Genomic DNA, 72,089 nt, shown 5'->3' on the forward strand with positions numbered 1-72,089 from the left:
TCTTCAACAAGGGTTTCACCTCTTCTGAGGTACCTTCAGGCTTGAGTCAAAGTCTTGGGCCGTGTGCCCCCTCGACTGTTTCCCAGGTGTGCCAGCAAAAGCAAAGAGAGATTAGTGCATGGCAGTGGCCTGTGAAACAGGACACATCACCCACTGTATGGTTGTGTGATGGATGTTGCATTGCTGGATCCTCACTTGGTTGAGCACTGCCAACCTCACCCTCAGCAAAGGAATGGTCCAGATCTTTGTTAGCCAGCTGGATGACTATTTTCAAAGTCTGTGAGGACCTTGATTCCAGGTGTTACACCACCAGTCTTCGACCTCTCCCTTTTGTTGTGTCCCAGCTTGTCCTGCATGAATACAGATGAAGAGAGTGTAAGCAGCATGCCTGTCAGGCCAGATGGTAAGTATAAAAACAAAATACTGCAGATACTGAAAATCTGAAACAAAAACAGAAAATGCTGGAAAAAGGCAGCAGGTCAAACAGCATCTGTGGAGAGAAAAACATTTAACATTTCCAGTCAATATGACTCTTCTTCAGAGTCTTCAGATGGTAAGTATGCCTGGCATGTGTGGGTGGTGGGTGGTCCCATGGACAGGATGAGGACCACGGGAAGAATTTTCCCATTAGTGAGCAGCGGCGGGGCCAGCTCGCCAACACATAAATTAACATAGAATAACATCGGGCGGAACTCCCGACGTCATCCCGCGTCATTTGCATTTTCAGGTCGGCGGGGGTGCAGCCGAGTCAGCTGTGCACCCGCCAACCTGTCAATGGCCAATTGAGGCCATTCAAAAAACAATTAAACCGATTAGTGGACCTGCCCGTCCAACTTCAAGGTTGTCGGTCAGGTTGGGAGTGCTGGCGGCCTCCTGAAAAAGCGTTAAAACCTCATCCACGGACAGGATGAGGTTTCACGACTGAATTAAAAAATTAAGATTCACTTTTATTTAAAGTTATGTCCATGTCCCAACTCATGTGACATTGTCACATGAGGGGACATGGATGGTAAACAAAATTTTTAACAGAATAACTTATTTACTTTGGGAACCGATCTTCCTGAGGCAGCACTTAGTCTCAGGGAGATCAGAATGCTCCTTTGTGCACTTCCGCATTTGGCATTCCCCAACCCCGCCTGCACAGCAAGCACATGACTAGGCCTTAACTGGCCCGCCCCATGAAAAATGGCGGCGCGCCGATCGGAGGGCTGCCCGCCCACAACCACTCCCACACTCACCCCCCAATGGGGGGGAAAATGTTGCCCCATGAATGTGTGTGTGAGAGCGTGAATGGTGATGCCCCTTAAACTGTCAGTGAGTGAGATCCCTGTGAATGTGTGATGGGTTTGTGAGTGTGTGAGTTGCGAATGATGAGAAGAGTGACTTACCCTGGCGGAATGGAGGAGATCATTCATTCTCTTTCGGCACTGGGTAGCTGTACTCTTTTGCAGGGCCATTGCCACTGGTCACTGCTGCTACTGCCTCCCAAGCTGGATTGATGATGTTGGTGCCCCTCGTGCGGCCAGAGCAGGCATAGAGGACATCATGGCAGGCTTCCACCACATTCCAAAAGGCATTCCAGGGTCACATCACTGAATTGGGGGGGCTGCAGTCTTCTTGCCCTTCAGGGCCATGGCTTCTGTGTGGCAGTCCTTGGCTGGAAGCACTGAGAGGAGTGTGTCTGCACTTAAAATATGGCGCCCGACGTGATGAAGCGGTGAGGTGACGGTATGGCGGGTGAATCGAAGGCTGTCCCCCAGCGAAATGGCCTGTTTCCTGGGAATGCATGATTAGTGAGGTGGGATTGGGATGATACAGCGTGAAAAGCTGCCATTGGGCCAGAGGGTAAAACGTTCTTTTTCCCGCCCAATACTGCACTTAGAGCAAATGTGGGACGATTCCGCCCTAATAGTCTCACCATAATTATCACTGCAAAGTTTCAGCCATTGTGCTTCATGTTCATCACTTGGAAAGCTGGAATATAATATTTTTTGCTGCTCCCAGCACTGCTGTCACTTTATCATAAACTCACTCGTGTGAAGACTTTTGCCCTGCAACTCTAGTGACAGAGCCATTTGGTCAATGGCATAGTGAAAGCGTGATAGGCATGATGGCCTTTTAATATCCAATGTCTTATGTAAGGTAACTTTGGATAAGGAAAGGTCCAATGAGGCAAAGGCAATTGAAGCCACTGTACTTCTTTTTGTGTTAATTTGATGTGTTGAATTCAGTTACCATCATTGTAAGTGACACTCCTCGCCAGAACTCTGTAACAGTCACCTAAACATTGATGGATACAAGAAGTTCATACAGATTCTTATTGAATATTGAAATGAAAAAAAAATCCTAGCGGAGGGCATCATGAAATCAAATAGCATTTTGTGCTCTAGCACAATGAATCACATCAAACATCATGCTGGCATTGGTGTTGCTGAGTATAAAATTTTGCCTATGATTTCTTATGGTGAAATATTGTTATAGTCTGAACTACTGAGTGAGTTAGTCACTTGTCTCATTCCATGGCCTCAATTCAAGGCCATGTTACTGTCTATTCTGCAGCCAGCTATCACATTGCATAGGATGCATGTTCTGATATATTGTGTTCTGATGAGCCACTCTGAAGTGACAAGTAGCTGATGGAAGAATCCGTGATTGAGTGCAGCAGAGGGACATTGAGTGATGAGGAGAAAGCCAGGGCACTAGCGCAGATATTCATCATGCATGTGCAGTAAGGCAAAGCAGGTAGTTTGTCGCATAACAAAAATCCAAACTAATGTAGCAGATCGTCTTCTCTCTGCAGGTTCCACTTATGCTGACAAGTGTTAAATGTGAAGTGTTGACAAATAGACTTGTTTGTTTGTCAGGAGGAATAGTTAGCTTTCATGAAATGAAATATATTGATTTTTTTTAAACATGTTTGCAATTGGATTGTAGATTCAATTTCTGTATTTTATATTGTTCTCTGAAAAACAGATTCTTCAGCTGAAATGGACACTGAACTCACTCGCACCTTGGGTCAGGTCTTGCTAAAATGATAAACTGTATTTGAATCAACCTTCATAGGAACTATTGTGAGTCTTCAACCAACGAGCCTTAGTGGAAAATTTAGGCTTTCAAATTGAAAACCTGCTGAGGTCAAAAAGCCATTGATCTGACCATGATGAGTGATGAGGATACATCCAGCACTTGAATAGAACACATTCCTTTTCTGTTGTGAGATTATCCAGAAACTATTGATTGTCTGAATAAAAGGGAGACTTATAAACTAACAATAATTGCAAATACTGGTTCTCTTTCTCTTTGGTGTTATTTTTTTCCAATGACACAGTCTCTTTTGTTATTGGCAGGGTTTTATTCTTCATTTAGGCATTATCAGCATATTCAAAAATACTTGGGGTAGAAATTTTTGCTTGGCAGGCAGGCGCGTGCCTGACCTGCTTGAGCGTAAAATTACGCATATTGACATAGACCGAGCACGCCAACGTCAATACGCAGTCATGCCCGCCGACAATTAAAAGGCCCATTAATGCCATTAAGTAATCAATTAACTTAAATTTTTTGCTGCCTGTCCAGCCTAATGGTTGGTGGGCAGGCAGAAAGGCCAAGTGGGATGAGGTTTCCAAAAGCAAATAAAAATAAAATAAAAACATTAATTTTTCATTAATAACATGTCCCTGCTCATGTGACAGAGTCATATGAGGGGGCATGTTCCATTCCATTTTTATTTTTTTTATTTTTATTTTTTCACATCTCTTCTCCCTGAGGCAACTCTGTGCCTCAGGGAGATTATGAAGCGCTCAGTTGCCCGCATGCGCAAAGTTCGCTTCTGCCACTCGCCCTACACCCCCCCACCCCCACCCCCTCTGCACAGGCAGCGCTCAGCACTGCTGTTCGCATTTCATGCTGGGCGGGCCTTAATTGGCTCGCCAGCATGAAATCGCGGTCCGGTGCCAATCGCAGGTGGTGGTCGGCTTTCCAACTGCCCACGCTGAGCCCACCCACCAAGGGCAAAATTCTGCTCTTGGTTTCTGTATGTTACTTACACAGTTGTAGATGCAGTGGACAAAAGTCTCATAGGAGTGCAAAAAAAAATGATATATATATATATATATATATATATATAAGGCCTTTCTAATCCAAAGAAAAGACGAAAAGGAAGCTTAACAACTATATGTTTTTGCATTGAGTATCACTTTTTTAAACAAAACAAGAAACCTTACAGCTAAGCCCTTAGGTCAGTAAGAGTAATGAGAATAAGTGGCACCTTCATCTGGTATATATAAATTGAGTTATGTGGATTTAGAGTTAATTTTAATAATTTATATATGTATATTTCCAGAGAGAGAATTAACTAATATTTTAATAAACATACTAATTGGCTTATAAACTATGATTTACTAACCATTTGGCCTCTCAAACATTATTGTTTTGCCCAGGAACCCTTGATTTCAATGCAAATTTTTTCCCTCCAGTGAAGTAATGATCAAAAATCTTCATTGTAATATATTCTGAGCCAAGTATCTCCTTAATAAAAAATGTACATTGCAGAGTGATCTCCAGAGATACATGCTCTGCTTTATGCTCAGGGACCTTGATATTAAGCAGCAGTAAGACAAAAATTCTGGATCTATGTTCTTTTCAAACATTGTAGAGTGGGCAGAAAATGCACGAGTATTTTTCCAATCATGTTGACTTAAAGGAAATCTGAAATGTGAGAGTGTTGCTGCTGTTTGTGTTTACAATTAAGGCACCCTAGGCTATTCCTAGATGCACTAACCGAGAGCCAAAAACTATCATGCACTAACATCTGGATAATATTTACCACCATGGCTATCATTTTATCATACATCAGATAACATCCCAGTCCCTGAGTATAAGTGATCTCATTGGGAAGCATGTCAAAAAATCACAACATGAATACACTGGGAGAGGGAGGGGAGACCATTTTGACTCTGTACAATAGTGTAAAACAGACAATTGCAAATTGGCAGCCTGTTGTACATCTCTCACTATTTAACTTCCATTGTCTTCTCATGTTGTATATTAAGGTGAAATTACCCCAGGCTTCATTATATGGTAGTGTCCATGTAAGAAACAAAACAAATTCAGTTAGGCTGGATGGGGTTAAATGCCAGTGGAGTGAGTAACATTGGGTGATTCTTTAGTCATAATCTGCAAAGATAACACTTACATTTTTAGAAATCTTATTAAATGCTCCACTCCATGCAAGGTTAAAAAAACAAGTAGTTTTCATTGACATATGTGCAACTTGCCCTTGATATTTTCCAATAAATGGAGGCATTTATAAAGTGAAATATTGGCTATAAAAGTTTCTGGTTACAATAATTTGCAATTATCAATATATTTAGAAGGTAGTATAGTTAAGCAATAGAGATGCTGAAAATCTGCATTGTTTTAGATATTGAATAAAGACAGAAAAATTATAATTATTTGGTTATGGTTTACATAATTAGCACTTTTGAATATAAGCAATGTAAGAAATGCAAGTTCTTTAGAGAATCCACTCTGATTTCTGTCATCACTACTTTCAATGATCCTGAGAGCACACTGGTGGTAACTAACATCAAACTGAAAGCCAGAATGTACTTGCACAGTATATCATCCCAGTGCAGAACTTCTACTTTCCTAGCAAGAGCTGACTTCAGCTAGAAAAGTAACTCAAGACATTGGCTTGTACAGATTGCAATAGTTCTGCAATTTATACTGACCTGATCAGGGCTGGGAATAACATTAAATTGTAAAGCATAAAAAAGTGCTTGCCAGGCAGAAAATTTAAGCAAATCCAAAGCTATAAACTCCTGGATCATTACTTCAAGAAAGCTAAGATTCCAGCTGTTGGTCTCATAAAAAGAACCTCTTTTTCATCCCCATAAACATGAAGCGTAGAAATCTCAAAATTGCTAATGTTTAGAATTTATTTTCTTAAAGACAACAAGACTTCACCTGACCTTGATCACTTTTCTTCTGAAGAATTTTTTTTTTTTTAAAACCTTGCACTATAACAGCAAAGAACAATCTGATTAATTGTGATAGACTGTAGAACCCAACCTAGAATGCTGTCAAACTGCCTGGAAATGTTCTCCCTTAAGTTGTGCATAAATGATTTGGTGGAACTTGGAGTGTACAATAATAGGAGTGTTGAATGCTTTTTGAATTTTCCAGCTGTTGGCAAATTCCCAGACTGTTTTCTGTTGGATGGAAAATTGATGTTGTCTTGAAATCTTGGGCCAGAATTTTTACCTAAGTGGGCTGGCTTGGCAGGGGTGGGCGGGAGCAGTTGGGAAGCCAACCGCCGCCTGCGATCGGTGCCGGACTGTAATTTCGGCGGTCCAATTAAGGCCCGCCCGGCGAGAAACACATGCTTCAGCGCTCAGTGCTGCCTGTGTGGGTGGGGGAGGAGAGCGAGAGTGCACGTTCGCACATGCATGTGGGTGCATGCTGGAAAAGCTCCCTGAGGCACAGAGCTGCCTCATGGAAATGAAGAGTTTTGAAAATTAAAAATAAAGATTTTTAAAATGTTAAAAAATATGTCCCACACATGAGCAGGGACATATTAGATATTAGGATGACATTTCTCATTTTTTTTTTAAATGATGGATTGAAACCTTATTCCGCCTGTGGATGAGGTTTTTCAAAAAAATGTAAAGGCTGCTTGGCCTTTTCGTCTGCCCGCCAACCGTAATGTTGGACGGGCTGCAAAAACGTTAATTAAACTACATTGTTAATGGCCTTAATAGGCTTTTAAATTGTTGGCGGGTGCGCTGCCGACTGCCTCTATTTACCTCTGTTTGGCTCTGTTTAAATCTGTTTGCCTCTGTTTAACTCTGTTTTCCACTGTTTTACTCTGTTTGCCTCTGTTTAACTCTGTTTAACTCTGTTTGCCTCTGTTTGCCTCTGTGTAACTCTGTTTGCCTCAGTCTAACTCTTTTTAACTCTGTTTGCCTCTGTTTAAATCTGTTTATCTCTGTTTGCCTCTGTTTAACTCTCTTTGTTGACCGAAATATCTCGCGAGTGTGCGATGATGTCGGAAAGCTCGCCCAACGTCATCACGTGTCATTAACAATCCTGCCCTAGGTTGTTTTTATCAATTTAAAGAAAGTCAGATCATCCAACCTATGTTTATTTGGTACACACTGTTGAAACCAGCTAACTTATTAGAATGATCCAATCTAATTAAGAGTCAACACTCTTGCTCACCAGCCTCTTCACTGGGTCCTTCGACACAAGAAGAACTGCTTAAAAAGTGCTCAGAATCTTTGGATCTAGGGTGTAAGTATATGACTGAAACTGGCAAATTTCCAGTGATTAAGTAATACTTTAGATTTTTCTGTCTGCTTAGAGATCTTTACCTATTCAGCACACTGTGGTTGCTGGGACCACAAAACTTTGCAGGTTTTGAATGTGATTTTTGCATTTTTGTATGTCCACATTAATCTTTAGAATCAAGACTGATTCATCAGCAAGAAGATGTCTTCACTTGCAAGGGGGCCCGAAAATATGACAATCATTAACATATCTAATAAATTCAGGAGAAACTTATTTACTTAGGTAGTGATTACCATGTGGAACTTGCAACCACAAGTAATTGAAGTGAATAGGACTGTGCATTTAAGCAGCAGCTGGGTAATTACATGAGGGAGAAATGAATAGATGGATTTGCTGATATGGTTGGATAAGTAGATTGGGAAGAGGCTTGTGTGAAGCAAACACTGGCATAAATCAGCTGGGCCTAAAGGCCTATTTGTATTCTGTAAATTCCATGTAATTTCTAACAGTGGGCAGAATTATAAGATAAGGCTGAATGACTGACGATCAGATTGAGCAAGGTGATGCAAAAAAAATCTGACAATCTTTTCTTCCAGCTGTAAACGTAATGGTTATTCTCAGTTTCCTGGTCATTCATCTGTTGCTGCATCAACACTTTTGCTTTGAAGATTTACCTGTTCTCAAAGACACCTGTGCATGTATAACTTATCTTCTTCACCTGGTAACTGTAACGTCTATTGTAATCACATAATCACAGAATTTTTACGGCATAGAAGGAGGCCATTTGGCCCATTGTGTCTGTACCAGTGCTCCAAATGAATACCTCACCTAGTGGAGATGGTCATTGCCTGTTACTTGTGAGGTATGAATGTTGCTTGCTGCTTGTCAGCCCAAACCTGGATATTGTCCAGCTCTTGCTACATTTTGACATGGACTGCTTCAGTACCTGAGGAGTCGCGAATGGTGCTGAACATTGGGCAATCATTAGCGAACATCCCCACTTCTGACATTATTTTGGAAAGGAGGTCTGTGGAGAAACTTTGGTAGTTGGGGGGGGTGGATTCCCTGAGTTGGGGCCTGTGCTCTTTCGCACATGCGCATGAAAGAGCACAGAAGTATCCCTGAGCCACCTTCGTGCCTCAGGGAGATTAGTTTAAGTTATGAAAAATGTAATAAAGGTAAAAAAAACAATTTAAGGACATGTCTCCTCATGTGAAACTGTCACATGAGCTGGGACATGTCCATTAATTTTTTCAAAAAATTTTATTTAATTAATGAACCCTTCATGAAACCTCATCCTGCCCGTGGATGAGGTTTCATGAAAAATGCAAAGGCCACCTGGGCTCTTCACCTGCCCGCCAACTGCCAAATCAATCAGGTTTCAAATGGTTATAATCCAACGTTACAGGGAATGTTATCTTGTTTACACAACCTCTACAGCTTATTTGCAGGTTTGGTAACATACCCAGTACAAATATTGACCATAGTTCACTGGACTCAAGAAAGGAACTTCAAATATAACTTTTCCAGTTGTTTTGCCTGAATTTATAAGTGAGCTGCCAGCCCAGTATCTGGTGTTGCCAACCTTAAGGTTGGGATGGGCAGCAATCTTAACAGCTTTAATTACTTTGTTAATGGCTTTAATAGGCCTTTGATAGTTCAGCGGGTGCACAGTTGACACGGCTGCACACCCGCCGAACTGACAACCTAAATGACGCGTGGTGACATCCGGACGCCCGCCTGACATTACCATGCATCATTTTATATGTTGGTGAGCGGGCTCTGCCCTCATTCACTGACGGGAAAATTCTTCCCATTCAAGCAGGATGAGTCATGTTTTTCCATGTTACTATGTAACGTTGGTCATTTAAAGTGCTCTTGGGGGTATTTGACCAGGAACTAACAAAACTCAGTCAACTGACAGTAAAGTACTGAAAACAGTCAGCAGATCATTACAATATCCATGCAGAAGGGAAGTCAGGGTCAACACTTCAGGTCATACAATGCTGTTTTTCCTCCAAGGATGCTGTCAGATCTGAGTACTTTCTGTTTTTGTTTCACATTTCCAGCGTCTTCAGTACTTTTATTAACCATAATTTTTGATATTACTATTCAACTGCATGGTAATGAAACACATTTTATTTCCTATTTGGCTTAGGAACCCTCATAATGATCAGCAATCACTATAAATCCAATATAATGTCATAATGATTCTCCAAAATGTTTTCATAAAGAATAGGAATAATCAAGTAAGCTGACTGTAGTGTGATAATAATATTTAGAGCCTGGTTTAAGTGATACTTTATTCATTGGCCAGAATCTTCTGTTCAGCGAGTGGGGATGGGGCCCACTTGCCGACACGTAAAATTACGCGGGGTAACGTTCGGCGTGCGTCATTCAGATCCTCAGTTCGGCGGGCACACACCAGAGTCGGCTGCGCACCCACCCAACTGCCACAGGCCTATTAAGGCCATTTAAAAACCAATTAAAATTATGACAAGAGCTGCCCATCAAACCTTAACGTTGGTGAGCAGGCAAAGAGCCCAAGCAGCCTTCGCATTTATCATGAAACCTCATCCACGGGCTAGATGAGGTTTCATGAAGGTTTTCAAAGTTTAATAAAAATTTTTAATAAAATTCAGTGACATATCCCAGCTCATGTGACACTCTCACATGAGGGGACATGTCTTAATTTTTTTTCTTTATTAACTGATCTCCCTGAGGCAGCTGTGTGCATGCACGGAAGAGCGCAGGCCCCGATTCAGCCTATCCCCCCGCCCACACAGGGAGCGCTCAATGCTTCCGGGTCCTCATCATGCTGGGCGGGCCTTAATTGGTAAAGTGGCGGCTCGCAGCTGTTCGTGGGCAGTGATCGGCTGCGCTCCTGTCCATGCCCAACCCCCACCCCCACCCCACCCCGTTGGGGAGAAAACTCTCCCCATTAAGTTTTAAAAATCTCATATCAGTCTGTCAAAAATGTGTGTACATATGTGGTTAAATATAATTGTTAGATAATGATCAATCTGGCAACTGACAAAATATGCTCTTTGACATGTAAAAGTCTCTTGCATCATCTACAATTTATAAACAGATTTTTTTGATGTAACAAATTACAAAAGCTTTGAAAACAGAGTTCACATAATAGGGCACAGGTTAAGGCTGTTTAACAGGGTAATTTTTTGTATTAACTTCAGCCATGAATGAGCCTACAATAAATATTAAGTTATTTACTGCATTCCATAGGTTGCCGTGAGCTTTATTATCAGAATGATAAATGTTCTGTCAGTTTTAATAGGATGGTCCTCTGTAACGATTTTTTGTTATGCAGACAAGGTTCGGTAAGTCATGCAGTCAGTATAGTAATAAAATACAAAAGATTACAATGAATTTCAATTACAAATAGATTATGGTTAATGGGAAATACGTGTAGTGAAGACATGGATCTGAAAAGATGATTTCTGCAGCAGTACTTAGTGATGATTTATGTGCAATTGATTTAATCAGATTTTAGAATACCACACCAATGGTTGCACCTATGCAGTGTCACTGAAGGAAAAATTTGCACTCCATGTTTTTTACAAGGATATTTATAAATTACAACAATGAACAATGATATGTAGGAAGTTTTTAGGAAATTGTTGGTCGTGGAAATCTTTTTCACTCGCATATAATTTTGCATACAAAATTGGGAAAAATTATGAAATATATGTTAGGAAATAGAGAATATCAAACACAAACAAAATATAGTGATTGCTAGAAACCTGAAATAAAAATAAAAAGTGCTTGAAATTCTCAGAGTCCCAGGGATCATCTGGTGAAGGTCATCGACCTGAACCGTTAACACTGTTCCTCTCTCTAAAAATGCCTGGTCTGCTGAGTATTTACAGCATTTTCTGTTTTCATTTTATAGAGAACGTTGAAACTCAAAGCAATAATAATAGTAGTAACTTAAACCTGATCTAGTTAAGCAATTTGCCAATTGAGTAATATTATCTATTTAAAAAAGATAAAATTAATAGATGGTTTTAATATGACAGTCAAAAACTGGAGAAGGAAATGGGGTGAATTAGAGTCAAAGCAAGTAAACAGGGGAAAATACATACTGGATTAAGAGTATGAGCAAGAAAGGAGACAAAAAGGAAAGTAAGAAATAAAAATGAATTTAAAATGTGAAATATCTCTAAGAACAAATCACTATCTGAAGGAACACTTAGGCAGAGAGGTCAATTGGCATAGATTAACAATTATCACATTGTTGACTTAACTTTCTATAGTGAGTTTAATGGACAAGTAATGTGCAAATCCAGCAAATTCTTTAAAATAATGGGGGAGCATCAGAACACAATGCCATTCATGTAAAGCAAGTATTGGTGTACCATAAATCAAACAGCAATTGGGGTTTGTAACTTTTGATGTAACTTCTAATTCCCTGAACCTGCTGGCTGCTTTTGTACATTAGTAACATTGTGTGTCATTAACATGCTGTCAGTTCATTGGCAATATCCGACCCAATATAGATGGGGATAGTAGTGGAGGACAGTAAGCTGGGGGTTTGACTATAGAGCAAAATGCAAATGAGAATGAAATTTTTTTAAAAATCGTAAAATAAGAGAGAAAGAATTCTCCCAGAAAACAGGGTCTTGGGAATGTGTGGTTAAGATTTGAATCTGGCTCTGCGTATAGCAAATTCTAATTTGATTTATCCAGAGGAACAGAGGAAATCTTCCTCAACTATACCAAGTGAACTGTTAAACCTGACTTGCTAAGCATTAAAGAATCACTAAACACATTAATATTATATAAAATATTAAATTAATTGGAATCAGATGCCCTTTGGTATTTTGCTGATGTACCTTCAGCCATCTCTATAAGGAAGAGAGGACCATTTTGTCAGCAGCTTTATGAAAGTAATTTATTTCCAGCACCGTAAGAGGACAGATAAACCTTGTATGGAGCAGTGGTTAAAATGCATTACTTGGAAATGCATTTCATGAAAGTTGCAGGGTGATTTTTTTGCAATCAGTGAAGTGCCAATGCAATGAAGGTCATTGGTAGGGATATTTGAGATGGGATGAACACACGCGGGAGGCAGCCTTTTGAAGCCTCTCCTAACTAATCCCAAAGTCTCCTTTACATCCTCTGTGAACTGCCTCAAGATATTTATCAATATCAACAGCTGATACTTTAAAATAATAAATAAAAATTTAACTTGAAGAATAGGTCACTATAGAGCAAATTGTGATGCGTGTCTCAAAAGTGTGACAATTACAAATACTTATTTCTTGCACTTTCATTGACAATCATAAAGCAATGCGATATCTGAAATTAAGCAAAGTTGCCACATTTTTTGGTAAAATGTGAAGATGCGTTATTACTGAAGTACACAATGTCATAATCACAAATTAACAAACTTTTACTACAGATATAGTCAAGCTATGCCAAAAGTTGCTATTTGCCACATTGATCAATTGTTTATTGCATTTTCACAGATAGTAATCAGCAAATAAACCTGGCTAAAATTTCCCACAGTGTAGGGTAAAAGTTAATGGCAAAAAATAAACAGTATTCTGACATATCTGAAAGAGTATCTGCAAATATCGCTCTAGTTCTGTTTTCTTTCTCAGAGGATGTTCCTTAAAATCCCATTGTTGAAGTAGTTTGGAGTTTAGCAGTGAGAAAGAACAGCTTAATCTAAAACCAGCTCTACAATATAGCTAGAGTGGTGGTGTTGAGAAACTATGAAGGAAAATCCTATATGCAGCTCCCTCTAGTGGATGGGCAATATATTCAAAAGGTTTTTTTTTATTCATTCACGGGATGTGGGCTTTGCTGGCTGGGTCAGCATTTATTGCCCATCCTTAGTTGCCCTTGAGAAGGTGGTGGTGAGCTGCCTTCTTGAACTGCTGCAGTCCATGTGGTGTAGGTACACCCACAGTGCTGTTAGGAAGGAATTTCCAGGATTTTGACCCAGCAACAGTGAAGGAACGGCGATATATTTCCAAGTCAGGATGGTGAGCGACTTGGAGGGGAACATCCAGGTGGTGGTGTTCTCATCTATCTGCTGCCCTTGTATGTTAAGGCTAAAAAATAAAAAATAAATTTAGTATTCATTTTGCTTTGTGTTATGATTCTATGACACTATTGTGTTGCATTTTAATGGTATTGTACAAAAACACAGCAACTCAAAATCTTCAGTGTTTCAGTATTCTTGAATTCTTATCCCAATATATTATGTTCAAGCTTGGAGTTTCAACTTTAATGGTGTAATTTGTACACAGGTGAGATTGAAATGAGTGCAGTGCTCCTGCATCTATTTATGATATCAACATCTTGTAGGTTACCATTGACCAGAATCTGAATTGGACCAGCTATATAAAGACTGTGGCCACAAGAGCAGGTCAGAGGCTGGGAATTCTGTGGAGAGTAACTCACCTGCTGACTCCCCAAACCTGTAAACCATCTACAAGGCACAGTTCAGAAGTGTGATAGCATTCTTTCCATTTGCCTGAATGATGCAGCACCAACAACATGCAAGAAGCTTGACACCATCCAGGACAAAGCAGCGTGCTTCATTGACACCCCACCCACCACCTTATTCACTCCCTCTATCACTGATGTACAGCGGCAGCAGTGTGTACCATCTACAAGATGCACAGCAGCAACTCACTAAGGCTCCTTTGAGAGCACCTTCCAAACGTTTGACATCTGCCACCTAGAAGCACAAGGGCAGCAGGTGCACGGGAACACCACCACCTGCGAGTTCATCTCCAAGCCACAGTATCCTGACTTGAAACTATGTTGCCGTTCCTTCATTGTCACTGGGTCAAAAATCTGGAACTCCCTCCCCAACAGCACAGTGGGTGTACCTACACCACGTGGACTGCAGCAGTTCAAGGCAGCAGCTCATCACCACCTTCTCAAGGGCAATTAGGGACGGGCAATAAATGCTGTCCTAGCCGACGATGCCCACACCTCATGAACAAATGCATTTTAAAAAATTAAAGTATACTGGGTGCAGGTATTTAGTTTGATGGGTCATAATGTCAGCATTTTCAAATGAAGAATTTTGGAGCTCAGTTTGGCACTGGTTCTGGATGCTATGCAAAAGCTGTGATTGTTACGCCATTCAACCAAGAAAATTATTTTAATCCAGTTCCCATCAAAAATCAGATAATGAGGGCCATCGATAGGGTGGCTAGGAAGGCACTTTTCCATTAGTTGAGGGATCAATTAAAAGGGGGCATAGATTTAAGGTAAAAGGTAGAGGCCTAAGAGGGGAGTTGAGCAGAAATGTTTTCACCCAGAGGGTGGTGGGAGTCTGGAACTCACTGCCTGAAAGGGTGGTTGAGTCAGAAACTCTTGTAACATTTAAGAAGTATTTGGTTATTCACTTGCATTGCCATAGTCTCCAGGGATATGGGCCAAGTGCTGGAAATGGGGTTAGTGTTGTCAGATCTTTGTTGACCGGCGTGCACACGATGGGCTGAATGCTCTCCTTCTGTGCTGTAAATGTCGATGAGCCTATGAGTCAAACAAACTTTTCACATGCACTGACGTCCAGATTGTTTTATATCACAAAACATGGAGAATTGCTCTTTTATTATCTTCCTATAAATTTTTAAAACTAAAAAATAGGAGCAACAGTGGGCCCTGGCTGATCTCGCTGTGGCCTTAACACTACTTGCCTGCATGATTCCATAATCCTTGAATCACTTGCCGGTCAAAAATCTGTCTAATTCAGCCTTGAATATATTCAATCATACATCTTCCACTGCTCACAGGAGTAAGAACTCCAAAAGTTAACAACCTTCTGAGAGAAGAAATTACTCCTCATCTCGGTCTTAAATGGAAGACCTCTTATTTTGAAACCATGCCCCCTAGTTCTAGATTCCTCCAGGAGGGAAATATTCTCTCAGCATCTACCATGTCAAGCTCCCTCAGAATCTCATATGTTTCAACAAATCACTTCTCATTCTTCTCAACTCCAGTGAGTATAGACCCAACCTGCTCAAGCCTTCCTCAAAAGACAGCCCTTTCATCCCAGGAATCAACCTAGGGCTCCTTCTCTGAATTTCCACCAAGGCAAGTACATCCGTCCTTAAATAAGGAGATCAAAACTCCGCATTAGTACTCTAGGGGCAGAATTTTATGGTCCCTTACCAGTGGGTTTGCAGGCATGGAATGTCAATAAAATTCCCTAGGTGATCTTCCAGTTGCCCTCCCACCCACACCCAACCTGTCCACAATTTTATGTCGGGTGGGCAAGGTCTAAGGCAACTTGTCCACCCTCACTCAAATTGGGGCTCTAATTGGCCACTTTAAGGCGCCTTCCTTCCCAGCCTCAATTTTGAGGCTGGTGGGAGGAGTTCAGGGGCAGGGGGGAAACCTTGCAGGTCATCCAGCTTGGGCCTTGTGGGGGAGGGGAGGCACCTCCCTCAAGGGCTCCCTTTCCACATTGGGTGATCCTACCAAGCTCTGTTGCCCATGGCTGCTTCCTCGCACCTTGACCTCTCCATCAAAACCTCCACAGCCCTCTTTCCACCCCTCCCAGTTCTCATCTCCCCTCCCCATTGTGAGACATTCTGCATTTACCCGGTCTTGGACTCTGGAACTTAGAATCTGGGGACTGTTTGTAGTCCTGGTCCTGGCCGTTGCTGCCACTGGAGCTGCTGGGTCTACAGAGCTGCCAACTAATCAAATTGGCCAGCAGTTCCCTAGGTAGGACTCCCACCCGAGTGAAGGATGAGAGTCAAGCCTCCAGGCAATTAATATTCATTGAAGCATTAAGTGGCTGCGAGGCTGCTGTGGTCAGTGGAGATGGTTTCAGCACTGACTCTTCGGGTAGTATGATGGAAACCTGCCATCCGGTAAATCCTGCCCAAGTTGTTTACTTCCAATTGCTCTCTACAGTTGTAGCAAGATTTCCCTACTTTTATAATTTGGGCCCCTTGCGATAAAGGCCAATATTCCATTTGCCTTCCTAATCGCAAGTATGGTAGCTTCCGCCAACTTTACATGGTCGTTCCTAGACAATAAAATCAATATCTCTGATATCTTCTGAAATGTTTAATATGTAGCAATTACTTGGTAATATATATGAAAAGATGTGTAGCATTAAATAATAGTCACCCTTCTAGCCAGCAAAAGTGTTTCCTATCTGGCTAGTGAACTTTAAGCAAGTGCACAAAAGTAGGCCAGAATAACGTATCTTACAATTCCAACTGATGCCTGAACATGCTTCAAAACTACCTGGAGTTTGGTGAGTGTAGATACTTTACATGAGATTGCTCAGAAAATAAAAATTATATTTATCAAGTTGCGGTAAATTATACAAAATAATTCTGCTAGCCAGCAAAAAAATTCTACCTAAATATAAAACCCTATGCAAAATGCAGAAAATAGTTCATAGTTATCTATATTTCAGTTCTTGATCTTTGCATCAGAAATATCACTGAGTCAATTAAATTTATCTTGGAATGCATCTTGTAATAAGTAAAAAGGGAACAAATTAATTCATTCTGTCGCAACAAAAAAAAACCCTGCTTTTGTTTTTAAATGAATCAAAATAAGCTTCCCATATAGGGGAAAAGGTTGTGATGAATGACCATGTGTAAGATTCATCAAAATGATTTAGTTACAGGAAGAAATCTCTGAAGCTCCAACTCTTAACCTATGAATATTAATTTTTAATCTTAAGAATTATTTTGTAAATTCAAGAGCAATTTATTGGATTAAATTCAAAGTATTGGTGCAAACACAACCTAATAATTACATCAAACCCGAAGCAAAAATATATAACTATTATGAAAATTCTAAGTGAAGTTACCTGGATAATGACCGATTGTTAGAAATCAAATCAATAATCAATCACTATTGCATGCAAATTATTGTTGAAAATAATTTTCCCATTTTCCTCTCTTGAGCACTGATGCTGATATAGATATTGAAGAACTTCAGTCTTCAGATCCGCTGGGGCAGTTTCCCTGAAGTGTACTGTTCCTGTAAGGAAGTCCAACAGAAGTTCGCCAATTTCATTTCCTTCAATGAAACACTCTGTAACATTTATGTCAGAGGGAAGTTCATAGATCTGGCACTTCATTCCCATTTCATCAAAAGAGTTTTACAGACATCAAGGAAAAGACTATTGCTGGGAAAGCGGGATCCAAATCTTTTCCAAAGTGGACGCCATCCACTGTTATCTGTTAATAATAATATTTGGAACACTTTGTTAGATTCAAATGTTGATAGTGCCAAAATTGTTAAATTAGGATTCATTTGCAAAATATTACGGAGGTCATGTTTTTGCCCCTGTTTGCTAGTCTGTAAACAATATATCTCACAAATTAATGGATGGATTTCAATGAAACATGGTACACAGATAGGATATTGCCCAAGGAAGAAATGATTAGTTTTTGGCAAAAATGCAGATCTGATCCTGGAATTTTTTAAAGGGTCTGTTAACATTGCGAGATAGGGTGAATTGACTTTTTTTTTAGTAAGTTGTGGGTTGTTTTATTTAGAATGTTGTTACAGCTTTAAAATGCTGTGGATTGTTTAATTTGCTATGGTGGAATTTGTCACAGTTGTAAAAATGTGAGCAGAGTTTTCAGAGTAGGCTTTTGAATGTGGATTGGCTTCAGTGAGATAGAAGCTCTTAACAAAAATATTTCTTTTGAGAGCTTTGTAGTTTCAGAGCATCAGCCAACAGCGAAGAACCTAAGGGAAGAGCTACACCACCCTAATAACTTTGAGTCAACACAGAGTGGTGGAGGTATGTGCTCTACTGAGTGCCTTCTTCACTTGTCTTAAATATGTGGTGTCTTGTTTCCACATCAGCAAAGAGAACATTCGATCATTATTTGTTTTATCATAACGTTGAGTACTTCCATTAAATCATCTTTTCTCACTCCAATGCGAAAGAAACACTAACCTCCACAAAGCAGAATTCTGCAAATGCTGGAAATCTGAAATAAAAGCAGAAAATGCCAGAAATACTCAGCATGCGTGGACAGAGAAACAGAGTTAATGTTTCAGGTTGATGATCTTTCACCAGAACTTGGAAAAGTTGGAGATGTAATAGGATTTCAGCAAGAGGTGTGTGGGCCAAGGACAAAAGGAAGGTCTATAACAGGGTGGAAAACAGAAGAATGACAGAAGAGTTAACATTACAGGACCAAAGGGAATGATGATAGGGTATTAAAAGAAATAAAGAAACAAAAGGTGTCTGGAGCAGGTGTGCCACTGTCTGAAAGCAAAAAAGAGAAAAACTGAAACGTGCAAAGAAAACAAAATGGGCACCAGCATTCTGGTCTGAATTTGTTGAACTCAATGTTGAGTCCTGGAGTCTGTAAAGTGCCTAATCGAAAGATGAGAGACTGTTGCTCAAGCTTATGCTGAGCTTCACTGGAGCAGTGAAGCAGATCAAGGACAGAGATGTCAGCATGAGAGCAAGGTGGAGAAGTAAAATGAAAGGCCACAGCAAGTTTGGGGTATTGCTTGCAGACTGAATGGAGATGTTCTGCAAAGTCGTCACCCAACTTGCATTTGGTTTCCCTAATGTAGAGGAGGCCACATTGTTTGCAGCCAATACAATTTTATAACTTGTTTTGGTTTTTCTCTTTCTTTTTGCTTTTTTTTTGCTCTCAGACAGCAGCACACCTGCCCCATCACCATTCCCTTTAGCCCAGTAAGCTTCCGGCACTCAATCTCTCCTATATTCCACCCTATAACAGACCTTGCTTTTGTCTTTGTCCTTCCCAACCCTTGCTCAAATCCTATTACATCTGTCACTTTTCCCAGTTCTGATGAAAGTTCATCGACCTTAATATTAACTCTGTTTCTCTCTCTACAGATCTGCCTAATCTGCTGAGTAGTTTTCTGCTTGTATTACTAACTTGCAAAGCCTTTTTTCCTAACTGTAACCCTTCATCACCACCTAAATGAATTTTTGCTTTAACTTTTCCATTGTTATTATATTCTTCCTAGAACAAAGTGCCCTCAAATCGCACACAATATCCTGAGTGTGACGTAATTAAAATTGTTGTTCAAGTACATTACCTCTGTGAACTGATTTTAATGTGGGAAAACAGTGGGGAAGTGAGTCAGGTGAAGCATGATGCAGAAAATCATGAGCTGCTTGAAGCAGGTTTTCTGACTCTGCTGTGAAAGATCCTGTAGAGAGGAAGGACAACTTCATCCACTCCGATGGTCAGGTGCTGCTCTAGAAAACTTGGAAATGTGTATGGTCAGAGGTGATCCATCTTATAAAAGGGACTATGATGTTTGGTGTTACCCCTTCATACTCAATTACTCATGCAACTTAATGCTTCCTCTTTAAGCTCTTGAGACTATTGTTGCATGATATTGTATGATGTGCCTGCATGCTATTGTAATGTAAAGGTGCTTAGCAGAGCAAGGGTAATGAAGGACTGGAGAATAGCCCTGCCCATGGTATGATGTATAGAGTCAAATGGTAATAGATTGAGAGAACAGAATAGATAGAACACTCTGGAACCAGCCTGCATGGAGGTAACAGTGCCATGCATGACATTAACCTAGGATCTGTAAATGGTTAACGATTAACAATTCATGTTTAAATATTCAAATCTCAAGATCTTATCATTGAGACTTCTAAAGAACCCATATTACAACAGATATTTATTATTTTTAACACATAAGAAACATATCAATGTCCGGAGCTTTGAGGGCCAATCACTAGTGATCATAGTTGCTCACTTAGAAGCATTTAGCACTGACAGTTACCCTGTGCTTTCTATTATTTAGTCAGTTCAATATGCATTATGCAATTTTTTTACTTTGCTCCAGGAGCTGCTCCTATAGTCATAATCTTTTTGGTGTATGTAGAAGATTTTATCGAACTTATCATCAGGAGGAAGGTGAATATCAAAGATAAGAAATATTATCTTTTTCCCTGTGGAATTTGAGTTTCTATAAATATCATTAGTGCTAGTATACATTGGAAACGCTGGACAATCACATACCTGAAACGGTGATTATGAGAAATTTGCCATTAGTTTCCAGAAGGCTATGGAAGTACTTAATGGTATCATGCATACTTTCCACAAAATACAACATCTAGACAAGAAAAAAGACACTGAGATATGCATATATATTTTCTTAAATGCTACATCCCCATTTTAAAATTTGTATTAGTTTTGCGAATATGAATGACAGAAATTGTGCAAGTTTTTTCCTCATGGTCCAAGAAAGAAAAATACACTCCACAAGTAAGAAATCAGATTACAAGAGAATCACCTGACAGAAACAAGTATGGTAGAGACTGCAGTCCAATTAATCAATTTATTTTTACTGGCTATCTCAGAAGTTTTAGGAACAACAGAATCTAACTTTAGAAGTTGGACTATAACAGAAGAAAATTTCATTTTATGAGAAAACATAGTAAGTAACACAGTATAGGCTAGGGTTTTCCCGTCAGCGATTTGGGGGCAGGGCCCACTCGCTGATGGGAAAATGACGGGGGATGATGTCGGGAGGAACCCCTGAGGTCATCCCAGTCCCTTTAAATTTTCAGGAAAGCGAGCAGACAGCAAAATCAGCTGTCCGCCTGCCAACCTGTCAATGGCAATTAAGGCCACTGACAGGCTAATTAAGATTGTTAAAGATTTGCCCGTCCAACCTTAAGGCTGGCGGGCAGGCCAGGAGCCCCAGCGGGTTTCTGATAATACATGAAACCTCATCCACTGGCGGGATGAGGTTTCATGTCCATTTTTAAAAAGTTCCATAAAGTTTAAGTGTTTCTTATTAACATGTCCCATCTCATACGACATTGTCACATGAGGGGGACATGTCAATAATTTTAATATTATTCTATTTTTGGAGTTTTTTTTACCTGTCAGTAATTTCCCTGAGACAGCACTTTGCCTCAGGGAGCAGTACGCTGTTTTGTGCGCATGCGTGAAAGAGTGCACTTTGACAGATGGGGAATCCCTCTCCCTGCCCCCCGCAGAAGAAGTGCATAGCACTCCCGTCGGGCAGCCTGCTGGGCAGGCCTTAATTGGCCCGCCCACTCAAAATGGCAGTGGGCCTCGTTTTGGCGGCGGAGTTTGGCTGCCCGCCCGCCACCGAGCCGGTGTGGCCCACCCACCCACCAAGGCAAAATTCTGCCCATAATCTAAGTTCTTCTTGAGTTCTCCCCATTCTTCCAAAGGCATTGACTGATGTATGCTGGGATAGTCTCATTGGGTTGACAAGCAATTCGCCTAATTGGTTATAGTTCATCTGTGAACAAAACGGTGAATGGCAACAGATCAGTAACTATGGGCCTGTGCCATCACAGCCAATTCCTGTCCTTACTCTACTTTCACAAGCAAGGTCATTTCTAGTCAGTCGCTGTTACCAGGAACAGAAATCCTGACTGATTTCTTCCCTCCCTCCATACCCCAAGGCTGTTAAGGCCAATTGTAATGACCCTAGTATTATCCTAGCTGACATCAGCAAAACCAGCATACACAAAGGACCTTTTTGGCTCTCTGCATTTTGCCCTACAAAACATCTCCAGTCTCAATAGAGACTTCCCAAGTACATTTCTCAAACAATCCTTACAGAAACAAAGACCAGGATTTTACGTTGAATGAGTGGGCCCATGTCTGATCTGAAATCGCATGAGAAGACATTGGATGGGCGTGTGTGGAAGGCGAAAGTGTGCCCACCGCCAATTAAGTGGGCAATCAAACCCATTAATGAGGCAATTATTCGAAATTTTACGTGGCCCGTGGGCTTTTACGGTTGGTGGACGGGCCAATCAGCTAGGTGGCCTTCACGTTTTCACTTCATACTCGATCCAGGGCAGGATAAAATGTCCGGGATGAAATTAAAGAAGTTTGAAGGTTGAGGTTTTATGAGTTCTGCTATCTGTTGCTTGAATTTGCATCACGGAGAGGGTTTGCGGCTTTTTTTGTGCAAATATCATTGGAACAATACTGCAGCTCCTTGAGGCAGCCCCACAGCAGTGGAGCTAGTTGGAAATGCTTGCCTGTACCCTCACTTCTCAAGGTGCTTGTCCTCTTCCCGCACCACCCCCCTGTCCCCCCACCCCCCAACCGCCCGGCAGCTCTGAGCCTCTCTCAGCTTCGTTTCATGCTGGCTGCCAGTTAATTAGTCAGCCAGCATAAAATCACGTTTGAGGTCCGATCGTGTGCGGCTGAACACAGAAATTGTGGCTGTTTCTGGGCCTGCCAATCAAGTGCACCCGACAAGGGCAAAATTCAGGTCAAAGAGGTGAGAGTTGCAACCCATTAGTCTGGGATGAATATGAACCCAGGTCCCAGGAGCCTATCAAACAGACTGTGCCACTCAGCCATCCCAAAAAACAGTGGTTCATAATGATTTTTGAAGTCTTATCATTTCCAACTTTTCTAAATCTCCTGTTAATTTATTTCCCATTGATAATTATAATCATAGAATCATACAGCACAAAAGACCATTCATGCCATTATACCTGTGCCTGCTGTTTCAAAATAGCCATCAGTTCCACACTTAAGAAGGTTATATTAATTTCAAGTTCTACTTTTCCAAAAGCTCAGGTACAAGTGACTGAAATATGACATTGTCAAAGCTTTGGACACAAGAGTCAAACTGGACGGTCAGGTGATTGGGTATCACTTTTATCAGAGTGTGTTTGGAAAATCTTAATATGGGATATATATGGGATATATACATGTATATATATATATATATCTTTATATATATATATCCTTTCAGATAATCAACTCTATTGCACCTTTCTGTTCAAAAAAATTAAGTCCCTTATCCTGTCATTAATCACTTTTTCCTGCTCCACTCAATTCCTGATCTGGCCTATGATCAAATATGATGGCTGTAGTGAATTCCTCCAAAATAGAAGGAAAATTACAGGAGACGGTCATGCCTGAGTTGTCTCCAACATAACCAGGAAGGTGTTCATGAACTTTCTTTGAAGTAAATGAGCAGTGCACCCACACATCCGTTTGGGACCAGAGGAGGCAGATCAAAAATGAGGAATAATTGACCTAAAGAAAAAAATGTCATAAAAAATATTACTTCTAAGAATGACTACACTACATACGACCACCAATATTTTGGGCACTATGTGGCACATTTAGGTACTTGATAGCTAGAACTGGGTTTACATCCAGCCCCGATGATATTTGAATATCTCCCCGGTCTGCTGCTTGTAAAGTTATCTTCAGCTGCAATTACCTGGATCATGTGAATGAAATCAAACTTTTTGTTTTCATTTCTCTCCTTGTTTTGCTTTTCAGATTCTTCTGAGCGCATCTGGTTCCAAGTGAGGAGATGTTAAGTCCTGGACCCTTTTCTTTCAAAAGCTCTGGGACATGGATAGAATTATTTAAAAATTACCCTTGTTAATAAGGTGGCTGTAAACAATAGCTTTGTTGGTCACTTCATCATATCCAGTTTCTAGAAGGCCAAATGTGAACACTCATTTCATTGACTTCTGCAACAACAGAGAACATTGGTATATTTGGTTTAGCCAAGGAAAATTAGCACTAATTTTGGTCTTTTTCAACAACATTCTGCAATTGGTTATAAATAGGGCTGAACAATATGGTGAGGTGGGGGAGTGACACGCCCTTGTCGGAAACCACGTTGGCATGGAGCCAACACATTCCACACCAATCCGCTCTCTAGCCATAAAGCGTTGCAGAGAAGATTAATGAGATCCGAGTGGGACTTACGCCCTTCATCGGGGTGGAAGTCCTGTCCTCTGGAGCTGCCAGCCGAACCGATTGGTCAGCAGCTAAATCAATCCTGACAGTGCCAGGAATGTGTCAGTGGCCGCTGCCAGGACCGCTGGAGAAGAAAAGACCCCAAGGCCTTGGATCCCCAGAGCAGGTACGTCCAGGCTCTTGGGCCAGGAGGGTTTGAGTAGGTTAGGGAGAGGGGCAGTGAGGAGGGGGGGGGCGGGCGGGCGGGGTGGGGGGGGGCGGCGGAGAGGGTGAGTTAGGGAGGGAGCGCTAGGAGGGAAGGGATGAGGTCCAACCTAAGGGGTGCTGCCCCGCGATCACCAAAGGGAAGACCCCAAAGACCCCCACTTCCTTTCCACCCTTTAAGCACCTAGGGTAAAACATTGGGCTTCCTGCTCCTGCCCTGCTGCCTACATCAAACATTTTATGGCATGGACAAGGTTAATTGGCTTGCTAACAAGCCTAGATGACCCTTAATCTGCCAATTTTGGTGTCTGCCCGCCAAAGTATTATGGGGTGAGCTTGGGGGTGGGTGAGGAGGTGGTGGGATGGGTACCCATCCCATTTTATGTGTCCCCCCAACCGATGGGAAACATGCCCACTGGGAGCAAGTAAAATTCAGCCCATAGTTTCATCCCAGTGAGCACAAAAATTCATCCAAACCAATAATATTTTACTAAAGGTCATGAAACTCAAGTTTAAAAAAATACCTTTGTAGCTGGAGACTTGTTCAGGATTAGGCTCCACCACTTCATTATGAATTGAAAGGCCTGGACATTTGGACTGAATTTTGCAAAGTATTTCAAAGTCTATTTTACTTGAATGGAAAAAAAAGAACACTTCTGAATTCCTCATTGCACAGATTCGTTACAGCACACCTTCAAAAGCACTAAGTAAGCTTGATTAAAACTGCTAGGATTTCACTTCTTGTATTGCTCATTGTAATTTTCCTTTACCTTCCAAATCAATTTTAACTGAAATGTAAGCATGGCTATTTTTGTGAAGGCAGCACTACCTTATTGCACATTCATTGTTTTTTCTTGTTCGCTCACAAGTCGATTATTTGTTTCCACACAAGGAAATGAAATGAATACATTGAAATAAGACAACACACTACTGAATTATGGAAAATGAACATTAGAAAAAAGTATCATTTTGCATGAATGAACAGGTTGCTTCTTCTCAAAGGTGCATTGGATATGGGAACTGATTAACTGATTGATGACTGATTGACATTTCCTTCCTGAAGTTAGATATAATTCCATCATTATTTTTTTGAATTTACCATTGTTTATTTGCAGCCTGCTGTCTTCTGGGAAAATGTTTTGAAACAATTTCCAAAACCTTTTCCAAATTTAATTTGTCATTTGGAATCATTTTAAATCAAACTGGAGTCAATGAATAAATTGATGCTGATGACACACAGTTCATCTGCTTTCCATATTTTAAAGCATTCAACAGTGAGTTTAATCCTTTACATCCCACATTTAATTATCCATTTGGACAAAACACCATGTTCTTAATTAGTTGGCTAATTAATTGTTTTCTGCAGATCTGTTTAGGCTCTATGCCTTGTCCTTCACATTCAGCCTCCTGCAGTTCTTTTAAAACTCATTTCAAATGTTTAGATTGTTTTTCCTTATCACACAAGTTTTCATAAACCACATAAAAAATTGTTACTATTTGAAATATCAACTGGAACATACATTAAAAAACAACCATTTATTAAATACAATTCTCAAGGAAATAAAATTTTACCTGAATTTTGTTTTAAATGAGCTAAAATATTCAGAAAGTAACAGCACATCAGCTATCTATAATAGTAATGCACAGTTCTTGTCTGACTGAAATGTTTTGATTGGTCTGTTTAAGGAGTGCATCTGTTGGTGAATTTTAGTGGTGGGCGTTCCCTGGGTACACCCAGCACCCGAATATTTCGAAATATCTAATTAAACAATTGTCATTCCACAGATGCAGGCCAACAGAGCTTTGCAGAAGAACCTCACTAGATGTAAAGCACTGTGCATGGCAGGCACAATTGTGATGGCATTGGTTGGCAGAGGGGGGATGGAGTTGCATGGGAGGGATGGAGATGGCATAGGAGGAAAGGGTGGGATAGGGGTGATATGAGAGCAATGAAAGGAATGGGAAGGATATGCGATGGATGGCATTGGAATAATGGAATGGTACGGGGGGAGGGGGGTTGGGAATCCAGTGTGCTTTATATTTGTCTCTGCTGAACAATAGGGGATCCATCAATATGCAGTATTTCATCCCTCTCCTTAGTATGGAATAATAATTTGATTAAATACCCTGGGTAGATGATAAAATACACGATGAATTAATACAATATTTAGTCAGTAAATACAGAACAATGGACACTGCAGGGCCTACCTGAACCACTTCCTACCCCCAGGACATTAAGACTGGAGCCTCCTTTTTTACCAATGCTGCAAAGTAAGAAAAGTTTTATTTTGAACTGACCGGAACTAACCTACAATGACATTTGTAACAAACGTCTTCTCTAACCCACAGCTGTGTAGATCTTATTTTTAATATGTTAAAGCTTAGCAATTAATTTGTACATCTATAAAACAAATGCTACCAACGTATTTGAACTATTTTATCTAAAAACAAAGAAATTGGTTACAGCTTTTAATTTTCCTGTCATGAACAATATGACAAAGATAAAACATCTCTGTTTGTAATAAATGGAAATGTGTTAGTTAAGGTAAAGAAATATAAAGTTTGTATTGCATGATGACAACAACAACTTATATTTATATTGTGTCTTTAATGTAATTAAAATTCCCAAGATACCTTACAAAAGCATTATAAAACAAGGTATGACACTGAGCCACAAAGGAGATATTACGTCAGATGGCAAAAAGTTTGGTCAAAGAGGTAGTTTTTAAGAAGTGTCTTGAAAGAGGAAAGTGAGGTAACGAGGTGGAGATCTATAGGGAGGAAATTCCAGAGCCTTGGGCCCAGGCAACTAAAGGCGCCAGCATGAATTTTGGAGTAATTATGATTGGAAATACATATGAGGCTTTGACTCATCAAAAGAAGCTAGCTGCTTGATATGCTAATGGGTAGACATGGATGTTGGCTTAGACTGTAAAGTGCAAAGGGAATTTGCATTTTTAGAATTTTATTTAAAATATTTAAAATTTACATATTAAAAAGAGAGAAATATATATAAAGGGGAATGAAGTTATGTGTCAGAAGAAGGCAGTGTGAGATCTAACAGAAGGGTGTGAAATATCCTTAATGAAGCCTCCAGTATATGTGCAGAAGTCTGCTATCTACTGAAACTGAAGCTGGGAAAAAGTCATTTGGAATTCCACTGTCTAGGGTATTGTGTTAATTTGCTGGATCTGTTTAAAATCTAAAATCTATGTCTGGACTGTTGCCTTAAGGGGGTATAACTGGGAGTCAGGCTAATTAGGGAATTTAGGAGTTATTATAATTTGTAGTCCTATGTATGTGCCTGCAATCTTTTCTTTTGTTAACAAATATTTTAATTTAATTTTTAAAAGGTCTGTAAAGTTCTTGGTGGGCTTATTATTTCTGAATTCAGTGCATGCATCTCGCAATAAATATGAATTGCAAAACTGTTGTGATAACATGATCAACTTTCCTTCGTGGATTTGATCTGTCTGGCACACATCATTTGCCATGCCATAACAAATTGGGTGCTCCCGGCGGAATATTTGAAATTCCTTGATTGGTTTGGAGTTGATGAAACTTAAGGTTATGAGTACGAGAAGCACTTTGAATTCGGGAGTTGGTATGAGAAATTTTTTAAGTGGCGAGACTGCAAAAATGGCTGTATCCATGGCTAAAACATGTTTGGAAGTAGAAGATATAATTCTGATTGTGTTACAAAAAGTGTTCAAGGGTAAGTTAACAGAGTTGGCAGATAAGTTGCAGTTGAAGTTACCTGTAGGGGCAAAGCAATTAGGAATAGTTGAAGTGATAGCACAGCGTTTCAAACTGGAAGTGATACCTGGTGCTAGTAAGTCACAGCTGGAGGTAGTGAGATTTCAGCTACAAATGAAAAAGCTTGAATTTGAACAAGCAATGGAAATGAAAAAAATTGAACTAGAGGCAGCAGGAAAAGAAAGAGAAAAAGATCAAGTATTTCAAAGAGAAATGGACAAGCAAAAACTTGATCTCCAGAGGGAAAAGTTGACAATGGAGTAGAGGGAAAGGGAAGTAGACAGAGAGTACCAACTTAAAAAGGTGGACTTTGAAAAAGAGACCTCAGATGCTGAGGAAGGTTCTGCTGATGAAAAAACTTTCAACCTAAAACCCAGTGAAGAAATGTTTAACTTTGTGCAAGCTCTTCCAAAGTTTGAAGAAAAGTATGCAGAGGCATTCCTTATTTCACTTAGAACCATAGAGCCATAGAACACTACAACACAGAAAAACAGGCCATTCAGCCCTTCTAGTCTGTGCCGAAATATTATTCCGCTAGTCCCATTGACTTGCACCTAGTCCATAACCCTCCAGACCTCTCCCATCCATGTATCTATCTAATTTATTCTTAAAACTTAAGAGTGAGCCCACATTAACCACGTCAGATGGTAGCTCGTTCCACACTCTCACCACTCTCTGAGTGAAGAAGATCCCCCCAATGTTCCTCCTAAACCTTTCCCCTTTCACCCTAAACCAATGTCCTCTCATGTTTATTTCTCCTAATCTAAATGGAAAGAGCCTACTCACATTTACTCTGTCTATACCCCTCATAATTTTGTAAACTTCTATCATATCTCCCCTCATTCTTCTACGCTCCAGGAATAAAGTCCTAACCTGTTTAACCTTTCCCTGTAACTCAACTCCTTAAGACCCGGCAACATCCTAGTAAATCTTCTCTGCACTCTCAATCTTACTAATGTCCTTCCCGTAGTTAGGCGACCAGAACTGCACACAATACTCCAAAGTTGGCCTCACCAATGTCTTATACAACCTCACCATAACATCCCAACTCCTATACTCACTACTTTGATTTATGAAGGCCAGTATGCCAAAAGCTTTCTTTACAACATTGTCCACCTGTGACGCCACTTTCAAGGAACTATGTATCTGAACTCCCAGATCCCTTTGTTGCTCCGCACTCCTCAGTGCCCTACCATTTACTGTGTATGACCTACCTTGGTTTGACCTTCCAAAATGTAACACCTCACACTTTTCTGCATTAAATTCCATCTGCAGCTTTCTGGCCCATTTTTCCAGTTGGTGCAGATCTCTCTGCAAGCTTTGAAAGCCTTCCTCGCTGTCCACAGCGCCTCCAATCTTACTGTCATCAGCAAACTTGCTGATCCAATTCACCACATTATCATCCAAATCATTGATATTGACAACAAACAACAATGGTCCCAAAGCACAGATCCCTGAGGCGCACCACTAGTCACAGACTTCCAGTCTGAGAAGCAATCATCCACTACCACTCTCTGTCTTCTCCAACACAGCCAATTTCGAATCCAGCTTACAACCTCTCCATGGATACCATGTGTCTGAACCTTCTGAACTAACCTCCCATGTGGGACCTTGTCAAAGGCCTTACTAAAGTCCATGCAGACAACATCCACAGCCTTTCCTTCATCTACTTTCTTGGAAACCTCCTCGAAAAACTTTACAAGGTTCGTTAAACACAACCTAGCACGCACAAAGCCATGCTGACTATCCTTAATCAGCCCTTGGCTATCCAAATAATGATATATCCGATCTCTCAGAACACCTTCCAATAATTTACCTACTACTGACGTCAGGCTCACTGGCCTGTAATTACCTGGTTTACTTTTGGAGCCTTTTTTAAACAACGGAACAACATGAGCTACCCTCCAATCCTCCAGCACCTCACATTTTAAATATTTCTGCCAGGGCCCCTGCAATTTCTACACTAGTCTCCCTCAAGGTCCGAGGGAATATCATGTCAGGCCCGGGGGATTTATCTACCTTTATTCGCTGCAAAGCAGCAAGCACCTCCTCCTCTTTAATCTCTAAATGTTCCATGAAACTACTGCTTGTTTCCTTTCCTTCCTTATACACTATGCCAGTTTCCTTAGTAAATACTGATGCAAAAAACTGTTTAAGATCTCCGCCATCTCGTGAGGCTCCACACATAGACAACCACTCTGATCTTCAAGGGGACCAATTGTGTCCCTTACTATCCTTTTACTCTTAATATACTTGTAGAAACCCTTCTGGTTTACCTTCACATTATCTGCCAAAGCAACCTCATGTCTTCTTTTTGCCTTCCTGATTTCCTTTTTTAGTATTTTCTTACATTTTCTATACTCTACAAGTACCTCATTTGCTCCTTGTTGCCTATACCTGCTATACACCTCTCTTCTTCTTAACTAGATCGCCAATATTTCTTGAAAACCAAGGTTCCCTATGCCTGTTAACTTTGCCTTTAATCCTGACAGGAACATGCAAACTCTGCACTCTCAAAATTTCACCTTTGAATGCCTTCCACTTACTGAACACATCCTTGCCAGAAAACAACTTATCCCAATCCACTCTTCCTAGATCCTTTCTCATTTCCACAAAATTGGCTTTTCTCCAATTTAGAATCTCAACTCGAGGACCAGACCTATCCTTATCCATAATTAGCTTAAAACTAATGACATTGTGGTCACTGGACCCAAAATGTTCGTCTACACATACTTCTGTCACCTAACCTGTCTGGTTCCCTAATAGGAGATGAAGTATTGCATCCTCTCTCGTTGGTACCTCTATATATTGATTTAGAAAACTTTCCTGAACACATTTGACAAACTCCAAGCCATCCAGCCCTTTTGCAGTATGAGAATCCCAATCAATATGTGGAAAGTTAAAATCTCCTACTATCACAACTTTCTGTTTTTTGAGAAGATAACTAAACAGATTAAATGGCCAAAAAAACTGGACATTGCTTTTACGGTCTATGTTAGTGGGTAGAGCTCATGAGGTTTATGCTTTACCATCAGAAGAAGTGTTGGTAGACGATGATGTGTTCAGAACACTATTTTGAGTGCATATGAGGTAAAGACAACATATACAGCTCTAAGATTCAATTCCTTCAGTAGTGAAAACTCACATGGAAGAACAGAGGGTTAAAACAGTAAGACAAGTAGCGGAGATGTCTGATAGTTATGAATCAATTCATAGATCTGATAGAAAGTGGGAAATTGAAAGGAATGTAGGTAGAAGAGGAGGAGAAGGTGGAAATTCCCAGGAAGTTTTTTCTCAGACTAAAAAGGAAGCTGCTGAGGGTAGAATTGACATTCGGAAATTGAAGTGTTTTCATTGTAATAAAGTTGGACACAAAGTCAATATGTTGGAAATTGCAGGGAAAATCTGTTGCAATTATTGGGATACAGAAAAGTTCTGGAAGTAAAAGTACTGAGTACTGGGTTCTGAGGTCCAGGACAGGAAAACAAAACAGTGGTTTATGTATAGGTAAAACAGGAAGAATCAGTGATGGGTAAAGAAGTGGGAATGTGTTTACAATTTACCCAAGTGAATTCTGAGGAGCAGGTTGCAGAAATGTTTAAAGAATTTGTATGTAAAGGGGAAGTCTTTCCATGTGTATAGGGTGGGGCAGGTAAAGATATTAAAATTTTAAGAGGCACATGTCAAGCCTTAATGTTATGGGATAGTGATACTAGTTCTTCAGAGAAAGTATTGCAGGCACAGGTGATAATAAGGTGGGTCCATGGAGATACTGACCTTATTCCGTTGTGGAAACTAAATTTAAAGAGTAAGTGGAAAACAGGGGAGGTGATTGTTGGAGTAGTAAAAAAGTGCCCATTGCAGGGGTTCAATTTATTTTAGGTAGTGATATAGCTGGGCCACAGATGTGTGTGATGTCTACAGTACTTGAGCAGCCTGTAGAGGTGCTTCCAACAGAAATGTTACAAGAGGAGCATTCTAGATTGTTTCCAGATTATGTAGTAACGAGATCATATGCTCACAGGCTGAAACAGGAAGAAGAGGAAATTAAAAAGCAGGGAAAGGTGCTAAGTTCAATTAACTGATACAATTTTTTATAAGGTTGTTTGGGAAGAAAGAATGGAAGAGAATGCAGATGAACTGTTTAGCTCAAGGCAGTTGGTAGAGCTAGAGCAAAATGATCCATGAATAAAGCAGCTATATCAGACAGCTTACTCAGAAACAGAGGCAGAATGTATTCCAGAATGTCCTTAGGGGTAATGGAATTTCATGAGCTATTCTCAGTATCTCATTTCAATATCTAGATGGTATAACAATCTGATCCACTTCCATCCATTTTTCATCTGCTAAAACCTGATACAGTCACCCTGAGAAAGTGGTGACTGTATCAGGTTTTAGCAGATGAAAAATGGATGGAAGTTGATCAGATTGTTATACCATCTAGATATTGAAATGAGATACTGAGAATAGCTCATGAAATTCCATTAGGGGAATATTTAGGAATTAGAAAGACCAGGCAAAAAGACAAAAACATTTTTATTGGCTTGGATTGCATTGAGATATAGTCAAACTTTGTAGAACATGTCACATATGTCAGGTGATAGGGAAACAACAAACAGTGATTAAGCCAGCACCTTTATTTCTAATTCAAACATTTGAGGAGCCTTTTACTAGGGTCAGGATTGATTGTGTAGGACACTTCCCTGAGACTAAATGTGGAAATCAGTACTTGCTGACAATAATGGATGTGTCTACAACATTTCCTGAAGTGAGACCTTTGAGAAATATTACAACAAAGACAATTGTAGAAGAGTTGACTAAATTTTTTTACAAGATATGGTTTACCAAAAGAAATACAATCAGATCAGGGTTCAAGTTTCATGTCACAGCTGTTTAAGGAAGTACTGAACAGTAGGGGATAAAGCAGTTTAAGTCAACAGCTTACCATCCTGAATCACAAGGGGCTTTGGAAAGATGGCATCAAACTTTAAAAACCATGATGAGGGCGTTTAGTCAGGACTATCCACAGGGGGGAGATTTTTCCCGTTGGTGAGCAGAGGAGAGGCATGCTCACCGAAGCATAAAATGACGCGGGGATACATCAGGCGTGCATCCTGACGTCACCCCACATCATTTAGATTTTCAGCTCGGAGGGCTCACAGCCAATTCGGCTGCCCGCCCGCCGAACTGTCAATGGTATATTAAGACAATTATAAAACTAATTAACCTGATTGATGGACCTGCCCGTCCAACTTTAACGCTGGCGGACAGGCCGGGAGCCCAGGAGGGCCTCGGAGAAAGCATGAAACCTCATCCACGGCGGGATGAGGGTTTTTAAAATTTTAACAAATGTTTGAATCAAAGTGAAGGACATGTCCCAACTCATGTGACAGTGTCACCTGATGGGACATGGCAGGGAAATTTTTTTATTACCTGAAATTCAACTTTTACATCGGAGCCGATCTCCCTGAGGCAGCACTTTGCCTCAGGGAGATCTGTGCACTCTTTCACCTGCATGCGCGAAAGAGCACACTCCTGCCTAAGAGAATCCCCCCGCACGCACAGGGAGCGTACAGCGCTTCCAGACGGGCGTCACGCTGGGCGGGCCTTAATTGGCCTGCCCATGTAAAATGGTGGTATTCCCCTCATTGTGGGCGCCGATTGGAGACCCACCCACCCGCGCCCACTCCTGCACTTCCCACCCCCCATTGGTGGGGGAAAATGTTGGCCCGGGTTGCGATGGGGAATTTCATTCTTGTTATTTGCTATTAGGGTTACTCCTAATGCATTGACTGGATTTAGTCCTTTTGAATTAGTCTATCGTCATGAGGTAAGGGGACCACTAGAGCTGCTTCATGAGATATTCAGAAACTACTCTCCTGGATTATGTATCAAATTTCAGGGAAAGATTGAACAGAGCATGTTAGTTAGCTAGGGAACATTTAAAGGTATCACAGCAAGTGATGAAAGTGAAGGAAGATAGGAGAGCCACAGCTTGTAGTTTTGTTGTTGGGGAAAAGTGTTAGCTTTGTTACCAATACTGGGTGGCTGATTAAAGGGAAGGTTTAGTGGGCATTACAGGATTGAAAAGAGATTGGCCAGGATTTTCCCCTCGTCGATTTGGGGGCGGGGCCCACTCACGGTGGGCAAAATGATGCGGGATGACGTCAGGAGGAACCCCCGACATCATCCCGGCCCATTTAAATCTTCAGGAAGGCAGGTGGACAGCGGAATCAGCTGTCCGCCTGCCGACCTGTCAATGGCCAATTAAAGCCATTGGCAAGCTAATTAACCTTGTTAAAGACCTGCCCATCCAAGCTTAAGACTGGCGGGCAGGCCAGGAGCCCCAGTGGGCTCCAGATTATTCATGAAACTTCATCCACTGGCGGGATGAAGTTTCATGTACAAATTTAAAAAAATGTAATAAACTTTATGTGTTTCTTATTAACATGTCCCATCTCATGTGACATTGTCACATGAGGGGGACATGTTAATAATTTTAATATCGCTTTATTTTTTGACTTTTCCTACCTGACAGTAAACTCCCTGAGACAGCACTTTGCCTCAGGGAGCAGTGCGCTCTTTTGTACGCATGCGCAAAAGAGCACACTTTGAAAGATGGGGAATCCCTCCACCCCCTGCACAGGAAGTCCATAGCGCTTCCTGTCGGGAAGGCCACTGGCGAGCCTTAATTGGCCCGCCCACTCAAAATGGCAGCCGGTCCTCTTTCAGTGGCAGAGTTCGGCTGACCGTCCGCCGACAAGCGGATGGGGCCCGCCCACCATCCGAGGGCAAAATTCTGCCCATTGAGTGAAGTAAATTATTTAACAAATACTTCAGATAGAAGAAAGAAGCCAAGGGTGTGTCATGTAAATATGCTTAAAAAGTATTTTGACAGGGAATAGGACCAAAAGCAGGTATTAGTGATGATAGATAAGGAGAAAGAGGTAGAAGAAAAGGATTCTGAAATTGATTTTCTTCTAATCAAATTGGATAACTTAAAAATTTATATGTAACATTGAGTTATCTTCCAAGCATGTGTCAAAGTGATTTGGAGAAGCTATTGCAGTCACACAAAGCCATTTGTGGGAATAACCTGAGGAGGACAAGTGTAGCTACACATGACCTGAGTGTAGAATATTCAACTTCAATAAGGCAACATCTTTACCGATTAAGTCCAGCAAACTTATCACAAGTACAGAAAGAAATTGAATTCATGCTTCAAAATGACATCATTGAATTTAGTTGCAGTAACTGGTGTTTGCCTATTGTGATGGTACTGAAACCAGGTGGAACATAAAGACTACGTGTGGACAATCGAAAGGTGAATGCAGTGACAAAAGTGGATTCATATCCTATACCACAGTTGGAAGATTGTATTGAGAAAATGGGACAATCAAGGTTTATCACAAAGATTGACTTGCTGAGAGGATGATGGCAAGTACCATTATCGGAGACAGCAAAATAAATATCTGCTTTTGTGAAGCTATATATAAATTTAAAGTCATGCCATTTGTTATGAAAAATGTACCAGCAACATTTCAAAGACTGACAAACAAAGTAATTGCAGGACTTGGCAATTGTGCTGTTTATATTGATGACTTGATAGTTTTCAGTCAAACATGGGAGGAACATTTACAACATCTGGAAGGATTATTTAATCAACTAAAAGAAGCTAACTTGGCGATGAACTTGGCTAAAAGTGAATTTGCAAAATTGCAATTTACATATCTAGGCTATACCATTTGACATGGTGAGGTGGCTCCGGGAGATGTGAAAATCAAAGCCATCATGGTTTCCCTGTGCTAACAAAAAAATGAGAAGTTTTGAGATTTCTGGGCATGAATGGGTTTTACCGGATATTTGTACCAAGTTTTAGCAGTGTGGTTGCTCCATTGACTGAACTATTAAAAATGAACAAGGAATTTCAGAGGACAGATGAGTGTCAGAAGGCATTTGACAGTTTGAAAACTGTATTGAGTATGACTTCAGTTTTGGCAGTATCTAATTATGTCAAGTATTCTATCTGGCCATTGACGCAAATGATACAGGCATTGAGGCTGTACTGTTGCAAAAGATGAAACTGGAATTGAGAAACCGATAGGGCATTTTTCACGAAAGTTGAATGTACAACAGATAAAATATTCAATGATCGATAAAGAGACTCCGGGTCTGGTGTTAGCGTTGCAGCATTTCGAGCTTTATGCTCCAAATAATTGACCAAAAATAATTGTTTATGCAGGCCACAATCCTTTAAAATTTCTGAACAGATTTTCAGACTGAAGTGCAAGGCTATTCAGATGGAATACATTATTGCAACCATTTAATCTACAGATTATGCATGTGGATGGAGGAGAAAATCTAATTGCAGGTGCACTGTCAAGAGTTTAAAGCTCAAAGGGAAATTGGACATTTAAAACCTGGACACTGGATCGAAATGACCTCTATTGATACCAAGTACTTGCGTATATATATAAATTGTTATGTTCATGCATGTATCTGGTAATGTAATAGTGTGGGTATTTTATAAGTATTGTAGATAGTGTAAGATGGGTTAAGAAAATAAAGCCGACTTTTAAAATGATGACGGTTCATTTTCTCATAAGGAGGGAGGTGTCATAAAGGCATAATAATTTTCATAATATTTTTCTGGTTTATTGTAAAGTAGGTTAATGGGGCTAAGTATAATTAGGTCTGCCTGTGTGTGATTTAATTACATTTGGAGTCAAGTAGATTGTAGGCTTTGACTCATCAAAAGAAGCTAGCTGCTTGATATGCTAATGGGTAGACATGGATGTTGGCTTAGCATGTAAGGTGTGAAGGGAATTTCCATTTTTAGAGAGATGAATAGAGATTTGAATTTCAAAACGGTCTCAGTCTGTTTACAAATTAGCTAGATAAGCAAAGTTACTGACAATAAATAGTAGCAACATGAAAGTTTTTATATTATGAGGAAGATACAGGGCAGAATATTATGCTCATTACGCTTGGTGTGTGAGCGCGTGCCTGACATGCCTGAGCGTAAAATGATGTCCAATGATGTTGGGCATGTGTCCCGATGTCATTATGCACTCACGGGATATTTTGCTCGGCGAGCATGTGCCAGAGTCAGCTGCATGCCCGCTGATAATTAAAAGATCTGTTAAGGCAATTAACATGCTAATTAAATTCAAATCTATGATGCCTCTTCAACTTAACAGTCGGCGGACAGACGAAAATGCCAAACGGCCTTTACATTTTTTAGGAATCCTCATCAACGAGCGGGAAGAGGTTTCCTAAATCAAATAACCATTAACTTAAAACATTATTTTGTAATTAAAAACATGTCCCATCTCATGTGACAGAGAGGGGACATGTTTTTTTAAATTTTTGCTGTCTTTGTTAATTTTTTTAAAAGCGCTTCAGGGAGATTGAGGCACTCTTTCGCATGCATGTGTGAACTGCATGCTTGGCCTGGCTTTCTCTCCCTCCCCCTGCCCATGCAGGCAATGCTCAGTACTTGTAACTCAAGATCCACGCAGGGCAGACCTTAATTGACCTGCCCTCATGAAATCGCGGTGCCCCCACCCCCACCGAGCCCCCCCGCCAAGGGAAAAATCCTGCCCAAAATTTCAAAGATATATGAAAGAATAAAATTTGCATATTAAAAAGAGAGAAGCATGTATAAAGGAGAATGAGGCTTTGTGTATATGAGAAGAAGGCATTGTGACATCTAACACAAGTTGTGAAATAGCCTTAAAGAAGACTCCAGTATTTTTGCAGAAGTCTGCTATCTACTGAAACTAAAGCTGGGGAAAAAGTCATTTGGAATTCCACTGTCCAGGGTATTGTGTTCATTTGCTGGAGCTGTTTAAAATCTAAATCTATGTTTAGACTGTTGCTTTAAGGGGCATGTCACTGGGAGTGAGGTTAATTAGGGATTTTAGGAGTTATTATAGTAGTAATTTGTAGTCCTATGTATGTGTTTGAAATCTTTTCTTTTGTTAATAAACATTTTAATTTAGTTTTTAAAAAATATCTAAAAGTCTTGGTGGACTTATTACTTCTGAATTCAGTGCACGCATCTAGAAATAAATACAAATTGCAAAACCATTGCGATAGCACAATCGAGTTTTGAACCACGTGACACTCATCATCTGCTGCGTCATAACAAATCACAGATGAGCTGAGTCAGGGGTGATGTTGTGCGATGTTACAGAGATGTAAAATGGCTGTCTTAGAGATGGTATGAATGTGAGGCTGGAAGCTCATCTCACGGTCAAACATGACAAGCAGGTTGTGAATAGACATGCTTAATCTCAAACTGTTGCCAGGTAGAGGGATGGAATCAAGAGTTAGGGAACAGGGTTTGGAGCAGCAGTGAAAGCAATGACTTCATTTTTACCAATGTTTAAATGGAGGACATTTCTGCTCATATAGTACTGGATGCCAAATATGCAGTTTGCTAATTTTGCAACAGTAGAGTGTCGAGAGAGGTGGTGGTGAGGCAGAGCTGGGTGTCACTAGCGTACATGCTAAAACCAGCACACCTTCGGATGATGTTGCCTAGGGGTAGCATGTAGATGGGAAATAGGAGGGGACCAAAGATTGATCCTTGGGGGTCAGCAGAGAAAACAGCATGAGAGGAGGAAGAGAAGCCATTGCAAGTGATTCTCTGACTATGCGCAGTCCCACCCAGCTAGACAACAATGGAAAGGTGTTGGAGGAGGATGGTGTGGTCAACCATATCAAAGGCTGCAGATAGGTTGAGTAGGACAAGGAGGGAAAGTTTACATTTATCACAGTCACACAGGATATCATTTGTGACTTTGCTAAGAGTTATTTGGTACGATAGCAGGCTTGGAAACCTGATTAGAAGGATTCTAACATGGAGTTCTGGAAAAGATGTGAACAGATTTGGGAGGCAGCAGCACATTCAAGGATTTTGGGAAGGAGAGGGAGATTGTGGATTGGATGATAGTTGGCAGGGCAGAGAGGTCAAGAGTTGGTAAACTATAAACATCCTTGGGGTTACCGTTGACCAGAAACTGAACTGGACTTGCCAAATAAATACTGCAGCTACAAGAGCAGGTCAGAGATGAGGAATCCTGCTGTGAGTAACCCACCTCCTGACTTCCATAAGCCTGTCCACCATCTACAAGGCACAAGTCAGGAGTGTGATGGAATACTCCTCACGTGCCAACAACACTCAAGAAACTTGACACCATCCAGGGCAAAGCAGCCTGCTTATTTGGCATCCCATCCACAAACATTCACTCCATCTACCCTAGAAGCAAGGTGGCAACAGTGTGTACCATCTACAAGATGCACTGCAGTAATTCACCAAGCCTCCTTTGACAACACCTTTAAAACCCACAACCATTACCATCTAGAAGGACAAGGGCAGCAGACATATGGGAAAACCATCACTGCAAGTTCCCCCCAAGCCACTCACCATCCTGATTTGGCAATATATCGCCATTCCTTCACTGTCGCTGGGTTAAAATCCTGGAATTTCTTCCCTAACAGCACTGTGGGTGTATCTACACCACATGGATTGCAGCAGCTCAAGAAGGCAGCTCACCAACATCTCCTCAAGGGCAATTAGGGATGGACTTTAAATGCTGGCCTAGCCAATGATGCCCACATCCCATGAATGGATTAAAAAAGGTTACTGATCCATTGACTAATAGTTTGGCTGTGGTAATCTAGTGCTCTGAGGCCTTCAGTGAGCTTCCCTCCTGCCTTTTCTCTCTAGAATTGCAGGACTTTGCCTGTTCCTCCTCATTTTCTTGCCACAATGGCACAGCAGTCACCAAATCCAAAAGCTGGTAGTCAAAATTTAGTCAAATAACTCTTTGGACAGTTTGATTTTCACTTGAATAACACATCAAAATATTAAAACAGCACATTGGCAGAGAAAATGAATAAACTTGTGATTTAATTGAGAGCAGATGACAATCCTTGAATAGAATGTTTAGAAGTGGCAGCCTCCAGAATATTCGCACTCACAAAAAGTCATCTAATGCAGAACTGAAGAATAGTCTGGTAAGGTTGATGCAAATTACATTTGCTACCTTAAACAAGACTCATTTGCATATTGTAAATCGGCTCCTAATGATTTTAGGCAGGTGTGCTGTATATCTATGAGGAGAGCTATACGAAATAGCATCAGGTGCACTTCAGCATACAATGGGTGGGTGAGATTCCATTTATGTTTTTTAGAGTAAAACAAACTGAAAATCATGCGCTTTGAATCTAAGGCCAATTATTCAAACATTGTGCAAGGTTTTCGACACCAAAATGATAAATGTGTTACTCATTAATTTTCTTGTTAACTCAGTTCTTGCAAAAATACCACAAAAATCAGACTGATTACTTGGACTAAATTGTAAGATTTACAAACGGTAAAGCAAGTGACTTTTAACATTAACAGAAGTTGTATGATGCACCTACTCACTAATCATTGAGAATATTTCTTCTTAACAATATTTGAGCAATCAGAAAAGAAATGATGATGATTAGAACTCTGCAGGACTGTTCCACATCATTATATGCATGGGCTGTAACCTCCGAGCTCCAGGGCAATCTAACTGGGGGGTACCCCAAAGATGCGCCGGGGATTGCTCCTCCCTGCCCCACCTTCCCTCCACCTGAAAGTCCCCAGGTAAGGTTTGCACAGCAATTGCCTGGGAAGTGCAAACTTTCCATGGGCAATTGCCCTGCACCGGGAACCACCCGAAAATGCAATTTGAATCGCAAATGCGGATGGTTCTGATTGTGTTACATCAATAGTTACCCAGAAAAAGCTAGAAGAATTAAAGAAACTTCTAACTTCTGGGTAACAACTGTAGAGACCCACACTGACCCCCCTCCCTAATGGACACCCCCAACTTCGCCAAACCTCAACGGGGACTCCCCACACCCAGGTGATTTACCCCCCACCACAGAACTCCCTCCTCCCCCTGTCTACTTCCACAGCCCCCCCCCCACCCCTCCAGTGGGGACAACTGCCTCATGGGGACACCCCCCCATAGGAAAACCACCCTGGCCCCCCCCAAGGCCCAACCCGCCCAACCCCCTACCCTGCTGGACCCTACTCCTTCACCCGCTAAGACCTGACTACCCCCCCCCCCCCCCACCCCAAGCACCCCCCACCCCCTTCCGCCAAGGCCTGACCCAAAACGTCCACTCCCACCAAGGCCCGACCCCAATTCTGATTGCCACTCCGCAGAAGTTCAGGACCAGTATGTTGATTTTTTCCCCCCCTTTTTAACTGCATCACATTGCTTTGCTGCTGTTACACTGGGTGGACATTACCAGCATTTCAGTGCATTACCTGCCATATAGCCCAAGTTCAGCTTCTTTTGTGTTATTATTATGGCTGCGCAGTCGATAGTGTTTTGTGATCCAGTAATTTAAAAAAGGTAAGGTGCAGTTATAAAAAATGGATGATGTATATACATTTTTGAAAATTTTGCAAAAGATTGTATTCACTAAAGTTCCACTTGTGTATCTGTGGTACTTGACACCTGCAGAGGTTTAATGACTCATCCTTCAGACAGTGCAAGAAAGACTTGGGGAAGGTTTCTCCATGAAAACATATATAATGGCACATCTAATCTTTCACAATACAGAGTGCTGGCACCATTTTAATTTCTGATAAATGCTGCTGTGGTTGCCATGGTGAAGTTTTCTCAGCACTGAGTCATGAAAGCACATTGAACGCTGGGCATTTTTTAAATTTATATTCATGACTGGGATAGGATGAATATTACAGGGAATAATCTGTACCATGGGAATATACCTATAATTATTTAAAGTTCATACTCAGATAATAAATGCAGTACCGAGTGTGGTACTGAGCTACACAGACAAGGAAGAGCCCAGATGCAATGCTTCATCCACACAGAGTTTGCTGATATCAGTCAGGTGGTGGTAGAGGCATTAGAATTGGCATCAGCGCACATGGCAGGGGTTCCCATTCCCGATTGCTATTTAACTGCTGGCAGAATGTATTTTGCGAGGCCAATATTCAACCTGTTTTTGATTTTCCCTTCTCTGTGGTTAACTGGAAGGCTAACCATCATTATCATGGCTAACACAGGAAGAATGACCAGTTTACTGAGCTATTGGAGTGCTGCCAGTGCCCATCGAATTATCAGGTAAGGTTGGGAGCAAAGTAGGAAAAAAAAATGAATATTAAGATGTCAGATGTAAAGCCATTTACCAATGAGTCAGCTTTGGCTCAATGGTAACACTCTTACCTCTGAATCAGAAGCTCATGTATTTTAGCCTCACTCTAGGATTTGAGCACCTAACCTAGGCTGATACTTCTTTATGCCTGCTCTTGATGGCTACTGCACCAGCAGCTTCTTAGGGAACTCCTCATTGTGCACTTCTATATTTGGCCATCTGCTGCCGCCATTTGTCCATTCTCCCCAATCTCCTTCCTTCCACATTTTAAGCTCGCCTGCTTCTTTTTGTATTTTAGCCCAAACTACACGTTAACTGCTAGTTTAAACTACCGATTGTCCATCCTCTAACCATGCGTGCTCCTTGTTTTCCTAAGTGATCATTGGGTGATTTCAGATGCAACTTAATTGCTAGTACTCTCACCTCTGTGTCAAAATGTTGTGCATTTAAGTCGCATTTCAGAGACTTGGGCACAAAATTCTGGGCTGATACGTCAGTGCAGTATTGAAGGATTGTTGCATTTTGAGATGTAACATGCTTCAGATGGGACATTCAACTAAGGCCCCAATAACTGCTCTGTCAGGTGGAGGTGAAAAAACCCAATGGCACTCTTTTGAAGAAGAGCAGGAGATTTTTTCAGAACATTTTAAATTTTACCTTCACCCCAAGTGTATGTCTCAACTTGTAAATATTTCCATGTAAAAAATGTAAAAGTGATTTTACTTTACTGTTTTTAGGGGATCTGTGAAAACCCTTTAATGCGATTGGTAGCATGTGAAACCTCTTAGCATTACTGCTCCATTCTATGAATGCCCAGTAAAGAATGCTGCAATCAGCTGTAGTTACCATTGCACACTGATAGAAGTAAAATTCAAGCCATAGAGATTGCTTGATCTCTCAGTGAGACTCACTTTGTGGTTAACAGTGAGTGCTCCTGCTTTGCCACTGACCACAAGACCCTGGCCAAAATGTCCAAACATTAATGTAGCTAAGAGGTGCAAGGGGAACCTGAAAATTGAACCACTCCCCATCATCCTCACTCCCCCCCATGTGAACAGATACCCTGATATTCCACATTCAGGTCAATAAATTTCCTATCCTGATCTTTTTGGTAGTAGGTGATCCACAGGTCTGACTTTACTGTTTTTACGGGGAAACGAATCTCGTCGTGGGGAATCTCAGATAAGCTTTTTTTTCTCCTTTCCCAATATGGCAAATAGTGCAGTTTTGGCTGGAAATGTGCACAGTTTTCCTGCCTGTTATCATGAGTGATTAGTGGGCCAGTTAGTAACCAAGAAACAAGTGCTGCATACCTGAATTTAGATTATAATCTTTTAACCAGAATAAGAGAGTTAACATATATCACAAGCCATTGTGAAAATGGCACAAGATATATATGTAAGTAGTTAACATAGGCTTAAACATAAGTTTGTGCCAATTAAGTAAGAGTTTCCATATCTCATCGTCCATTAAGATTCCTCAGCTTTGAATAGGGCCCTAACCACGCCGTACCTGACTATTATGTCTGGCAGATTCTCATCAATGAATTTTTCCATGCACATATATTCAGTGGAGCATTCCAAGAAAACTTTAAAAGCCTTCAAATGATGAACAAATCCTAAGGTGAAGGATTTCATAGATGATTCCATCTGGTTTCCTGCAGTTAAGAAAAAGTAATGGCTCACCCTGAATTTTGTTATCTGTAGAAAGCAGGATGTGGACTTTGCCTTGACCTGACTGGACTTAAATGGTAAAAATTTTTGAAATCTGCCTACACCTAGCAAACATTAACACCCATCTGCTTTCCCTGCTTAATAATCTTCCTCAGCCTTAGCCTCTTGTCAACTAGCAGCTTTAACCACCTTAAAATATGTACCTATTAGCACCATGTAAACTGTTGAAGCATAATTAAAATTAAATCATTGAATCTACAAACATAATGCATTTTTGAAATCACGCAACTTTGAATAAAAACAGGAGTAATTCTCAACAATTTTGTTTCCTAAAAGCTCCAATCAAAAGTTTTACTTAATAATAAATACTTTTCAATATATGATTACAGAAATCAATTATACATCGTGCAATAACTCTTAGGCAAGTGTGATACTTACTGTGAAATCTACAGAGAATGGAAAGAAGGCTCCTCAGAAACTATCTATTAGTGTGGAGCACTTCCTTGTCACAAGATGGTTTATTCCATTTGCTAATCAAAAATTTCTCACATGAGCAGCCAAACGTTGTGGAATAGTTGCGTAAAAAGATCACAGGATTAGGATTAAACATGCGGATATCATGCAACATAAAATTCTTTATATTGAATGTCCCTTTTTTACAAAGAGTATGGTACATTCTTCTGCATTATGGAGTTGAACATGTGCAATCAAGGAACTCCCAGTGTATTAAATGTTCAACTGCCATTGTGTGGAAGAAATATAGGATGGTCTTGTGCATTATTTAAGTCAACAGGTGGTGGAGGTAAACAAATCTAGAAGCTTGAAATTTAATCTGATTTCAAGGGATCGAACAAATCAATGGATCGACTATTGTTCAACCACTGCCAAGATCTGCAGACAGGCCTTGAGAAAAGTAACCAGAAATATTCTGTCCATGTATTTCAGCTCAAACTTAGGAACATTGCATTTTTATTCAACACAAAAGGAAATAATAACCATGATCATTCTGTTATATGCAAATATGGAACATTTTCAAAAAAGCTTCTGTTCAACCAATAATTGTTTTGGAGATAAATTACTAATATTTAAATGGCCACTTCATTGTTCAATGCCTTGAAATCCAGCAATTTCAGAGTGTATCAAATAAGTTTCTAAAACCAACAGCCATATCATTTTATGTGTGATCAAACAGCCTGAAATGTTACCCGTTTGGTATCAGTCCAAGAGTTATTTCATTACATTGAGAAGAACAGCTCACAAAGAACAAAGACTAGACATGTTGTAATGGCTTGTCCTATAGGTCTCAGGAAGAGGTTCAGAGATTTGTAAAGTTGAACATTAACTTTTTTTTGTTAACACATAACCATTTGCATTTGTACAAAGTATAGCCAGACCAGGAGCTAATTTCATGTTGAGTTTTACAAGTCTTTTGATCATTTCTATCTCATGTCTATTACCATGTGACTCTCTACATCATACTGTGGGTGGTACTGTTCTCCAGCTCCACATTAACCCTTGCTATGCTGTACACCCTTATACCACTCCCCCCAAGCCTTTACCCAACATATTTACATTACAATATTTCCTTTAGTTCCCCCTCACCACCACCCCACCCCCACCCCAAGTTTCAGACTTTATAAATTCAGATGGTCTGGTGGCTTCACAATTCTACCAGATCTCCTTCTGGTCACATTTAGAGAAGTGATGGGCTCAGTTGTTTTGGACAAACTTTGGAGTTTGGAGTTGAAATCATAGTATTCTGTGTTTCTGATGCCTGGTTGTCTCCATCTGACTCACATTTTTTGGTCTTTGGAGTTAAATTTCTCTTTATCAACAACCCGTCTGCTTTCAGACACCATGGGCTTGTCCTATTCCTTTCAGAGGGAGTGTTCACTTCATTCCTTCATGGTATGGACTTAGGTTTTCTTTATTTGTGGGGTCTGCTATGATTTTCCTGGATGTTGAAGGTGTATCTCCTGTGCGTTTGAATGTGTCTCATCCATGAGCTCAACCTGCAGTGTGGCTTCCAATGCCACACTGTGTTCCTTCCTGTGCCCTTGTAACTCACTGAGGTGTGCGCTGGTGAGTTGATGGTCACTACTCTCTTGCTCTAACATTGCCTTGCTGCTGTGCATTTCAGATGAAAATTTCAGTTTCTTTGCCTTGGTGTTTCCTGGTTGTGTGACAGCAACTATTGGACTCTGAAGTTAGGCTCATTGTTCTGCTGCTTGTTGTTCTCATGTGCATATTCCCGTCGATTCATGTTGGTGCTTATCTGAATTTATGGCCAGTCTGACCAAAGAAGAGCTCCTGCCGCCTGCAAAGAGTGAAGACAATTCCGAGCTGAAGTCCCAGTCGAGAGTATCTTCGCTGGTGGACCGCTTGGGAACTTGAAGTTCTATGTAGTTGATAACAAAGGTTTTTTTGACATCTGCAGCCACTTTGAGGAGGCTAAGGGCAATACGGTCATCCCTGCTTAAGTGAGAAAAGGATTGTTTTTGGATGATGTAGAGATTTTGAATATTTGCGTGTCGCCATGTTGTATTGGCTCCAGGATCATACCTATCACTGGAAGACCAGGACCATGGAGAGGCATGTCTGTCATTTGTAGCTATAGGTCTTTCAGCCATGGTTCCTTATCCGAGATGATCATCACACTGGCTCCCATGCCTAACTTGAAGTTGATGAGGTGAGCATTTACAGAGATGTCAGCATTCCAAAAGGAGAATCCGGGATCCTTGATCTCACCTAAGAAACGCGGTTGGACTTCTTCCTGGCCTGGTACCTCAATCTTGTGGACTGTTTTGGAATCCTCCACATGTCTCGATGTCTTAGACTTGCACAGCTTTCAAAGTGTCCCAGCAAGTTGCAGTTGAAGCATTGTGCAGAGATTGCTGGACATTGCCCTTGTCTGTGAGGTCTTTTGGCTCCATAGCACTGACGTAGTCTCCCATCTTGTCATCTGTTTGGCATTACCTTCCTTGGCCTGGTGTCTCACTTTGTTGTTTTCCAAGCTGGAAGTTGGGGTTACTCTATACCATGGCTTAACCTGGCCATATAAAATGGACTAGTGTTGTTGGTGGATTTCAGACTGCCTGACTATTTGAATGTCCTTTTCTACAGTCAGATCTCTCTTTGTCTGTAATATGTTTAAAAGGGCACCATCAGTCACTCCAACCACTATTCTGTCTCTTATGAGCTCTGACTTAATGTTGCTGTGGTCACAGCTTTCAGCCAAACTGTATAACTAATTTCTGAAAGAGTCAGTGGGTTCTCCAGGCTGCTGGATTCATTTGTTAATTTTTGCTCGCTCTAAAACTTAATTCTTTCTTAAATTAACATAAATATTGAAGGGTTTCAGAGCCTCTTCAAACTTATCTGAAGATTAATTTATTCCTTGCCTCATAGTGATGTCATCAGCTATCAGGCCTACTTTGTATAGTAGTGTATTCACTTGTTCAGCCTCTGTCTTCTTATCTAATCATGAAGCTATCACGTATCTTAAAAAATATTTTTGCTAAAGTTCCAATTCTGCACCTGATCTGACCCTTGTATCAACCCAAATTGATCTAGTAGGGTTGATTTATTATCCATGGTTGTTTTTCAGTACAAGATGTTGTGGAGAATTTTAAACACCACTCTAGAATCTAACAAGTTTGTATCATCATAGATTTATTCAAGCAAAAGCACGGGAGAAATACTTAGTGAACTAAGTCCTTCTCAAAGAATCAATGGTTACAATAGCCATATTATACTCCCCCCTAGAGGAAGCTATGCATTACAAAACCTGAACCAGATAGAGTTTCTGTAACCATGTTATTCCGGCTAACCCAAATTATGACTGTAAAATTCAGTCAATTACAATTAGCCCATTAACAACTGTAAAATCAGCAAACAATTTATTGACCCATAGTTGTCCCACACCAGTCCCTCCTGTTGGCTGTGGCCAGAACCCTCTGAGCCAGATAGGCCACTCACCTGTATACTCTACCCGAGGGATGTCCAGGGATCCTACTGGACTCCACAGGTGTCACATCCCTAAGCCTTTAACTTGTACCTTTTACGGCTTGACATGTATCCTAGTGATAGGGTGGATCCTGTGCTTTCTAATGCCCACAGCTAAGACCCTTCAAGTGCACCGCCCCAAACCACCCCTCCCCAACCCCATACACCAGTAACAGTATCTCTCTCTTGTTTATATGCATAGGTAGATATTTGGTTGTCTGTGGTCGGTGGGGCACAAGGGGCATGGTCTCCCCCTTTTTTTGTTCATTGGCCACTGCTTTGGTCAGCCTCTCAACCCGCCTTTGCCATCTCCCACCATAAGCTTCAAGAAACAGATGCAAAATGATTGCCATTTATATGATTACCAACATGTGAGGTGATCTTTATCCAAGAGTGGATTTGTACATTAAGAACGCAGTTCCACAAGTCCTGCCCCAAAGTTGTGGTCTTAATGTCCTCAACTTCCTTCTTAATGGCCTAATTCTTTTCCACAGATTGTAGTAAACCTTTTGAGATTTGCCAATATCCTTGTGGATTTCAGTCAGGTGCTCTGGCAGAGGTGTCACCTCACAGCCAAACATGTTGACATTGTCCCGTAGGTCACCTTTAAGGTCATCCTGCTCCTGTGTCTCCATGGGGTTTCAACAGTAAATGTTAATCAGTTCCTTGTGCCCAATCGATACCAGGACTTCCGGAGTGAAGCAGCAGGTGGGGTAGGATATCTCACAGGTTTTATCTGCGTAACTAAAAGACCTTTGATTAGTAGTTAGACGATACTCTCCTTCATCAGCACAACAAGTCTGTGGAGAGGATCTTGGAGTGGGAGGGGGATGATCCACTTGTCGTGGTCCATTTGGGTACTAAAGGCAAAGGCAGAATGAGGAACGAGGTTCTGCATTGTCAGCATGAGGAGCTAGGCATCAAACTAGGAAGCTGAACCTCAAAGGCAATAATCTCTGTATTATAACCTGAGCCACATGCAAATTGGCATAGGGCAAATAGGATTAGCGAGATGAATGTGTGGCTCATAGACTGGCATGGGAGAGGTGAGTTCTGCTTTATGGGGCACTGGCATCAGTACTGGGGAAAGTGGGAGCCTTTGGGACAGCCTACACCTAAACCGTACAGAGACCAGTGTTCTCATGAGCTGCTTAACTAAAGAGGTAGAGAAGGCTTTAAAATAAACAAGGGGGGTTGAGGGATCAAGTTTAGGCAGCTGTTGCAAATCATGAGGTAAGTCAAAGCAGGAGAGCCAAATAGTAAAATGGGAAATGAAGGTCAGAGAATGGCAGGAAATGAAAGCAAATAAAAACCTTAAGAATGCACCAATGATCAAGGCTAGATGTTACAGAGATAACAAAAATTAAAAGCTCTGTATCTGAATGTGCGTAGCATTCATAACAATGTAAATGAACTGATAACACATACTTAAGTAAATAAATATGATCTGATAGCTATTACGGAGATGTGGCTGCAGGATGAGAAGGATTGGGTCCTGAATATTAAGGGGTATATGACAGTCTAGAAGAATAGGAAGCTAGGTAAAGGTGGAGGGGTAGCACTGTTAATCAAAGATGGCATTTGTACATATAGAGATGACCTTGGCTCAGGAGGTCAGGATGTAGAATTGGTTTGGATAGCGATAAGAACTACTAGGAGTGGTCTACAGGCCCCCTAACAGTAACCACAATGTAGGACAAAGCATACAAGAAGAATTATTGAGTAAGGATAAGTTAGCAGAATTGGCAGATAAGTTGCAGTTGAGATTAACTGTAGGGGCAAAGAAAAAAGACATAATGGAAGTAATAGCACAGTATTTGAATTTGGAAGGGTTACCTGAAACTAGTGAGTCACAGCTGGAGGTAGTGAGATTTCAGTTACAGATGAAAAAGCCTGAACAAGAGCAAGCAATGGAAATGAAAAGAACTGGATTTGAAAATGTTAGAGGCAGGAGAAAAGGAAATGGAAAGAGAAAGGGCATTCAAAGAACAAGTTGAAAGGCAGGAGAGAGAAAGAAAACAGGAAAGGGAATTGGTGCTGGAGAAATTAGCACGGGAGCAAAAAGAGAAGGAGGGGAAGAAGGAATATTAGCTTAAAAAGCTGGAATTAAAAAAGGGATCTCAGGGGCTGACGGAGGTTCTGAGGATGAAATGACCACTTCCAATCTAACACCATTGTGATAGCATGGCCAAGTTTCCCTTGTGGATTTAGTCTGCCTGGCACACATCACCTGCCACATCATAACATCATCCAGAGCAAACCTAACATAATGATGGGCCGTCCTGTAAAGGACATCTGTGACCTTTATGCATCAATGTGTTGCAGACTGAGAGATGCTGCACAGGTCGCCTGATGATCCACAGAGAAATCCGGAAACAAAGAAATTTAACACTGTGGTCACCTTCAAAGTCAATGGCGGGGGATACCCTCCAACTACACGTGGCATCAGGTCTTCACGAAGAATGTGGCATATGTGATGTATCAGAGCTTGGGACAAGACCAGACATACACGGCATTGCCTCTCACTCATTTGTAAATAGACGATGCTTCTACGATAAACCTAGGTCTAGTGAGTCACCCCGGTTGTCCGGGTTTCTCCTCCTGACCCCCTTGTTCATGTTCTGGACCCACTTGACCATTTCACTCCTGCTGGAGCTGCGCACGGAGTTGCCTCTCCCTCCTTCACCTCCTCCATTGCATTAGGACCCTGACAATGGCAGCATTGAGCCCTGGATCCATATGTGCTGTTGCCATCTCCTTGAAAGGAAACATTGAAGACATTAATGATTCAAGGGGCAAGAAAGTGAAGCTCAGAAGATGACATGTTTGGAAATTGTAAGGGGCCATAGATTTTCCTGCCCTACTTGCATGGTGGCTGTTGCCGCGTTGCCCCTGAGACATTAGCACACACATTGAGGTGACCAAGATGGCATCGCAGATATGTCACATCTTGAGCCCTGCATGGGAATCCTAAAGTTTCAGTGAGATTAGTGACCCAACCTAGTTCTATGCTCCAATATTTGATGTGGCATATTAATGACCAATCAGTTGCTCATGGTGAATGAGTGGATGCCCTTTGGCATATTAGGAATGTCAATTCTGGTGATCAGGTGACAGGCCTTCATTGATGGAATGCCATATATGATACAGCTGTGCCTGAATTCCCAATTTCTGCATTCGAAGAAGAGTCATATGGACTCAAAACGTTAACTCTGTCTTTCTCTCCACAGATGCTGTCAGACCTGCTGAGTTTTTCCAGCATTTTTTGTTTTTGTTCAACATTCGTATGTGTTACTCTTCAGATGCAGCGACAATGATGTGAAGCCACTGAGTTCTGAATAGTCCTTTAAGGAGGTCTTCCTCCTTTTTTTCTAAGCAGACTCCTGCTCACTCCTGCGGCAACAAGAGGTTAGAAGGTGACCCCAGAAAGGCCCTTCCGCCCCCACTGCCATTTCACAGCCATCCCTCTCAGATGTTTCCCTTGTGTTTGCCATTCTGCCTCACTGCCATTTCACAGCCATCGCTCCCCATTACCCCCCTTGTGTTCATCAACCTGACTCTTGCCTTACAGCTTATCCCCAATTGAAATTGTTAGTTTCTGACAGTGAAGGCCTGCATGAGTACCACAGCACAGTGGTCTTCCTCAGGACAATGTAGGCTAAGAGCAGGAGCAGCCCAACCCTTCAGCCCCAGCAGAGTGATGTTCATCGCAACAAGACTGGCACTGCACTATGGCTGGTAGGCTATGTATATTCCACTCACTTCAAAGTTACCAGTGAACTGAGGTCCAACTTGTGCATGCCACGCCTTTTCAAATGGGCTTGAGGCCAACGTAATTTCCCGCTGGAGTGACGCAAGATTGGCAGGCCTGACAACGTTCCGATGAGCAGCTGTTTTAATGAGCATTCATAACAAGTTAATGAATGCAAATGGCATTTGCACTGCTATTCAGTGGGATAACCAACCCACCTTCAGGAGAATTGCAACCTATTTTTACGATGGCGTATTTGTGACTTTTTGCCTGCCACTGGATTCTCTGCTCCCGCCCATCGCAAAACTCACCACGGGCAGAATGGGAGAATTCCACTCAGTTTCTGAGTCGGCCAAGGATAACATTGTCAGTGGCTCTGAAGGTGACCATCACCATGAAATTATATGTGCCGGGCTCCTTTTAGGCTGAAGTAAGTATTATTCGAAACACCCCTCAGTTCACTGTCCACTGTTACATAATGGAGGTCACTATGATTCTGTACACAAAAAGATCTGAATACTTTTCATTCTCTCATGTTAGTGAGAAGCAGGCAGATTGAACACACAGTTTCATGAGGATTGTAGGCTTCCCCATCGTTCAGGGTACTATTAACTACACGCACATAACCTAGCTGGGACCCTAATGTAAATTCTGAGATGTGTTGCAACCAGAAGAGGTCCCACCACCTCAATGCCCAGATGCTGTGTGACCATACTCAGTGGCATGCAGTTCAATGTTCAATGTCATGCAGCAGTCATGGCACTTTCATTATGTGATACCTTGCTGTACCATCGTCGAACTAGAGGCTGACTACTCGGTGACAGGCTATCTGCTGATCAGTGACTGATGACTCGGCACACAGCCCAAAGAAGTTGGCTGCATGCATTTAACAGAAGTCGTGCTGCCACATGAAATGTAATTGAATTGAACATTGGGGTGCTTAAGTTTAATTGTCAGCGGGTGCGCTGTCGACTCCCGCACGCGCCCATCAATTGAAATATCGTGCAAGTACGCGATGATGTCGTGACACTTGCCCAACGTCATCACACGTTATTTTACGATCAATCGGGTTGGCCCTATGTAATGCCAGGGCCACAAAGCAGGATCCCTGTAGTACTCAGCAGAGTGCGACAAGATTCATCATGATCTGTCTGATTGCGCACAACTTTACCATCATGAGGAGCCAGCAGCAATGCAGTGAGCAGATGAGGAGGAGGAGGAAAAGGAGGAGGAGGAAAAGGAGGAGAAGGAACAGGAGGAAGGGAGGAGGCAACCGACACGTCTCCTTTCCGGCTTCAAAGTCCTCTTTGTAGTATGTCATAAATGATCAGCTGTCCTTTTTTACAACAGGCACCTGTCACTGTAGACCTAATATAGTAACATAGGGCAGAGTTCTTGGCTTGTCGGCGTGCATGCGCCCAACCCGAATGAGTGTAAAATAATATGTGATGACGTCGGGCAAGTGTCACGACATCATCGCGTACTTGCGCGATATTTCAGTTGATGGGCACGTCCAGGAGTCGACAGCGTGCCTGCTGACAATTAAACAGCCTTTTAAGGCCCTTAATGAACGAATTGATTGAGATTTTTCACTGCCCGCCCAGACGTTCAGTTGGCAGGTGAGCGCAAAGGCCAAGTGGCCTTTGCATTTTCGGTGAAATCTGATCCAGGGGCGGGATGAGGTTTCGACCAGTGGTTAAAAAAAAAATTTAAACTTTTCCAACTCATTTCTGACATGCCCCTGCTCATGTAACAGAGTCACATAAGAGGACATGTTTTTAACATTTCTGATTTCTTTGTTTTTTATTTTAAAAATCTTCAGCTCCCTGAGGCAGCTCTGTGACTCAGGGAGCTGTTACCACGCACACGCATGAACTTTCGCGCTGGCACTCTTCCCGCCCCCACCTGTGCTGAGTGCTGCAGCGCGCGTTTCATGCTGGTTAGTCCTTAATTGGCCAGCCAGTGCGAAATCGCGGTTGGGGTCCGAATGCGAGCACGGTCCATCTCGTGGCTGCTCCCGCTCGCTCCTGCTGAGTCTGCTCGACGACCAGAAAATCCTGGCCATAACGATTCTCCATATAAATTTCATGAAAGATAGGAATAGTAAAGGATGTTTGTAGTCAGTAAGGCAATAAGATTAGGGCCTGGATAAAGAGATATTTTTTTCATTGAGATTCAAAATGTGCTCCTGCATATAACGGTTTAGCTAAAATATGTATGCAAATGATTAAATACAAATATTAGGTAATGATTAACCACTGGCAATTTCTTAAAAACACTCTTTGATATGTAAAAGTTTCTTGCATCACCTTCAATTTTCAAATACATTTTTGACGTAATAAATTACATAATCTGTGAAAACAGAGATCAGGTACAAGGTGCAGGTTAAGGTTGTGCAACAGGGTAATATTTTTGTATTAACTGCAGCCATTCTGAATGAGTGTACAAGTATAACATTATTTACTACATTCCATAGGTTGCCATGAACTTTACTATCAGAATGATAAATGTTCTGTCAGTTTTAATAGGATGGTCCTTTGTAAGGATTTTTTGTTATGCAGACAAGGTTCAGTAAGCCATGCAGTCAGTATAGTAATAAAAGACAAAAGACGATAATGAATTTCAATTACAAATAGATTATGGTTAATGGGAAGTAGTGAAGACATGGATCTGAAAAAATATATGTGGCAGCAATGCTTAGTGATGATTTATGTGCAATTGATGTCATCAGTTTTTAGAATATCACACCAATATTAACAATGAGTGGTTGCACTTATGCACTGTTACTGAAAAAAACATTTGCATTCCCTGTTTATGACAAAGATATTTGTAAATTGCAGCAATGAACAAAGATAGGCAGGAAACTACTAGGAAATGTTAAATAATCTAGTTCACTCAAATATTATGTGACATACAAAATTGGGAAATATTATGAAATATAATTTCAGAAATGGAGAAAATTGAAACAAAAACGAAATACTGTGGTTGTTGGAAACCTGGAAAAAAAAAACCGGAAGTGTTAGAAATGCTCACCAGCTCGGGGAACATCCAACAAATATCATCAGCTTGATAAACATTGGGCTGGGATTTACCAGTCCTTTGAGGATGGGCTGGTCAATGGGAAGGCTGACAAAATGGTGCAGGGTGGCAGTGAGCAGCACGCTCGTCGTCTTCCTGCCACCAAGCCATCTTTCCAGCAGTGGGAAAGGTGGCAAACAGTACACCAGATTGGAGCCCACTTAAGTGGCAAATTAAGGGCCTCTTTTTGACTTTGCTGACACTTTGCCAGTGCTTGGGGGACCCTCCACCACGTGAGGAGACCACCAGGTAAACCCTGGTGGCTTCCCTGTGGGTTTCTGGGGAGGTGGGTTGGGCGGTGCGGGCTCCCCGGATGGGCCATCGGCTGCAATGATTGCCTTCCTGGCAACAGCACTGCCTGCAATCAGAGGTCCGCAGGTAGAGGGAGGGGAAGAAAGGCAGGATTAAGAGAGACAAAAGAAAAGGGACAGAAAAGAAAAGAAAGAAAATATGTGTAATTTAAAATATTAGGTATCTTTAAGAACAATTTGGTACTTGAAGGAATACTTAGGCCAGAGATATTGATTGATATGGATTGATAATTATTACTTGCTGAAAGGATACCTGCTTTAGTAATTACCAGACTCAACTTTCTATGTTGAGTTTAATGGACAAATGATTTGGAAATCCAGCAAAGTCAAACATAATGGGATGACATAGGGCCACAACACCATTTGTGAGAAGCAAATAGTAGAGCACCATAAATCAATAAGCAAGTTCTGTAGATTTGCAACTCTTGGTGTAACTTTTAATCCCCTGAATTCACTGGCTGATGCTATGTTAATAATGTGTGTCATTAACACGCCATTATTTTACCAGCAAGATCCAGCCCAATATAGATGTGATGGTGGTGGTGGGAGTTTAACTAAAGGGCAGAAGATGAAATAAGAATGAAGCAAAAAAAAAGAAACTTAAATAAAAGAAAAATAGTTCCTCCAGAAAAGGGGGCAGAGGGGTCAGGTGGTTGAAAGACTTTTATGTGGCTCTGCATGTAACAAATGCTAAATTGATTTATCCAGAATGTATTAACAGGAGATCTTACCCAACTATGCCCAAGTAAACTGTAAACTTGACTTGATAAGCATTAAAGAATCACTAAACATGTTAATATAAAAGAAAATAGTCGCTTGGTTGTTCAGAACTTAAGTATTGTTGAAAAAAAAGCAAGAATCCAGATCTCCCTGTCCCTGGATTCCCTATCACTCAGTAAATTAAACTTTAAAGATGACAGAAGTAAAACGAGCACAAATAAATTCATGCGGCAATAAAAAAAAACCCTGCTACCAGTTCTTACATGAATTAAAATGAACTCTCTGTAAGGAGATTATGGCATGCCAGGAGAAAATGTAGTAATGAATGATCATATCTAAGATTCATCGAAATAACTCAATTACAAGAAGATATTTTAAAAGCTCCAGCACTTAACCCACGAATATTATTTTTTCATCTTATAGGAAATTATTTTATCAGTTCGAGTGACTTAGTGCATTAATTTGAAATATTGATGCAAACAAAATCTAATAATTACTTGATCTAAACCCCAACAGATCTGGAACAAGAGTATATAATTATTAAAAAATTCTAAGTGAAGTTAGCTGAATAATGGCTGACTGTTACAAAGCAAATCAATAGTCAACTACCAATGCATTTATATTATTGTTGAGAATAATCCCATTTTCCTCTCTTGAGCTCTGAGGCCGGTGTAGGTATTGAAGAACTTCAGCCTTGAGATTTGCAGGGGCAGTTTTCATAAAATGCATTGTATCTGTGAGGAAATCCAACAGAAGCTCCCCACTTTCATTTCCTTCAATGAAACACTCGGTGATATTCACGTCAGAGGAAAGCTCATTGATCCGATACTTCATTCTCATTTCAACAAGCAGTTTGCGGGTATCAAAGAAAATATTGCTAGTGAAACGGGACCTACATTTTTTCCAAAATAAATTAAACCCACTGCCATCTGTTAATAGTAATATTGGAAATGTATTTATTTAAAAATATTTAGTTGTAATGCATGTAGTGTAGGATATTTCTGTAAATTATTTCTTTATGTCTTGATAGCATTTACAAATTATTTATGCTTTTTGGGAAAGAAAATAGCCTGCTGTAACATTTTTATGCCATGCTAACCAAAGAAAGTTAGTGTATATGTATCTTAAATGGTTCACATAAATTAGAAATGTTTTTTGCCAATTGGTCTATTGTTTGATTACCATTAATTTGATTTCCTGAGCTAAAAAAAGGAACATGCTCTTGCTTTAGTTTTTCCAACTGCAAATAAAGGAGATTCATGGAAATTTGTAGCACAGAAAATACTCAACCTATCAAATGTCCCTCCCCGACATTGAATTCCATTTCTACCCATCCCCATTTAACATTTTCAAGCATTTAATTTGCTTTTCAAAGTATTTTTTGACTCAGCTTCAATCATGGTTTTCGCAGAGAAATCCACATTCTATAAAAAGAAACTTTTTTTTTAACTCTTAATTATTTGTGATTATTTAAATATGTGAGCTCTTGTTAACACTTCACTTCTACAAATATTCATAACCCTGAAGACTTCTATCAGATCTCCTTTCAAACCCATTGAAAAGACATTGGGCTGAATTTTCTGGTGGCGGAGCCCACACGTCAATGCTTAAAGTGTCATGTGCTGACATCAGGCGAGCGTCCCGACGTCAGCGCATCGCATCGCGATATTTAGCTGGGCGGGCACGCTATGAAGCGCAATGCGCACCCACAATTAATTAAAGACCTTTTTAACGCCCTTAAAGCAGCAAGCGACGCCGATTTTGAGGAGCTGATGCGATCATCGCCTCTGCGCACGGGCCCAACGGGCAGGCGGGTAATTAATTTTTTAACAAACACCATCCACGGGCAGGATATGTGGGCTTTGAGGGGTTGTTCATGTTTTTTCTGAAGTATTTAATGCAGAACGTGTTGTAAACCTGCCCGTGTGATTGTTACCAGTTCACATCGATTTCCAACAGCTTTCTCTGTACTTTGAAGCTTCGGCTCACCAGTCTGCAGACAGTAATCTTTCCTGGGCCTGCAGCTTTCCGGAGGCCTCCATTTAGCCTGTGGGTATGCGTTCTGACATCTCCACTGGAGGCAGCTCTTCTGAGGAGGAAGGGAGGGATAGAATAGGGAGGAGGCCAGGACTGGACAATCAGCCATCAGGGGAGCCACCTTTGGGAGGCCAGGTGCAGGCACAAGGGGCGCAGGGCCAGGAGGTTGTCCAAGGTGGAAGGGGCCGCAGAAGATGCCACTATCCTGCTGCCAGGATATGCAGGCAGCGAAGCAGCTACCTCCATATGACTGTAGTGCAGTGCCGAAGGAGGCTCCAACTATCAAGGGGGACAGTGAACTATATCCGTCAGATGATTGGCCCTGAGATCTCCCTTAACTGTGTGGGTGGACACCCCATGCCAGCAGCTCTCAAGGTCACAGTTGCCCTCCACTTCTATGCATCTGGCTCCTTCCAGAGCTCAGCGGGTGAACTTTGCAATGTCTCCCAATCAGCTGTCCACACTTGTGTCAAGTAGATTACAGATGCTCTGTTCAGACGGGCATTTACCTTCATCAACTTCCGCTGTGATCAGGCAAGTCAGATACAGCGAGCCAGAAGCTGCGTGTCCATTGCTGGCTTCCCCCGTGTCCAGGGTGCAATAGACTGTACACATGTGGCATCAAGGCGCCAGCAGGTGAGCCTAGTACCTTCGTCAACAGGAAGGGCTTCCACTCCATGAACGTGCAGATAGTGTGTGATCACAGGATGCTGATTCTACAAGTCTGTGCGAGGTACCCAGGCAGCTCCCACGATGCCTACATCCTCAGACACTCCCAGGTGCTGGCGCTCTTCAGTGCTCCAGTTCGGCTGGATGGTTGGCTGCTGAGTGATAAGGGCTATCCCCTCCGAAGGTGACTCATGACACCTCTCCGCCATCCAAGAACAGAAGCTGAGCAGCGGTACAATAGGAGCCACGCCCCACAAGGGTTGTAGTGGAAAGAGCCATCGGTCTTCTCAAGATGCGCTTCCGTTGCCTGGACCGCTCAGGAGGCGCAGTCCAGTACCCTCCAGATCATGTCTCTGTGATAGTGGTAGCATGCTGCACTCTGCACAATCTTGTGCTGGAAAGGGGGATGTAGTTGACGATGAAGACCTTGACACAGTGGATGAGTCTGCACATGATGAATCCAGCAGTGGCTCAGAGGATGAGGAAGTATAGGGCAATGATAAAGGGCAGCACGCTGACCCGCTACTACACCAAGGAGGCAGGGACACCCGGAACACTAATCCAACAAACCTTCAGCTAGCTCTGCACACATGGATCTGCAGGACCAGCATTGCCTGGCGCTTCCACATGTGGCACTTAGGTGCTACATCTTTAACCTCATCAGCTGCAATTAAGGGCTTAGTACAGAAACATCAATTTCCACTTAAACACTCATGACATATCTGTGAAACATACAAATGCAGCACAAAGGAAACACCCTCAGCAATGGTCAGAAAAGTGGACTTTATTGCCACCAAAATAAACAACAAACATCGCTCTGATGCAGATAATGAAACTTTCCCTAATCTAGGGCCAACACAAAATCACCAGTGACAAACCCGTGGAGTGCCTAATGTGCCTTATGCTTATGTTTGCGGGTGCTACGTCTTGGTGCCATCCCATTGCTCGGAGTGGCTTGTGAGACAGCCTGCTGACTCTGCTGTCCTGTTGGCCTCGATGACCTTGGCGGCCGTCCTCTGGCCCATGGAGCCAGGTAGGGGCCGTTAATATCTAAGGAAGAACGCAAAGACACAGCAATTAGAACTACGCTACAAGATTTCATATTCTTAAACAAAATAAAACTTTATTGTACATATAAAGAGAAATTAAACAAAGCAAGTACCACTAACAATGTTATATCTTAGGCTATAAACTCAGTTCCACTTTTACTTCACCCCAAGTGTCCCTTTTTCTTGTGAAATCGTGAAGGTTTATTCACTTTTCCTGGGACTAACCCAAAAGGTATGCTACAGCCTTCTGTAATTTACTTTAATTCTCCTTAGTATTCCAGATATTCCTCTGTGGTAAGATTCAATGGGTGTGCTTCCATTAGCTTTTGGCTACGTGAATTCCCACCTTTTCCCTTACCAACCTCATAGCCGTGGATGCCTCAGCTCCTTGTCTGGGTTGCCAGTAGATATTCATCTATGTTCCCCCAACTTTCCAAGTGAACTCTGCTGACTGCTTTCTGCCACAAGGCTCTGTGAGGACCATTGTAGATTTCTTCCACTGGCTGCAGGCTAGAACAAATTCTTCAGCTGCTTTGCCCTCATGAAATACAAACTAAACTATCTGCTTCTAACAGTAAACTCACACAGATAAATTAAACAAAGAACCTTTTAACCAAGGCTCCACCCTGAATCACTATCTCTATGGTAACATGAGATGCACAGATTATTCCCAGGTAGAAATGCAAGCTAACTACTTATTAATTCCAAAGTTTTCCTATACTGGGAAATTATATGAATAATTTATATCTTTAATAGAGTTTTACAACCCTTTTTGCTAGAATTGCTAGCTTTTAGTTTCTTTTATGGAGATAATAATAGACACCCTGGCTCTGCCAAGAGGTCCACAAATGGGTCACCCATTGCTGAAGTTTTTTTCACTATCAACTCTAACCTTGTAAGATAAACACAAGTTAGCTTTTAATTGTAATTAACTCCAAACTTGTTTGAATTGCAAATTTGATTATAGTTTCTGAATCAGATCCCTCCATTTATCTATAGTTAAAACTTTAATTCTTAAAATTAGAAGTTATATTCTAAACAGATGAATTATGAACTAGACATTTGCAACATTATCACCTGTGAGCATAAGCAGTGACTGTCAACAAGTTATTTGATAATTGACAAATGCCAATCAAACATGCTTCTGTCCTCACCCATCTTCCATAAACAAGCAGTTTCCAGTAGGATTCCCTGGATTGTTATCAGGGACGGTATATCCATATCCCAAGGCTGCAAAGGCCAATTGTAATAACTCTAGTCTTATCCTAGCTGATCTCAGAAAATGCAGTATGCATGAAACACCTTCTTGGCTCCCTGGATCTTTCCCCTGCAAAATATCTTCAGCCTCAGAAGAGGCTTATCAAATACATTTCACGTACAATCCTTACAGCAAATAAATTGAGGATAGTTTCACTCTTTTGTCTGGGATGGATATGAACCTAAATCCCAGTAGTGCATGTAACAGTTCGTTTCAGTCAATTCACCCTACAATCAATGGTTGATAACAATTTTTGAAGTCATATAATTTCCAACTATCTTTTTTTCTCTTCTGCTAACTTATCCCCCTTTTTAGTCTGCCTTCCATTGAAACCTAGACACGTGGAATCATGCAGAATGGGAGGAAGCCATTCAAGCATTGTGTCCATGCTGGCTCTTTGAAACAACCCCGTTCAAGGAGCTTATTATATTACTTTCAAGTTCCTGTCTTCCTCAACTCGGGTACAGACAAGTGAAAATATGGTATTGTCAAAGCTTTGGGTATAAGAGTCAAACTGGATGAGCAGGTTTCATTTTAAAAGGGCATCGCTTTCATCAAATGGTATTTGTCAATCTACGAAGGGCTATGTGACATAAACCCATTGACTGCACAGGCTCCCAGTCCTTCAGGTTGTTAAGAAAGGTGAACTTATCTTGTTCCGGTTAGAGGCTAAGGACTCCATTTCTCAGCAGGCCCAAGAGTTCCGGAGCACGCGCAGAGCACAGCAGGGTCACAGGCCGCGCATGCTTGTACTTCAGTGTTCTTTTGACAGCTCTTTTGACAGTGTGCCTGTGGGATGCAAAGCCAATGATCACAGCGCCCAGCTTGGTGCCATAACAACGGGCGTCCCAGGACCGAGAGAGAGAGAACCCAGGGGGAGAACCAGGAAGAGGTCCCAGAGAAACAGGACCCAAAGAGAGAGAGCCAGCTGGAGGAGGCTACTGGTAGGAACTACTGGGGAGAGAAACCACTGGGAGAGCAGTCTGAAGAAGTTGGTCCAGGCAGCAAAAGTGCTACTTTTGGCAGGCTCCATTTGATTAGGCTTCGGGAAAACTCTGGAGGAGCCAAGAAGGCGGTGGAAGGTCATTGACTCCGTGCTGCAGGCTGTTGGGGCAAATGTAACCCTTTTCAGCAGTGGTGTTCTGCTTTGTGTGGCCGAAGAGCTGGAGTTGTGCCTGTGAGTCGGTGCTGGAGTACAGCCTCAGGAAGCCAGTGAAAAGTAGGCTCAGGAAAAGAGATTGGACCATCAGGAGGCGTGCAATCGCTGAGGCAGTCTGAGTTGGAGTGGCTTTTGAGGGAATTCAGAGGCTAAAGCTTTGAATGTAGAAGTTTGCAATCCTTGGTGAGGGTGACAGGGTTTTAACAAGTTTGTGCGACTCACAATGAACATTGACACCTGGGTGGATTGCTAAGGAATCTGTGAGTTCTGTCTTGGTTGTATCTGCCATTTATTTTGCAATGTAGTGTGTTTGACCATGATTCACCTGCTGATTCACATGTTTTTTTTTATTCTTTCGCAGAACGCCAGCATTGCTGGCTAGGCCAGCATTTTTATCACACATCCTCATTACCCTTGAGAAGGTGGTGGTGAGCTGCCTCCTTGAACCACTGCAATCCATGTGGCATAGATATCCCCACAGCGCTGTTAGGGAGGGAGTTCCAGGAATTTGACTCAGCTGCAGTGAAGGAATGGCGATATATTTCCAAGTCAGGATGGTGTGAGACTTGGAGGGGAACTTCCAGGTAGTGTGTTCCCATGCATATGGTCTCCATGTCCTTCTAGATGGTAGTGGTCATGGGTTTGGAAGGTGCTGTTGAAGGAGCTTCGGACAATTACTGCAATGCATCTTGTAGATGGTATACATTGCTGCCACCATGCATCGGTGGTGGAGTGAGTGGACGTTGAAGGCAGTGGATGGGGTGCCAATCAAGCAGACTGCTATGTCCCGGATGGTGTTGAGCTTCCTGAGTGTTGTTGGAGCTGCAGTCATCCAGGCAAGTGGAGAATATTTCATCGCACTCCTGATTTGTGCCTTGTAAATGGTGGACGGGCTTTAGGGAGTCAGGAGGTGGGTTCATATCTGCAGAATTCCCAGTCTCTGACCTGCTATTGTAGTTAAAGTATTTATATGGCTGGTCCAGTTCAGTTTCTGGTCAATGGTAACCCAAGGGGTGTTGATAGTGGGGGATTCAGCGATGTAATGCCATTGAACGTTAAGGGAGGATAGCTAGATCCTCTCCTGTTGGAGTCAGTAATTATCTGGCACTTATGTGGCATGAATGTTACTTGCCACTTACCTCCCATGCCTGAAAGTTGTCCAGGTCTTGCTGCATATGGGCATAGACTGCTCCAGTATCCGAGGAATCATGAAAGGTGCTGAACATTGGGTCTGTTCACTGATAATTGCACATTCTGATGTTATGACAGAGGGAAGACCATTAATGAAGCAGCTGACGATGGTTGGCCTGGACGTTACCCTGAGGAACTCCTGAAGCGATGTCTAGGGACTGAGCTGATTGACCTCCTACAACCATAACCATCTTCCTTTGTGCCAGGTATGACTCCAGCATTGGAGAGTTTACCCCTAAATACCCTTTGACTCCAGTTTTGCTAGGGATCCTTGATGCTACGTTCAGTCAAATGCTGCTTTGATGACAAGGGCAGTCACTCTCACCTCACCTCGGAAGTTCAGCTCTTCCGTCCATGTTTGAACTAAGGCTGTATTGTGGTGAGGAGCTGAGTGGCCCTGGCGGGGCCATGTACCTCATTCTCGCTCTGAATGTTACAGTGTAAGATAGATATTGTAAATTGTTTTACTTTTCTGACTTTGTATAGTAAACGTTATTTTTGTTTGTTCCAAACTGTGGAACCTTGAGGCTTTATTCTCTTAGTAAGCATCTGGAACTTCAAACTTTGTCCACTTTCAACAATAAATTACTGACCTCTAAGAATTGTACCAAAATTTGGGGGTCCGGTCCTGGATCATAACAATGCCCTCTATCATGGAGATCTACCCCAAGTGGGATAGTCTGGACAAACCATTAACTCTGGTTAAGCTGACAAAGTATGCCAGGTTCTTCAAGGCAAGTAAACCTATTGGAAGCAATAGCTTACTGCCTGAATTATATTAGACTCTGTGGGATTAGATTCACCCAGATCTGCTGAAAATATGCAAGAGTGTGCTTCTGGCTGGCAGCATGTCAGAATCCATGCGGGAAGGCATCATTACCTTCATCCGAAAGCGGACGGGGAGAAGGAGGAAATCAGAATTGGTTGCCCATCTCACTGGTTAACATGGTCTACAAAATGCTGTCCATCAATCAGCCCAAGTCATCTTTAGTTTTGGTAATCCACCCTGATTAGATCTGCACTGTACCTGGCAGAAAGATCTCTTATTGTTTTAAGCTACTGGTGGATACAATCACCTATGTGTGGAACAGGGGACAGATGACCTGCCTGATTAGCTTGAACTAGGAGAAGACCTTTGACAGAATATCGCGTACCTACATGAAGCTCCAAAATGGGGTTTGGGGAGGGAACCTGCCCCTGGATCCAACTGCTCCACACAAACATCAGTAGCACAGTTTCAATCAATTGGTGTGAATCAGGAAGTTTTCTGATCGATTGTGCAATCAGTCAGGGCCGTCATCTCTCACCTACCTTGTTCATGTGCTGCATTAAACCTTTTTTTTGCCAAGTCCATCGGGATGTGGTTCAGAGGAGCTCAGAGTGTGTACCAAAAACTGGAAGGAGTGCGTAATCGTGGTGAAACAAAAACTGGGCATGTGGCAGCAATGTTCCTTCTCCATTGCAGATGTGAACCTGGTCATCAGGCACAAGGCACGCTCGATGCGGATCATATCCCTCTTCTGTGCCATGGCCGTCTTCCAAGCCATCTTCCACTTTATCTAGAGATTGAAAATGAACCATGTCCACGGGGGCACAATGTGCGAACCTCTAGATAAAGGGGGAAAACCATACCCAATGTTACCCTCATCTTTAGGCCACCTTTGTTTACGGCCGCATCAAGCTATGTGTACACTTTTGGTATTCAAACGTCAAGGGCAGGATCTGCAGGCTTGGTAAGCGGGGGTAGGGCCTGCTCGCTGAGGCATTAAATGATGCGGGGTGACATTGGGCGTGCATCCCAATGGGACTCAGCTGCATGCCTGCCGAACTGTCAAAGGCCTTTTAAGGCCATTTAAAAACTAATTAAGGCAATCAGCTGAGCTTCCTGTCCAACCTTAAGGTTGGCGGGCAGGCGAAGAGCTCAGGTGGCCTTTTCATTTATCATGGAACCTCATCCACGGGCGGGATGAGGTTTCACGAATGGTTTAAAAATTTCAGAAAATTTTTTATCAAAATTAATGCACAAGTCTCAGCTCATGTGACAGTTTCATAGGAGAGGACATGTCATAAAAATTTTCTTGCTACTTTATTACACTTTTTGGTCTTAAAACTAACCTCCCTCTGTGCCTCAGGGAGATTTCTGCGCTCTTTCGCGCACATGCGTGGCCCGCCCACGTAAAATGGCAGCGCGCACCCGATCAGGGGAGCCAATCGGGTCTGTGCCTGCCCACGCCCACTGCAGCACTGCCCGCCCGACTGGCAGAAAGTTCTGCTGCAAGCGTCACTACGTGCTGAGATTCTATCTGCCCTCAGGTTGCGAAGGTTGGGTCTGGCCATGTTGCCACGTTTCTTGTCAAGCTTTGTGTACATTGCCCCTCCTTCCAGCTTGGCATACAGGTCTTCAATTTTTGGAATGGGGTGCCTGTCTAGCTTAGCTACTTTATTAACCGTCAGCTTGTAGTCGCCACAAATTCGGACGCTTTGGTCAGTTTTAGGGATGGGGACTATGGGTGCTGCCCATTCTGAGAACTGAGCAAGTTGTATAAGGTTCAGCTTCTCTAGTCTGTTCAGCTCAATGTTGACTTTTTTCTTGCAAAGCATATGGTACCTTCATGAAGCAAGGGGTTGCTTTCGGATCGACATGAATCTTGGCCTGCAGGCTCTGGGTTTTCCCCAGTTCATCCTTCAAGATGGTGGCATACTTTCTAAGTATCTCTGGTAGCCCACTTGCTCTCAACTGGAAAATCTCAGCCCATTCTAACTTAAGCTCCTTTAGCCAATTGCACTCCGGTTGGCTTGGTCCTTCATCTGGTGCCCATATTAGAAAGCATTTGACAGCAAGTTTGAGCGCTTACACCCCACAATTGGTTATCCATTTGTGCATGTGATTTTCTTTAGTTGGCTAATTAATTTTTTGTGTAAACTATGGGCCAGATTTTACACTTCTGGTGGGGTGAGGGAGGCAGAACTGAACTCAGCTTGCTCCCACCCCCTCTGTTTTTGTTTACATACAGACATACAAATTAGGAGCAGGAGCAGCCTATTCGGCCCCACAAACCTGCTCCTCCATTCAATAAGATCATGGCTGAATCAAGTGTTGATTCCATATTGAGTGAGACATCGCCTGGCCATCTGGCGGGACAGTGGCCAAATAGAGGGACAAAGGCTGTGCCCAATTGGGAATTTAGGCTGGGACATCACGTGTCACAGAGAAGTAATGGTGTGAGCCGAAAGTCGGTCATGGCTACAAGTTTAAAGGCTCCATGCTCAAAAAAGATACAAATGAGGTTTAAAAAAAACATAAAGATGCTGCCACCTTCCTGAACAGAATCTGCTGCCACATTCAGTCATGGTTCCATTGGCTTCCTTTTTTTCCACTCATAGCTGCTGTAAAACAATCACAAACCTTTTCACACCCAATGCCCGTAAAATGCAGTGGATAACAAAAATTTGCAGACAATTGGGTCATTAATAAGCTCAATAACTTGTTAATTAGTAATTTCAAAATGGCAGGCGACTTCCGATTTCTGCACAGGCTCTCCTTCCATAATTTTGGAGACTGAATCACAGAATCACAGAATTTTAACAGCACATAGGAAGTCATTCGGCCCATTGGGTCTGCGCCAGCTCTCCAAATGAGCATTATAACCTAGTGCCATTGCCTGGCCTTTTCCCCGTACCCTTGCACATTGTTTCTATTCAAGTAACCATCTAATGTCCTCTTGAATGCCTTGATTGAACCTGCCTCCACCACAGTTCCAGGCAGTGCATTTCAAACCCGAACCACGCCTTGTGTGAAGCTGGTGTGATGACATTGTATTATCAACCCAACGTCATCAGACCCTATTTTACATTTGCATAGGAAGGTGACTGCCCACTTTGCAGCCACAGGGCAGAATTTTGCTGTCGGTGAGCAGTGGGCGGGGCCCCCTTGCCGATGCATAAAATGACCCGCAGTGATGTTGGGCGGAACTCCCGACGTCACCACACCCCATTTAAATTTCCAGGAAGGCAGCTGCACAGCCAAATCAGCTGCGGGCCCACCGACCTGTCAATGGCCAATTGAGGCCATTGACAGGATCATTAAAACAATTAAAGGACCTGCCCGTCCAACCTTAAGGCTAGCGGGCAGGCCAGGAGCCCCGGCGAGGAATAGAAAAGACATGAAACCTCAACCAACGGCGGGATGAGGTTTCATGTCGTGATTTAAAAAGTTTAATAAGCTTATAGTGTAAATTATGAACATGTCCCAATTCATGTGACATTGTCACATGAGGGGGACATGTTAGGGAATTTTTTTTTCTAATTTTTAGAAGTGTAAGTGACCTCCCTGAGGCAGCACTTTGCCTCAGGGAGATGCGTGTTCTTTCATGCACATGCGCTAAAGGGCACACTCTCGCTTTTGGGGAATCCCCCCCCACCCCACACAGGAAGCACATAGCACTTCCTGCCGGGCGTCACGCTGGGCAGGCCTTAATTGGCCTGCCCACGTAAAATGGCGGCAGGGTCCAATTCTCCGGTGGGGATCGGCTCCCCACCCATCGGAGATTGGGTCGGGCCCACCTGCCCGGCTGGCAGAAAATTCTGCCCATAAAATCTAGCCCTCTGTCTTGCCTTTTACATTCAGTCTCATGCAGTGTTTTAACTCATTTCATAAGTTAGGAGAAAACAGATTGATATTTAATCACATGAGCTTCCATAAATAAATAACAGAATTCACTTTAAAATGTGAATACCTTTCCACCATCTTCCTGGTCACCACAAGAATGCACATCGAGCCCAGGGAACAGTGATTCCACCAGCTGGAGTTAGAGAATTTCTGCTGTTATTGCTTGTCTCTGCAACCCCACCATGGCGGGCACTGAACTAGAAAATGTAGTCAAGAATCTTCTCACAGCTGCTGTTTCTCTGCTGCTGTAACTTCACAGGAAGTACAGCAGAAAACCTGTTTTCATGTGCCAGCTGTGATTCTAAGACACTTCTCACAAAGTTACTATGGGAGAATGGAAGTAACACCATGAAAATTCCTGACCTCTGACTTTGCAGTTGCTATAAAAAAAGAAAAGGCTGACCTTATGAATTCTGGACCTTATGAATTCTGGACATATAGAGTACACCAGCAAGGAAGTTATGATGAATGTTTATAAAACACTGGTTCCCCTCAGCTGGCATATTGTGTCCAATCCTGGGCACCACACTTTAGGAAATGCGTAAAGGCGCTAGAGGGTGTATGGAAGAGATTTACAAAAATGGTTCTGAAGGTGAGAGACTTCACTTGATTGGATAGATCGGAGAAGCTGGATTTGTTCTCCTTAGAGAAGAGGAAGCTGAAAGAATATTTGATAAAGGTGTTTAAAATCTTGAGGGGTTTGGACAGAATGGCTAGGGAGAAACTGTTCCCATTGGTGAAAGCATTGGAAAGAGTCAGAAATGGAGATGCGACTTCTGCCATCACCTCTCAGTGGCCAGTTTTTTTCTAAATGCTGACTCTGTGTTGTCTTGAGGCAGGACAGCAATTTTTTTTTTCAATTGTAGGTATTTCTGCGGACCTCCTGAGATGGCTCTGCAGCAGACTGCAGTTATACTTCTTGTAGTGCAAGTCCCAAGTGGAAATAAAACTGCCTCCTGAAGCAAGTTTGGCTTTAATATGTTGACCATCAGTTTTGTGGTAATACACATTAAAAGAAATTTTGCATATGTGCAAAAGTTGAAGTAACAGTTGGAAGATTTAATCTGCTGCGCATTGCAGCAATTTCTGCTTGTCACTTAAAATTGAGTTTCTTTTTTTGCTATGTAAAAGTAACATTTTTTTTAGGATTTCATAAACCAAAGAGTAACTTTTAACATTTCAGTCTGGATTTTCATCCTTGAGCTGGGCAGCGGGAGCTGGGAAAATTCCTGGCTTGGCCCACCTGCCTTGGGAGAAAGTGCCGGCAAGGACAGGATTTACTAACTTCTAAGTATATTAAAAAGTCCTTTTACTACAGGGCAATAACAATGTCAATCATCCAGATGCTTTGAAGTATCAACAGCAGAAGCTGCAAGCACTTAAAACCTCTTAACCTAATGTAAAAAACATTGTGCAATTTACAGCAGAGGAAATTTATCAATAAACAGTTGTTTTAAAGCTTTTTTTTTCAAATCCTATTGTCACTATAAGACATACTGGTTCTACACAGTGTAGAGTGGGTCAGCAGGCATAGAAGTGCCTCAATTTGGTATAGGGGCATGAGCAGCAATAGGGGTGGGTGCCAAGCATACTATGGCATAGGGCCATGAGGGGCATCAGGGGACATAGAGGGTAGGTGGAGACATATCTTGAAATGGGGGACATGCCAACTGCCTAGAGGCTGTTTCTCCAGTACAATCTTTGTTAAATGTAGTTTTCTTCTTATTCCCTTGTGGGCATTCAACACATGGGAAATCCAGTGTGCATTATTCTCATGTTAGCTGCAGGATAAATACAAAGTCTCCATTAACATTTATACTTAACCCTTTTTCTTAGTTTGCAGTCGTAAAAGTGTATTTGCTTGAATATCTTGTGTAGGATAAGATACATACATCATGAGTACAATAGCTAATCATTAGATACAGAGCAAAAGACAATGCAGGACCTACCTGAACCACCCCTTAACCCCAGGACATGAAGACGGGAGCCTCCTTTGTTTCCAATGCTGTGAAATTAAAAAATAAAGCTTTATTTTGAACTAACATGAGCCATCCAAAAGTTACACTTGTAACAAGCAGCTTCAATAACCAACTGCAAAGGTTACCAAAGCATTTGAATAATTTTAAATAATAATCAAGAAGAAAATGGTCTGGGATTTGTGGTAATAATGAGGGCAAGACTGTCAGCGTTCACGTCATTACTCCTCTGAAACTGACAGCACTCTGAGGATTCCACACATGAACAGTTAAACACAGCACCCAAGGCCAGGATTCTGCAGTCGGCATGCGGAGGCAGGCCCGACATACCAGCGCGTAAAATGATGGGCGATGACGTCGGGTTGCAAGGATGCAGCTCTAAACAGAAGGGGCAGAAGGAGGGAAGTTCACTAAAGACCTTAGCCCATTAGAGCATCTAGCCAAAGTGTTAAGCGAAATCGGACAAAGCAAGTTTGTCATTAAATAGAATTTTTATATTTACTCTAGCTTCATTAGCCTATTTCTATATATTGCATACTTAGCTTTTTATCTCTGCTAACCTTGTAGGAAATGGCATTTTGGGCCTTAAACTAACACGTGACCTCATTTGCATATATCCCAGAAGGAAAAAACAGTTCAGACCAGTAGTTTCATTTCCCAGTTTTTACTGATTTTTTTCCCCTTCTGTGATGTTCAAACCCACAACCTCTAACACCACAGGCAGCAGACACATGGGAATAGCACCACCTGCAAATTCCCCTCCAACTCACACACTATCCTGACTTGCAACTATATCACCGTTCCTTCACTGACACCGGATTAAAATCCTGGAACTCCTTTGCAATCAGCACTGTGGGTGTGCCTACACCAGATGGACTGCAGTAGAGGCTCATCACCACTACTTCAAGGGCAATTAGGGATGGGTAACAAATGCTGGACTAGCCAGCAGCACTCACTCAACTGAAAGAATAAAAAAACAACTGAAAGGCTACCCATTATTTCAGACAGGTGTGCTAGAGACCTACGTGGAAACCCGAACCAAAATGGCATCAGGCACACTTCAGCACAGATTGGGCATGTGAGGTCCCATCCAGTCTTTCAGGGTTGAGCAGGTGAACGCGAATGAAAATCTCCCCTTTGAGTTTAAAGCCAGTGATTCAAACACTGAGTACAATTCCATGGACAGAGAAATGATAACGGTGTAATGTATTCATTTAAATGTTAACTTAACGTTCTTGCCAAAACACCGCTAAAATCACAAGATTACATGGAATATATTGTGAGATTTAAAAAGAGTAAAGCAAGTGATTTTTAGCTTTAATTTCTCTTCTTGACAATATTTGATTAATTATGTTGGAAATTATAACAACTGAATTTTTGGAGGATTATGTACATAATAGGCTAAATTTTCCTGTTGGCATGTGGGGGCGGGCCCCGCACGCCGACGCGTAGTAATGACACGCAGTGATGTCAGGCGAGTGTCCCGACGTCGCCGTACGCCATTGCAATATTTCGTTGGGCGGGCGCATGATGATATCTGATGCACGCCCGCCATTAATTAACAGGCTGCTGAAGGCCCTTTATTGTTCAATTGATGGTGATTTTCCGGCGCCCGTGCAATCTTCGGGTCGGCACACGGGCGCAACGACAGGTGGATAGGACACGTGTATTAACCTCATCCACAAGCGGGATAAGAGGGCTCAGTGGGGTTCCGTGTGTGCTCTGTCAAATATTAATTTTTCAAAGTTACTGATACTTGCCTGTGTGATGTGCAATGCTTCAAAACGCATATCAGCTGCTTGATCTGGACTGACAACCTTCAGGTCAGCACTCTGCAGTGAGGAATCTTTTTTGGGCCTGCAGATTTCAGGAAGCCTTTCCTTAGCCTGGGCATGGGAGCTGAATTCTCCACTGGAGGCAGCTCCTCTGAGGAGGAAGTGAGGGCTAGACGGGGGATGAGGCCATGAGTGCACATTCAGTCTCCAGGGGAGCCACCTTTGGAAGGATAGGTGCAGGCGCAAGGGGTGCAGGGCCAAGAGGTAGTCCAAGGCAGAAGGGGCCGCAGAAGATGCCACTATCCTGCTGCCAGGGTATACAGGCAGCAAAGCAGCTACCTCAATATGTCTGAGGTGCAATGCTGAAGGAGGCTCCATCTCCCAAGGGAAACAGTCAGCTATATCTGCCAGATGATTGGGCCTGAGATCTTCGTGAACTGTGTGGGTGGAAGCCCCATGCCAGTGGCTCTAAAGGTCACAGCTGCCCTCAACATCTGTGCCTATGGCTCCTTCCAGGTGTAAGTGGGTGAGCTTTGCAATGTCTCCCACATCAACTGTCCACACTTATGTCAAGCAGGTTACAGACACTCTGTTCAGGCGTGCATTGACCTTCATCCACTACCGTTGGGACCAGGCA

General features: G+C 41.9%; 1 protein-coding gene across 1 annotated transcript; it reads right to left on the reverse strand.

The window, feature by feature from the left end:
• Positions 1-17,143: 17,143 nt before the first annotated feature.
• On the reverse strand, positions 17,144-48,444 carry LOC121284667 (histamine N-methyltransferase-like). Its single transcript, XM_041200226.1, is given in 8 exon segments — positions 17,144-17,400; positions 17,403-17,486; positions 20,289-20,382; positions 23,506-23,591; positions 24,725-24,831; positions 26,405-26,464; positions 43,644-43,788; positions 48,330-48,444. Coding segments are annotated over 8 exon segments (948 nt in total).
• Between the last annotated feature and the right edge of the window lie 23,645 nt (positions 48,445-72,089).

Source organism: Carcharodon carcharias, chromosome 12 (genome assembly GCF_017639515.1).
Source record: "Carcharodon carcharias isolate sCarCar2 chromosome 12, sCarCar2.pri, whole genome shotgun sequence".
NCBI classification, from domain to species: domain Eukaryota; kingdom Metazoa; phylum Chordata; class Chondrichthyes; order Lamniformes; family Lamnidae; genus Carcharodon; species Carcharodon carcharias.